Genomic DNA, 72089 nt, shown 5'->3' on the forward strand with positions numbered 1-72089 from the left:
GAAAATCAAGTTTGCCTGAAAAGAGGTCTCCAATTGTCGAGGGAAGACAGACGATGCATGTTGGAGATTCCATACTCATAAGACTCGACAGAACATTCTGCAAAGGAAAGGTGGATAGCAGGAAAGTATGCTGCCTTCTCAGAGCCAACACACGAGACAGCACTCTTAGATTTGATAGGTTTCTGAAGTTGACAGGCAAGGATCCAGTGGTGATGGTTCATCAGACCCTGCCAACTTGAATACATCTAACTTATCTAAATATTCATTAACCTATTTTGGCTGGCATTCCTTTCCCTTTGTGGTTAATAATAATTGTGCTGAGTATCTGGTCACCATGGACCTTTTCAGTGAAGACTGATGCAGGTTAATGGTGAGTAGATATCCAACACAACACAGTTATAAGCCTAACTCTGAGCAGCTGGTTTTGCTGAAAACTGGTGGGATGAGTCACCTGATTGGAATGTTAAAAGCAATGGTTATAACCTATTCCAGAAGGATCAAGTGAGCAAAAGGGGAGAGAGAATGGCACTCTGTATCAAAAATAGCATTACGTGTTTCAGACGCCTTGATAACTCAGAAGAAAATGACGTTGAATGCTTTTGGATCAATGTCCTAACAGACAAAGCACAAGATGGGGTACTATTGATGTCTGTACAGATCACCAAATCACACTAGGGAACAGGATGACTGCCTTCTTATGCACCTATCTATAATGTGTATGGGGGGTGAGGGGGAGCTGCATGATCATAAGAGACTTCAATTTGAGTGACATATGCTGGACATCTCATGCTGCCACTACTAAAAACAGCCTTGGAATTTCCAAACTTTACAGGTGACAATTTCCTTACTCAAAACGTGTTGCAACCAACATAAGGGAGTTCTTTATTAGACCTTGTCTTAACAGATAAAAAGACATTGATTACAGAACTAAACATTAATGGTAGCTTAGGTACAAGTGATCATAACTTGATCAGAATATAGTCCAGACCAGTAACAGATATACTTGGTGCTTTAATAGGGCCAAATTCACACAGATGAAAACAATTATGAGCCAAATCAGCTGGGAGGAAGAATTTAATCAGAAAAATGTGAATGATAATTGAAAATCATTTAGAACACCATACTAGATGCCCCAAAAGCCACAATTCCTCTAGGAAGGAAGATGGCCCTACTGGTTAAAAAAATGACATGGGTTAGAGGGTAAATCATTAGTAATAAATATAAATCAGAAGCTAGGAATTGTATTTTCAGAGTAGCAGCCGTGTTAGTCTGTATTCGCAAAAAGAAAAGGAGTACTTGTGGCACCTTAGAGACTAACAAATTTATTAGAGCATAAGCTTTCGTGAGCTACAGCTCACTTCATCGGATGCATCCGATGAAGTGAGCTGTAGCTCACGAAAGCTTATGCTCTAATAAATTTGTTAGTCTCTAAGGTGCCACAAGTACTCCTTTTCTTTTAGGAATTGTATAAAATTGATAAGGGAAGCAAAGAGCCACCAGGTGAAATCGATGGCCTGCTTAGTTAAGGACAATAAGAAGGAGGTTTTAAAATGTATTAAGAACAAAAAGAATCCTGACAATGGCATTGATCCATTACTAGATGGAAATGGTAAAATTAATAACAATGTAAAAAAGTCATAACTGCTCAATAAATATTTCTGTTCTGTACTGGGGGAAAACAGATGATATAGGCTCATCATATGATGATGATAACATTCTTTCATTTCACTAGTTAAATATATGTTCCTAAAGTTAGACATTTTTAAATCACCAAGTCCATATAACTTGCACCCAAGAGTTTTAAAAGAATTGTCTGAGGAGCTAACTGGACCATTAGTGTTGATTTTCAATAAGTCTTGGAGCACTGGGGAAGTTCCAGACAGCTGGAATAAAGCTAATAAGCCAATTTTTTGATCTGGATAATTATAGGCCTGTCAACCTGACATTGATCCTGGGCAAGATAATGGAACAGCTAATACAGGACTCACTTCCAAAGTGAATTAAGCTAAACCAAATTAAGCCCTGGTCTACATTAGGAGTTGAGGTCGAATTTAGCAGTGTTAAATCAATTTAATCCTGCACCCGTCCACATGACGAAGCCCTTTTTTTCAACTTAAAGGGCTCTTAAAATTGATTTCCTTACTTTATCCCCAACAAGGGGATTAGCGCTGAAATCGGCCTTGCTGGGTCAAACTTGGGGTACTGTGGACACAATTAGACGGTATTGGCCTCCGTGAGCTATCGCAGAGTGCTCCATTGTGACCACTCAGGACAGCACTCTCAACTTAGATGCACTGGCCAGGCAGACAGGAAAAGGCCCCCGAATTTTGAATTTCAATTTCCTGTTTGGCCAGTGTGGCAAGCTGAAGGTGGTCATGCAGAGCTCATCAGCTGATGATGGAGTCCCAGAATCGCAAAAGAGCTCCAGCATGGACCGAACGGGAGGTACAGGATCTGATCGTATGTAGAGAGGAATCCGTGCTATCAGAACTCCATTCCAGCTTTTGAAATGCCAAAACATTTGTCAAAATCTCCCAGGGCATGAAGGACAGAGGCCATAACAGGGACCCGAAGCAGTGCCGCATGAAACTTACGGAGCTGAGGCAAGCCTACTAGAAAACCAGAGAGGTGAACGGCCGCTCCAGGTCAGAGCCCCAAACATGCTGCTTCTATGATGAACTGCATGCCATTTTAGGGGGTTCAGCCACCACTACCCCAGCCGTGTTGTTTGACTCCATCAATGGAGATGGAGGCAACTCGGAAGCAGGTTTTGGGGATGAGAAAGATGATGATGATGAGGTTGTAGATAGCACACAGCAAGCAAGCAGAGAAACTGGTTTTCCCAACTGCCAGGAACTGATTCTCACCCTGGACCTGGAGCCAGTACCCCCTGAACCCACCCAAGGCTGCTTCCCAGACCCGCCAGGCAGAGAAGTGACCTCTGAAGAGTGTACCTTTTAAAATACTATACATGGTTTAAAAGCAAGCATGTTTAATTATTAATCCGTTCTTTATCTCTCTGTGTTATCCTCAGGAGAGTGATATCATTCATGTGATGGTCACCTAGTTGAAATAGGGTGCTTTTCTTAAGGGGACATTCAGAGGTGCCCATTCCTGCTGGGCTGTTTGCCTGTGGCTGAACAGAAATGTTCCCCGCTGTTAGCCATGGGGAGGGTGTAGGGTGGAGGGGCTAGCCACGTGCTGGGGGGTGGCAAAATGCGACCTTGGAATAAAAGCACATGTGCTATGTATGTAATGTTAATAGCAAGGTTTACTGTGAAAGAGTGTACCCATTGTTCTATAAAATGTGTCTTTTAAAATACCATTGTCCCTTTTATTTTCTCCACCAGCTGCATGTGTTTCAAGGATCACAGGATCTTCTCCTTCCCAGAGGCTAGCAAAAATTAGAAGGCAAAAAAAACACACTTGTGAAGAAATGTTCTCTGAGCTCATGCTGTCCTCCCACACTGACAGAGCACAGACGAATGCGTGGAGGCAGACAATGTCAGAGTGCAGGAAAGCACAAAATGATCGGGAGGAGAGGTGGAGGGCTGAAGAGAGTAAGTGGCGGGCTGAAGAGAGGGATGTAGCTGAAAGGTGGCAGCAGCATGATGAGAGGAGGCAGGACTCAATGCTGAGGCTGCTGGAGGATCAAACTAATATGCTCCAGTGTATGGCTGAGCTGCAGGAAAGGCAGCTGGAGCACAGACCGCTGCTACAGCTCCTTGTAACCAACTGCCCTCCTCCCCAAATTCCATAGCCTCCTCACGCAGAAGCCCAAGAACACAGTGGGGGGGGGGCTGCCGCCACCCAGCCACTCCACTCCAGAGGATTGCCCAAGCAACAGAAGACTGGCATTCAATAAGTTTTAAAGTTTTAAACTTTTAAAGTGCTGTGTGGTCTTGTCCTTCCCTCCTCCACCACTCCTCCTGGGCTACTTTGGTAGTTATCCCCCTATTTGTGTGATGAATTAAAAAAGAATGCATGAATGTGAAGCAACAATGACTTTATTGCCTCTGCAAGTGGTGATCAAGGGGAGGAGGGGATGGTGGTTAGCTTACAGGGAAGTAGAGTGAACCAATGGGCGGGGGGTTTCATCAAGGAGAAACAAACAGAACTTTCAAACCATAGCCTGGCCAGTCATGAAACTGGTTTTCAAAGCTTCTCTGATGCGCACCACACCCTCCTGTGCTCTTCTAACCGCCCAGGTGTCTCGCTGTGCGTAACCAGCAGCCAGGCGATTTGTCTCAACCTCCCACCCCGCCATAAACATCTCCCCCTTACTCTCAGAGATATTGTGGAGCGCACAGCAAGCAGTAATAACAGTGGGAACACTGGTTTCGCTGACATCTAACCGAGTCAGTAAACTGCGCCAGCGCGCTTTTAAATATCCAAATGCACATTCTACCACCATTCTGCACTTGCTCAGCCTGTAGTTGAACAGCTCCTGACTACTGTCCAGGCTGCCTGTGTATGGCTTCATGAGCCATGGCATTAAGGGGTAGGCTGGGTCCCCAAGGATAACTATAGGCATTTCAACATCCCCATGGTTATTTTCTGGTCTGGGAAGAAAGTCCCTTCCTGCAGCTTTTGAAACAGACCAGAGTTCCTGAAGATGCGAGCGTCATATACCTTTCCCAGCCATCCCACGTTGATGCTGGTGAAATATCCATTGTGATCCACCAGTGCTTGCAGCACTATTGAAAAGCACCCCTTGCGGTTTATGTACTCAACCAGCTTGGTGCTCCGGTGCCAAGATAGGGATATGGGTTCCGTCTATGGCCACACCACAGTTAGGGAATCCCATTGCAGCAAAGCCATCCATTATGACCTGCACCTTTCCCAAGGTCACTACCCTTGCTATCAGCAGATCTTTGATTGCATTGGCTACTTGCATCACAGCAGCCCCCACAGTAGATTTGCCCATTCTAAATTGATTCCCAACTGACCGGTAGCTGTCTGGCATTGCAAGCTTCCACAGGGCTATTGCCACTCGCTTCTCAACTGTGAGGGCTGCTCTTATCTTGGTATTATTGCGCCTCAGGCAGGGGAAAGCAAGTCACAAAATTCCATGAAAGTGCCCTTACGCATGCAAAAGTTTCACAGCCACTGGGAATCGTCCCAGACCTGCAACACTATGTGGTCCCACCCGTCTGTGCTTGTTTCCCAAGCCCAGAATCGGCATTCCACCACATGAACCTGCCCCATTAGCACCATGATGCCCACATTGACAGGGCCCGTGCTTTGAGAGAAGTCTGTGTCCATGTCCTCATCACTCTCGTCACCACACTGACATCGCCCACTCGCCCGGTTTCGCTTTGCCAGATTCTGGTGCTGCCTATACTGCTGGATAATGCGTGTGGTGTTTAATGTGCTCCTAATTGCCAAAGTGATCTGAGCAGGCTCCATGCTTGCTGTGCTTTGGTGTCTGCTCAGAAAAAAGTCGCGGAACGATTGTCTGCCGTTGCCCTGACAGAGGAAGGGGCGACTGACAGCATGGCTTACAGGGTTGCCTTACAGGGAATTAAAATCAACAAAGGGGGTGGCTTTGTGAGAAACTGAATGGCCCCCTCAAGGATAGAACTCAAAACCTCAAGGACAGAACTCAAAACTGGGTTTAGCAGGCCGTTGATTTCACGGAGGGAGGGAGGAGAAAATGAATACAAAACAAATCTGATCTATTTCTTGTTTTGAGCCACTTCATCTATCTTTATACATCATGCTGGCAGCAGACTGTGCAGTACGACCGCTAGCCATCGCCATCTCCTGAGTGCTTGGCAGAAGATGGTGCAGTATGACTGCTGTCCATCATCTTCTGCTGGCTGCTGATTAAAAGACAGTGCACTGTTGGTAGGACTCAATCACTATGAGACGAAACTTAAAAGGGAAATGACCTGGCTGAGTCACTCCCATGTTTGCCCAGGCGCCCCGACCTCATCAAGGTTGGTTAAAAGAGCACCCTGGACTATGTTGACGACAGCTACCAGTCATACTGCACTGTCTGCTGCTAAAAGGCAATAAACTGCTGCTGTGTAGCAATGCAGTACCACGTCCGCCAGCACCCAGGAGACACATGGTGACGATTAGCTGAGCGGGCTCCATGCTTGTCGTGGTATAGCGTCTGCACAGGTAACTCGAGAAAAAAGGTGCAAAACGATTGTCTGCCCTTGCTTTCACGAAAAGAGGAAGGGAAGGGGGGCCTGACGATATGTACCCAGAACCACCCGCGACAATGTTTTAGCCCCATCAGACACTGGGATTTCTACCCAGAATTCAAATGGACGGCAGAGACTGCAGGAACTGTGGGATAGCTACCCACACTGCAATGCTCCGGAAGTCCACGGTTGCCTCGGTACTGTGGACACGCTCCGCTGACTACATGCACTTAGAGCATTTGTGTGGGGACACACACAATCGACTGTATAAAAACGCTTTCTACAAAACCGACTTCTATATATTTGACCCAATTTCGTAGTGTAGACATACCCTTTATCTACTTTAATTCTGAACAAGAACGTCCACACACGGATTTAATGAAGTTTAACTAATCCACTGCCAATTCATACCTTTAGTTAATTCAAATTAACTTTCCTGGATGTTCCCATGTAGACAAGCCCTGAGTAAAATCTAGGGGCTTGATTCTGAAACCCGTAGTCTCATTAATACCAGAAGCGTAGCACAGCTGGGCTTGAGGATCTCAGCATTTGGTCCCCTAGTTGAAATGTTAAGTTTATTCCATGTAAACTGCACTAAGGTGACAATGAAGAACAGCACAAATGTTAGTAATAGTAACTTGTTGGGGAGAGGTGTGCTTTCGATTCACCAGGAGACAGACCATACCGTATATAACCCCCAGTTCAGGAAAACACTTCAGTGCATGTTGAACTTTAAGCATGAGAGTAATCCCATTCCTCTTCATCGAAGTGCCTGAGCATGTGTGTAAATCCCATTGGGTAAAGTTTTCAAAAGTAACTAAGTTATTTATTGATTTCACCAGGTCCATATTCACCCAATGATCCATAGAATCATAGAATATGAGGGTTGGAAGGGACCTCAGGAGGTCATCTAGTTTAACCCCCTGCTCAAAGCAGGGCCAATCCCCAATTTTTGCCCCAGATCCCTAAATGGCCCCCTCGAGGATTGAACTCACAACCCTGGGTTTAGCAGGCCAATGCTCAAACCACTGAGCTATTTCCTGCCCATGGAGGGATAGCTCAGTGGTTTGAGCATTGGCCTGCTAAGTCCAGGGTTGTGAGCTCAATCCTTGAGGGGGGCCATTTAGGCATCTGGGACAAAAATTGCGGATTGGGCCTGCTTTGAGCAGGGGGTTGGACTAGATGACCTCCTGAGGTCCCTTCCAACCCTCATATTCTATGGTTTAGGATCTTAAATGTAATTGATTTTCAATGAGACTTAGGCCAGGTCTACACTAAAAACTTTTGCTAGTATAGCAATGTCAGTGTGTGGTGTGATTATTTATGACACTTCTATGCTGGCCAAAATCCACTGTAAATGCAGTTACACCAGTAAAAAGTGCTTTTGCCAATACTGTGTTACATTAGGTGCCTGAGTGCTTCGCAACACCGTTATTGAGATTGATTAAACTCAAAGAGTTCTTGGTCATCTAGTTTCCAGATAGATCCAGGATATGTTGCAGAGGGAAGTTTATAAAGTGAGGGACTTCTGGGTCAGAGTCCCAGAAGGACTGGGTCATTCTCTAGCTCTCTAGAATAACACTGGAGTTTGAGGTCTTCCTGCTCACGCTACAACCATGAGGTTTCTGATATGCCAGTGGCCAAACCATTATGTAGCCTGACTGGCGCTATTTAATTTCTCCCTTCCAACCAAAATATAAAGTTCAGGCATACCACATTGGTTCATTCATGGGTAATAGTATATCAGAGAGAAAGGATGGGCTGGTAGGTGGGGCCCTGGACTGGAATTCAGGAGATATAGGTTAAATTCACAGCTTTTCCACAGACTTCCGCTGTGACCTTCTATACATCATTTAGACCTACATTTTCAAAAGTGACTTATTTTGGATGACTCAGGACTTGTCTACACAATCGGTAATGTGTATTATGTGTGTGTGGGGGGGTGATTTCTAAAGGGTACTAACGTGTTGCACATTAATTGGTTGTTAGGGTCCTTGGTCAGGGGAGATGTGGGTTGGTTCGTAGGGTAGTGTCGCCTAGTGTTCCGGGCCTAGGCTCATGACTTGCAGGGGGGTGTTGCTAGGGGAGCCTGGGCCCTCCCACTCCACCAGGCTCTGACCTAGGGCTCTTTGAGGGCTATCAGTGAGCTGACAGCTGGAGCTGCTTAAGGACACCCTCCCTGGGCCACTTCCTATCACCCTCCTCCCCCGTAGGGCAATTGTCCGAGGGTTGCCATCAGGGTTAAGGTGGTGTGAAGGGTGTCTGTGCACCACAAGGCACCTTCTGGCATCTGCATGTAGTGTGGTAGCTTCTTTCTTTGGGTGGCACCTGCCTCCTTCCATGGTGTGGCCCATCCTCCTGGACCAGCTCAGTCCTAGGGCTTTCCCCTGCGGGGGTAGTCCAACCCAAACCAAGGGAATTACCAAAACCCAAAGCTCGTATGAGAGGGGGATGCTTCCCTCTCAGGCTGTCTCTGTAGGAGGCCCTCCTATCCTTCAGAGAGGGACCTTTGGGCAGTTGTCATGGGGAGAGATTCTGCCTTTCCCTCAACTCTTCTCTGCCAGAGCTGCAGGGTGCAGGTCTGCTCTCTTCTCTGGTCAGTCCCCATGTGTGCTGCTCCCCTGCCTTTTAACTCCTCCTCCAGGTGGAGCATTTCCTACAGGTGCAGCGGGATGGGGCTGGCTGAGCCAAGAGCAGTGCCTTAACCCCTTGTTGTTCAGTGTGGGGTTTGTAACCCCCATCACATTGGTCTTTGCAGACCCAGCTGGTGCGCTCTACAGGTTCCATAGGACACTTTAATATAGTGCTGTCACGGTACTATGCTAAAGTGAACTAGGGAACCTTTTGTTTGCACTGGCATGGCCTACCCAGACTAATTAATCTGCAAGGTTAGTGCGTTTTAGAAATCAGAACTTCATAGTGCACATTACCCCACCATGTAGACAAGATCTCTGTTATTTGATGCCCAACTTGAGGCACATTAAAGAGGCCTGATTTTCAGAAAGTGCTAAGCGTGCCTGCTCTCTAAGAGAAAGGTCTCTTTCGGGTGCCTCATGTTGGGCACCCAAATCACAGAGGCACCCAGAATCACGAGACATTTCTGAAAATGTAAATCGGTATTTTACTTAACAATTCTTCTTTAGTCTGTCTTGTCTGTCTTTAGTCTGTTTTGTTAGAGTTAGGATTAGGGTTAGGGTCTGTTTAGATCGGGGTGGCCAACCTGTGGCTCCGGAGCCACATGCGGCTCTTCAGAGGTTAATATGCAGCTCCTTGCATTGGCACCGACTCCAGGGCTGGAGCTACAGGTGCCAACTTTCCAATGTGCTACAGGGTCCTCACTGCTCAACCGCTGGCTTTGCCCCAGGCCCCAGCCCCACTCCACCCCTTCCTCCAAGGCCCCCACCTCTTCCCCTGAGTCTGCTGCGCCCTTGCTCCTCCTCTTCTGACACCGTGACATGGGAGCATCCCTTTACACTATATTGTAGGTAGCTGTCTTCGTATGCCAAAGATACTAAGTGGATAGTCTGAAGATCTTTAAATGTTATATAACCCTCCCAAGCCTCCTGCACACCACAAAACAGCTGATCGCGGTGGGCGGGAGGCTCAGGGATGGAGGGTTAGGTGCTGATTGGCGGGGCTGCTGGTGGGTGGGAGGCACTTCGGGGGGGGAGCTGACTAGACTTGGTGGGGGGGCTGCTGATGTATTACTGTGGCTCTTTGGCAATGGTAAATTCTGGCTCCTTCTCAGGCTCAGGTTGGCCAGCCCTGGTTTAGATTGTCAACTCTACAGTTGGCAGGGACTGTCTCCTAATGTAGGTATGAACAGCACCTAGCACAAGGGGGTTCCAGTGGCAGCCTCTAGGTCAGAGGTGAGCAAACTACGACCCGTGGGACGCTCCTGCCCGGCTCCTGAGCTCCTGGCCTGGGAGGCTCGCCCCCGGCCCCTCCCCTGCTGTTCCCCCTCCCCCGCAGTCTCAGCTCACTGTGCCACCGGCGCCATGCTCTGGGCGGGGGTCTGCGAGCTCTTGCCGGGCAGTGCAGCTGCAGGGCTGCAGCCTGACCCGGTGCTCTGTGCTGCGTGGGGGTGTGGCTGGCTCCAGCCACCGGTGCTCCAGGCAGCGTGGGAAGGGGGCAGGGAGCAGGGGAGGTTGGATAGAGGGCAGGGGAGTTCAGGGCGATGGTCAGGGGTAAGGGGTGTGGATGGGGTCAGGGCGGTCAGAGGGTGGGCAACAAGGGGGTTGAATGGGGGCAGGGATCCCGGAGGGCAGTCAGGAAGGAGATGGGGGGTTGGATGGGGCGGCAGGGGGCAGTCAGGGGCAGGGGTTCCGGGGCAGTCAGGGAGAAGGGGTGGTTGGATGGGGCAGAGGGCCTGGGGGGACAGTCAGGAAAGAGAGGAGGGGTTGGATGGGGCTGGGAGGGGCAGTCAGGGGCAGGGGTGGTTAGGGGACAGGGAGGGGTGGATGGAGCAGGGGTCCCAGGAGGCCATCGGGGGACAGGGAACAGGGAGGTTGGATGGGCAGTAGTCCCGAGGGGGAGGGGGGGCGTCAGGGGGCGAGAAGCAGGGAAGGTTGGATAGGGGGCAGGGGACGGGCGGTGCCTGGCTTTTTGGGGAGGCACAGCCTTCCCTAACCGGCCCTCCATACAATTTCGGAAACCCGATGTGGCCCTCAGGCCAAAAAGTTTGCCCGCCCCTGCTCAAGGTGCTACTGTCATACAAAGACTAAAGAACAAGCACTGAAAGACCCAAGAGAAGACACCATCCTAGAAGAAAAGGGGCCTGACATATTAAGGGATAATAAAATGATGCACTGGAATAACTCCATGCTCAATCCTTGTCCCATTGGCTACTGAAGGGGCAGGACCATGCTCTCAGGGCCCAGTCCAACCTGCCTTGAAGTTGGTGAGATTCATTCACTGGGTCAGGCTCGCAGTGAGCAAATGAGGCCGGATACAAACACCTTTGTAGTTCGAGGAAAGCTTCCCCTCGACTTCATGGGCTTGTGATCGGGCTCCTGGGCCGCACCATGGTGTTTGAAAGATTTTCAGTGGGGCTGAGGTGTAAGACAACACTCCTGTAAGCTGCACGATGCTTCCCTGGCCTCTGGCTGCAGGCAGCCACGTTCCAATGAAGCAGCTGGGAGTGAACAGAGCCTGCTGCATGAAGAAAGAGGTAATGTAGAGGCGATCTTGTTTTTCCCTTTGTCATGCAAATTCAGATGGTGTCCCCAAACGTTCAGCAGCTCATAATATCTGTGCAGCTTCTACTAAGAAACCTCTGGAAGCCACTTAGCTGTAGAATTTATTAAAATATTGCACCCTTGTCTGCAATATATATATATATATACAAATATATATATATATTATATATATATATATATATATATATATATTTGGTTCAAGCTCTCCACAATAAAGCTCCTGCGCTGCAGAAATAGTCTGTTTCTTGGCAAGTGCAAATATTTCGTGACTTCAGAGCCAAGGGAGCTGACAGGCCAGATGTTCTTGCCCTGCTTATAAAAAGCAGCTAAATCTTAGGCCCAGTTCCATTAGCAAGAGCCCCAGAGGTCCAGAGGGACCCAGCTGCAGAGTGAACATGCAGCACATGTCTCTGCTTTGGTTATAGGCTGCAGCGTGACATTAAGGAATCTCTCTCACAGCAGCCAGCTGTCTCACGTTGGCTGGGAAGGATCCCTATTTCCCTGACATGCAGTGACACCATCATGTTGCTTCACAGCGAGGCTGCCACCGGGTTTAGAGTGCAGACAGAGGCTGCTGCATGGAATCGCTCGCTGCTTCGCACTCTGCACTGGTGGTATCTACATTCAGTGCCTAAAATGTGTGTGGGGGGACAGAGGGGGTGGTGGGGCAAAGAGCTGCAAGTGATCACAGACCCGGCAAATAACTATATAAACATAAATCGAGCCAGGCTGTTGACCAGCGCACGTTAAGCACTAACTTACCAAAGCAGCTGCTACCAGATATTGATGGACATCACTTTTTTTTCAGGCCTCTTGAAGTCTTTCAAGCAAAATGATTTGAATGTTAAGCTTCACTGTCGTCCCAGTTCAGCACAGAGCTTAAGCATGTGCTTCACTTTAATCAGTTGACTTTGAGAGGACTTAAGCATTTGCTTAAAATTTAACTTTTCCTTAAAGGCTTTGCTGAATTAGGACCAATATTATTATTATTAATAGTAATATTATAGCTGCAGCTGCTAGAGGCCCCAACCAAGGACAGGTTCACATTGTGCTAGGGGTTGCACATACACATAGTAAGCGATAAAAGAATGAGGAGTCCTTGTGGCACCTTAGAGACTAACACATTTATTTGGGCATAAGCTTTTGTGGGCTAAAACCCACTTCATCGGATGCATGGAGTGGAAAATACAGTAAGAAGATAGAAATATATATCTATATATCTATATATACAGAGAAAATGAAAAGATGGGCTTCTGTATTTTCCACTCCATGCAGCTAATGAAGTGGAATTTAGCCCATGAAAGCTTATGCCCAAGTAAATGTGTTAGTCTCTAAGGTGCCACAAGTACTCCTGTTCTTTTTGCTGTTACAGACGAATACAGCACTCTGAAACCTGTCATAGTAAGAGATGTTAACTCTTTGGTGTAGAAACTATCTAAACAGAAAAACAAGCAAAGGAAGTATTAGCTCCATTTCACAGGTGGGGAATAGAGATGCAGAGAGATTAAATGACTTACCCAACAACAAACATCAAATCCATGGTAGAGCAGTGACTGGATAATGATACCAGCAGCACTGGGGATGGGGTTTCCTCCTGGATAAGGGTGGGATCACTGAGACAAATTAGGATGGAAGTTTGCAAGGTACCGTAACAGGGTGCTTGGAGGGCCAGGCAACCTAGTGGTTGGCCCACCTAACTTCCAGTCCCTTGTTTCCCTGGTCAAGGTCCCCCAGTCTTTCAGGTAGTGGGGGTAGGGGGAGTAGGCCTTCCCACTCTACCAGGTCCCAGCTCAGAGTCCTGCGTGAGTCAACCCCTGAATAGGGGCCACTCCAAGCAGGGAGCCTAAATCCACTGCCCTGGGTTACTTCCTACCAGCATCCCTTCAGTTTGGGGTATGGCTCCCATAGTTCAATTTGCTGAGGTGGCTTGCTTCATGGATCTCTGGCAGCAGTCCCAGGCTCCTTTGGGTGGGGCAGCCATAAGCTTGGTGATGTCAACGCCCCCCCTCCCCCCATGCCTCTGGACTGCAGTCACCCATTTACTTCAGTTGCCAGAGGCTCCGAGGTCTCCTTCACAGTCTCCCTTGGCTGGGAGACAGAACATGCTCCCCAGTGGCTGCCCTGGCTGGGCAATAGGGTGGTAACTTCTTTTCCAATAGAGTGGTAATTAGCCCCTGCCTCTTTGCCAGTCAGCCCTGAATTGTGCCAGGCGATCTCCTTTTCACCCCCTCCAGGCCAGCCATTGGCTACACATATAATGGGGCAGGGCTAGCTGGGACCAAAGGCTTTCCTTAACCCCTGCTGTGACAGCAGTTTCTCCTCTTCATCACAGGTACATAGTCTTATTTTAAAAGACCAGGCATGTTCTGTTAGACTATTGCATCTGCCCGACATGTTTTCAAAGGGGATTGATTTCAAGTATAATCACACTTGGAGCTTTCCCTCGCATTGTATTTGCTGAGTTGACCTCTATTTCCATGGAACTGGGAACAGAAAGGAGCCAGAGACTGGAAGTTAGACACCTGACTTGTCAATTCCAGCTGGTGCCTCTCAGTGCAGATCTAAAAGCAACAGTTTCCAAAATAGCTAAAAACTTTAGAAACCATCAGACTCTGATGCTTAAAAGTCTGTAATAACTGAGTTTGGGGGGTGGAGAGAGAGAAAGATTTTTTAAATATTAAAAACACTTGGAATGAAAAATAATATGCTTCTAAAAGATCAAGGAGCTATTTTATTTTACAGCTCCCAACTTTCCCAGTGTGTCTCCTCTTGCAGGGCCAAAACATTCAAACCAGGATATGTGAAATTAGGCTCCTAGATCTGATTAGGCACTTACCTTTTAGAGCTAATGAGCACCCACTAGTTACCACCATAAATTTGTTAGTCTCTAAGGTGCCACAAGTACTCCTTTTCTTTTTACCAGCTACATACATTTCTCAAGACTCCAAAAGTGTGTGGTTATTGTATACTATTCTGGGAGCCAAGAGACCGAGACCTATTCTGGTTTCAGTTCTATCACTGACTGGCTCTTTGACCTTGAAAAAGCCACTTTACCTCTATTTCCCCATTGCTGGGGCCCTCCCAAATGAAAGGGCGCCATGAAAAATGCGTCACGGACCATGAAATCTGGTCTCACCCCAGGAAATCTAGTTTTTTGTGTGCTTTTACCCTGTAGTATACAGATTTCACTGGGGATACCAGCATTTCTCAAATTGGGGGTCCTGACCCAAAAGGAAGGTCACAAGCTTATTTAAGGAGGTCATGGTATTGCCACCTTTACTTCTGCGCTGTCCTCAGAACTGGATGCAGGGACGGGGCAAGGACGGGGTGCACTTCTGCAGAGTGCCATACACAACAGCGCCCCATTGTGGGTTGATCCTTAAGCACGACTGTAATAAACATCAGGTTTCAGAGTAGCAGCTGTGTTAGTCTGTATTCGCAAAAAGAAAAGGAGTACTTGTGGCACCTTAGAGACTAACAAATTTATTAGAGCATAAGCTTTCGTGAGCTACAGCTCACTTCATCGGATGCATGAAAAATCCACCAAATGCATCTGATGAAGTGAGCTGTAGCTCACGAAAGCTTATGCTCTAATAAATTTGTTAGTCTCTAAGGTGCCACAAGTACTCCTTTTCTTTTTGTGATAAACATCATTAATAACAAGACACATCTGCCAGCAGCACCATTCACCAAGCATCTCACCACGAAGGCCTGCTTGTAGCCCCTGTAGCCACCCTCCCAAGCCGACACTGAGCAGGCGTTATTGCTCCTCAGACTGGCAATAGCTTGATGATGTCCATCACATCCTAACTTGTGCTGTGGCAGGAAGAAAACATACTGAATAGAGCAACTCTTCTCTACCTCCTCCCCAATCTCCTCCCCACAGCCACAGCCACAGCCACAGCCTGTGGCTGCATTGTGTAAAGCTCACATGTAGCAGCCACCGAGGTAGCTGAGCAGAGTGTACGTGCCTGTTGGGGGGAGCTGTTCTGTAGCCATCCTTCCCACCCCAAGTCCCATCTGTCTGCCTTGACTCCCCTCCACACTACACATCAGAGGGACACATATAGCTTTAAGACTAGTACTGGACATCTTTATCTCAGCAGAGTAAACCAAGCCTGGTGCCCTTATTACTCAGCACCTCTGTGCAGCAAGTAAATCCCACTGCTGATTTGTCTTGTGAAAGTGGCATTTGTTATGTTAGTTTTAGCCTTGTTCTCCTATTTTTCATCTTCCTCTCCACTTTCCAGCATTAATAATCCCACAGCTCATTTCAACAGCAACCTAAAAAGAGAGGGAAATACATTCATTTTGATCACTGCCTGGTTTTCTTAAACTTCTTCCATGCCAAATGTCAAAACTTTAAGAGCAGATTTTTTTCCGTTGTCCCCCCATCTTTTCAGCCATGGTTGCCCTTGGATCTGCTGCACTCAGCCCAGAAGAAATGCTCCATTGCTTAGCCTATGTTCACTACACCGTCCAGGTTCACTGGCTGTAATTCCAATGCTGAGCAATGCCAAAAATTGCATTTGGGCTGCTGATAGGCATTTGGTTCCCATCAGGCTTCCAAGGCAAATCCCCAAAGAGTTCTCTTTCATGATTCACCGTTCGAAAGTGAGCTGTAGCTCCCGAAAGCTTATGCTCAAATAAATTTGTTAGTCTCTAAGGTGCCACAAGTCCTCCTTTTCTTTTTGCGTTTGAAAACTGATGCCAACAGCAAACACTAAAGGCACACAGGATATCAAATGCAATTGCCATGAAAAGATCCCCCCTGAGACAAGCTGGGATGAGTAGAAGAGAAGGCCTTTTCCAAGATTCTATTGTGGAAAAAAGAAATCTTGGATTCTAACTTATGCTACCTTTCATCTCTCTCCCCAGGATTCAGTTTTAGAACCTCCCCGGATCTTTTTAAGAGAGTGGATCAATTCATCTTGACCGTGCTTTACCTGCTTAACTTGCCTCATGTTTTCAGCAGACACCACAGCAATCTTAAGGCTTTCCCTCAGGAAAGCCAGGTCTCTAGCTTAGCACCTTTCTAAGTGGCGTGGTTTTTCTGGCCATTGTAAACACGGCCCTTATAGTGCAATAAAAACAGATAATTTTTCATTTTAAGAACAGTTTCTTTGAGAAGAGTGAAGACACATTTTTATTCATGAGCAATAAGTAGTCCTTTAAAAAACATAGAGTGTACAGAGTCAATTTTCATGCCCTAAATAGGGTCTATCAGAACCTCTTATAAATAGGTCTTACCGTCCCCCCTTCAGTAATTTTGCATAAGAAGTACTAAAAACCTCAACATTTACAGCTGGAATCTCTGGCCTGCACAAGCCACTTTATGCCAGCAAAGTGGCTGGACTTTGGCTGTCCATTGCCAGTGAAGAATTCCCCCTGCAGAGGACAATTCCCTGCTAGTGTAAAGCCAGCTCCCACACCAGATACCCTGACACAGAGCTTAGGGATTGTGGCAGGGAAAGGATGGAGCATTCTTGGGGAGGCAACGGGAGTGACCAAACTCTGCTGGGCACTACAGTAATACAAATAATAAAGAACAATAATCTGTTCCATCCAATTCTCTAATAGGCTTAGGTTCCTTGGGGGTGTAAATTAGAGTAACCACTAAGCTGCTGGTAACTACTACCAGGGCTGGGTGGTGCAAGTTCCTCAACACTGTGCCAAAGGATCATATATATATAGATAGATATAGATAGGCCTATGGAGACATAACCATGCCTTATACACAAACAAGGAGAACCTTCTTTTCTGCTTCAAATAATGAGATCAATATGTAGATAAAATGCAAAATGTAAAAGCCTTTTAAAAGCAAAATAAGCAGTGAGGCAAACATTTCTAGGAACTTGGGAAGTAGAAAAGGCAAAAAAGCTCCCTGGTAAGAGTCCTGACTTCAGTGGGGTTACTCACACGATTCACTTTAAATGCCTTGTAGTTTTGAGTCCATTCTAAGGAAGGAAAAAGGGGAAAAATGGTTAAAACTGACCACTGCCTGGACAAAGAAGAGGACGCTGTGTGCATGTGTGGACAGATGAAAGACCACTGAACCCACACAGCTGGGCAGATGTGTATGAGCATCAAAACAGATGGGGAAACTTAATATTCTTTTATTGCCTTCAAATTAAGTCCGCAGTTCAGCAAACTATCCCTATGGAGCAAAAGATTTAAACACATACTTAAATTTCATTGACTTGAATGGAACCTAAGCACAGGCTCAAGTGCTTTGCTGAATCAAAGGCAACCTGTTTTTATCAAGGGGGAAATAAAGCCATATTGTTTTTGTTATATGGGAGGTAGCAATTTAGTACCTGAGACTCCCAGCTGTCAGGCTGCATGTGTCCCTAATCGGTCAGACAGCAACAAAACACTGATTGAAAGCTGAAAGCTATGCTGAGGGTGTCTTTGGCTGCCCATGTAGGACCATTGCCCCAATGTGAGCAGTACGCCCACTTACACTGGCCTGAATATGGCTCTTTGGGAAGTACATCATTATGATAAAATCCCCTTAGGGCAAATGCCACTCCCCGCTGGTATCAGATTCCTTTCCAGGAGGACTGTAGCAGTACATTCGACATGGATGTTGGAGGATACAGAGGGAAATATTGTCAGATCCATTTGTAGTCGAAAGTATCATTTGCAAACAGTGGGCCAAACTCAGTCGCAGTTTGGTTCAGCTGAAGCCAATGGAGTAACAACAGGGATGAGTTGCTCCCAGCAATTTTTGAAACTGCCCATGCAATGCCTAAAACTGATTTAGGAGGTCTGGATTAAAGACCGGGTGGTAGCCCCGACTGGAGGTGGAGGCCACAAAAACATTTCCAGTTGGCACTGCTTCTAAGAGCTGCAGGGTTTCAGAGCTTTCCTCTGCTAGGCCCCGGGAGATGTCTCTGCTAAATTTATTGTGGAGGGAGACTCCTTGCATTAACTTGGCCAAAAATGCAGCTCTAGTTCTTCAGACATGCATTTCAGGTCAGTCTCGGCATAGGGAGGTATGGTCCTTCTGTATTCCCCCACAGAGTGGGTGGGAGAATCATTCCTTCTGCCTGGGTGCACAAGTTCAGAGCGGGCATTTTTACAGTTATAAAGCAAAACGTGCGTGTTATCTTATAGCCTGGGATACAGACATTGCAAGTGAGATTAATGCATACAACAACTTACAAGCATTTTATAGAGTCTAAACACTAAATACATTCTTATAAGTCTAACCCCTCCCTATCTTGAACAATACAAGTGAGCTGGTCTGGTTTCCAGCTATGAATTTGTCAGTGCTCAGCTGATGCCTACAGCCTTGGCAAGAGCTGGCACCTAATCTACCAGAATCATACCATGCAGCTGGTTCTGGGGGATTCATCCAGTCTTTAGTTGGCCTAAGTTTCAGGCATATGGTCTTGGGAAGAGGCCCAAGTCATTTCCTGTCTTGCAGCAATGAGTTCATCGCTTGGCTCATTTTACCATCACTTCTCTGAGGTCCACCCTCCCAGGAGCATAGCTGAGGTCACCATTTGTATAACATAATGTAGTGTAACTGGGGTGCAAGAAATCAGAACACTCAGAAGGTGGTAAGACACTTGTGAGCTGCTTGTATACAGCAAACAACATACATCTCCTCAGAGGCCAACAGCAAAGGCAGGAACCCTTGCCTGAGTATTTATATTTAGGATGCTGATTGCTACTAATTAGCACCTTTGCTGATGGGTAATTCTGGCATGTCTGGTCCAGAAATGAATGAGAAAGGAGACTATTTCAGGGCCAGTTCCTCTGTTGGTGAAAATCACTAACACTCCACTGATTTCAATGCTGCTGTATTAATTTATATCAGCTGAGAATCTGGTTCTAAACCACCATGTTGAAGCCACAACTTTTAACATGTTCAAGGAACGTGGGTTTAGGCCAATTATACCTTTACATTTGTTTGCAACAAAAGCATCCCAATAAAATGAACACGCTTAACCTCTAGTTTGAGTAATACTCTTTCTGCATATTGCCATTTGCATTCCCTCTTTCTTCGACTGTAATCTGTTAGCACTGTAAGAAAAGGAGTACTTGTGGCACCTTAGAGACTAACAAATTTATTAGAGCATATGAAGTGAGCTGTAGCTCACGAAAGCTTATGGTCTAATAAATTTGTTAGTCTCTAAGGTGCCACAATTACTCCTTTTCTTTTTGCGAATACAGACTAACAGGGCTGCTACTCTGAAACCTGTCACTGTAAGAAAGAGTGTGAGATAGGTGTTGTATCTATCACATTCTTCTTTTATTGCATCATGCCTCACGAAGTTCACTCCCAAAGCTGTCACCTCTGGACATACTGGGCAAAGTATGGACAGCACAGATGTTTCCCTGCTAGCTGGATAAACTGGTGTGTGTTTGAGTCACATGACTCAGAGCCTAATTGAACCCTGGTCTCATCAGCCCGGAAGCATGCACTCCTCAGTCTGATCAGTAGTGTCTATTAACTCTTGCAGGCTGTCAGATGAGTGTAACCCTTCTGCCAGGTATTGTTGGCAGCAAAAAGGGCTGGGTTCAGTGTTATAGGGTTTTCCTCTGAAAACTTAAATAGCACTGGTTTGAGGGCAACCCAGAAACGTGGGAAATGATATATATCCCCCTGGGGGCCCTTGATGGGCAATACCTCTTCACTCGCAAGCACTGTGTCCAGGGGTTTAAAACAAGCTTGGAAGGATGCAGGGACACAACAGAATAAACATGGGAAAGCCAGCAATTAATAAATCAAAAGATCTGTTAAGTAAGACTGCTCCCCCTGACCCAAGGGTGTCTTAACAATACTCCCAACCTCAGTCTTCATCTAGCTGCTGCATTCTAGCCTCTTTCTAGTTTTTTCCACCAAATGCATCCGATGAAGTGAGCTGTAGCTCACGAAAGCTTATGCTCTAATAAATTTGTTAGTCTCTAAGGTGCCACGGGTACTCCTTTTCTTTATTCTAGCCTCTTCACTCCTCCACAGCTCCACACACAGTTTCCTTTCCTGGCTTGATGGCGTCCATGCATTCTGATGAATTAGTCTCCTGAGCCTAGGGGCAGAGATAAACCCCTTGTTCCCACAGCACTTTTACAAGTGTAATTAAAAGGGATGTCAAAAATGTTTTAGATGGAAGATTGGGCTTTCGACTAAATTACAGTGTTCAAAGACAGTGTCTGGGAAAATGTTGACATTTCATTGGAAAACTGATAAATGTTTGGCCAAATACCAGTAACTTTTCAGTTTTGGGTACTCATAAGAATATAGGAATGGCCAGACTGGGTCAGACCAATGGTCCCTCTTGACCAGTATCCTGTCTCTGACAGTGGCGAGTGCCAGGTGCTTCAGAGGCAATGAGCAGAACAGGGCAATTTCGAGTGATCCATCCCCAGTCGTCTAGTCCAAAGTTCTCAGAATTGAAGGTTTAGGGGCGCTCAGAGAATGGAGTTGCCTCCCTGACCATCTTGGCTAATAGCCATTGTTGGACCTATCTTCCATCAACTTATCTAATTCTTTTTTGAACCCAGTTATGCTTTTTGCCGTCACAACATCCCATGGCAACAAGTGCCACAGGTTGAATGTGCGTTGTGTGACGAAGTACTTCCTAATGTTTGTTTTAAACCTGCTGCCTATTGATTTCATCAGGTGGCCTCTAATTTTTTTGTTATGTAAAGGGGTAAATAGAACTTCCCTATTCACAGTCTTCATACCACTCATGATTTTATAGACCTCTGACACTATCATATCTCTCTTAGTATCTTTCCTAATCTGAATAGTCCCGGCCTTTTTCATCTTTCCATGTATGGAAGCCGTTCCATATCCCAACTCATTTTTGTTGTCCTCTGCACCTTTTCCAAGTCTAATGTATCATTTTTGAGATAGGTGACCAGAATTCCACATAATATTCAAGGTGTGGATTTACTATGGATTTAAATAGTGACATTCAAATATTTTCTGTTTTATTATCTATCCTTTTCTTAATGGTTCCTAACATTCTGTTAGCTTTTTTGACTGCTGCTTCACATTGATCTGGTGTTTTCAGAGAACTACCCACAGTGACTCCAAGATAGCTTTGTGGAGTGGTAACAGCTAATTTAGACTCCATCATTTTGTATGTATAGTTCGCATTATGTTTTCCAATGTGCAGGACTTTGCACTTATCAACACTGAATTTCATCTGCCATTTTGTTGCCCAGTCACCCAGTTTTGTGCGACCCCTTTGTAAATCTTCATAGTCAGCTTTGGACTCTACTATCTTGAGTAATTTTGTATCATCTGCAAATTTTGCCGCTTCACTGTTCACCCCTTTTTCACAAATCATTTATGAATACATTGATCTGCACAGATACCAGTACAGATCCTTGGGGATCTCTCTCTATTATGAAAGCTATTACTGCTATTACCGCTCTCTATTATGAAACCTGACAATTTAGTCCTACCCTTTGTGTCCTATCTTTCATCAGTTACTGATCCACGTTATGGATCCAGTTACCCTTCCCTCTTATCCCATGACTGATTAGTTTGTTTAGGAGCCTTTGGTGAGGGACCTTGTCAAAGTTCTTTCTGAAAGTCCAAGTATATAATATTCACTGGATCCCCTTGTTCACATGCCTATTGATGAGGCATCATTTCTCTTTACAAAAGCCATGTTAACTCATTGCCAACATATCATGTTTATGTATATGTCTGATAATTCTGTTCTTCACTATAGTTTCAACCAATTTGCTGGTACTGAAGTTAGGCTTATTGGCCTGTAATTGCCAGGATCACCTCTGTAATGTTTTTTTTTTTTTTAAATCAGTGTTACATTAGCTACCCTCCAGTCATCTGGTACAAAGGTTGATTTAAGTGATAGGTTACATACCACAGCTAGAAGTTCTGCAATTTCACATTTGAGTTCCTTCACAACTTTAGGGTGAATACCATCTGGTCCTGGTGACTTATTACTGTTTAATTTATCAGTTTGTTCCAAAATATTTACTAAATTACCAAACCTATTAACATCTCTATCTGGGAGAATTCTGTGCGAAACAGAGCCCATTTTCTGGCCAGTTCTTGTGATTAACTAACTAAAAATCACATCCGTCATGTCAAAGCACCCCATTCTTAGGGTAGTTTCTGAGAGGGGATCTTCCAAAGATTTTGAGGCAGTTGGAAGGACAAATGCCACTGAAAGTGAAACTTGGCCTCTCAACTGCCTAAGGTGCATTGGAAAATCTGATTTCTTTGATTCTCATAGTTTGAAAAACAGGTAAGCAGGCCTGGACCCCATCTCCTCATTCTTCTGAGCTGAAGATTTTGAAATAAATGTTGAACTCTTTCATTTTAGTAATCCAGAGGCCAGAGCCAAAACATCAGTGCCCAAATAACATCTGAGTAATAGTGATGTGATTTTCACAGAGGTTAAAAATAATTCTAGCCGATACAGCACAAAAACATCACAGGGTCAGTTTTAAATCTTTGTTATTCGATATAAATTAAAGTGAAGGGACAGGGCAAGGTTCAGTTCTACATCACAGAGTTAAGGAAATTTCTAAGTCAAAAAATAGAACTAAATGGTGCTGGCACTTAAAAGAGGCCAAAGAGAGAACTTGAGCTCCCATTGTCAGGAATCAGGGCCTGCAGCAGAGCCATTTTGGGGGGCAACCTAACAAGTGCAGCTAGCCTGATTGGCTATCTAGCCTGATTCATTGGAGGAGTCAGCAGACCGACACTTCCAGCAGCGGCAGCTCAGTTACTGCTCAAAGCATTCTCTCACAGCTGTGACCGCTCCTGCTTGTTCTCTGTTTTGCTTCAGCCCTGCTTCTGCCTCCGTCCCTGCCTTGCCTCCTACCAGGTAACCCAGCTCTGACCCTCATCTCCTATTCTTGATTTCTGACTCCTGCTCCAACTCTGGCATCTGGCCTTTGACCTTGGGCTCCGATTCCTGGCTACCAACTCCTGCTCCGACCACTAGGAATGACAGCCCATGTCCCAGCCTCTGACACCCTTGATGCTTTGTAATCAAGCTCATTGTAAGTGGAATTTTGCTGAGCAGCAATCTTTTGAAAATGGCAGTAATCTTTTGAAAATGAAGAAACTTTGGCAATATTAACTGCAAAATGTGTGCAAAAGATATCACAAATAAAATTGTCCAATAAGGGAATCAACAATGAGGAAATAACCTAAGAACTGTGTGCCAGAAAGGAGGAAACAGATAAGGGTTACAGTGCTACACAAGAAGGGAAACAAAGGGTAGAATTATCCTAAGACATCATGCAGAAGTAGGACCATCTGCGGGCTGGACACAGGCTGTCAGAGACGTAGAAGAGAGGTCTCCCGCAGCTGTCGGTAACTATGCCTCTTTGTGCTGTTAAATCAATATATCCAGTGCTGGACTCGAGAGAACCACTCTCACTAAACCTGTGATCAGAGTTAAAATGTGTATCCATTATTGATTATCAGTCAGTTGGTTATTAAGTCCCAACAAATTACCATCAATTATTAATTCTCGGTAATGGAAAACTCTCTCTACTAACCAAGACTCCAGGTGGGAACATGATTTTGAATTATGAGTTGGTCCTGGGACATGGGCCATTGATTTCACTAGGAGCAGGAGCAGGCAGGGACTTCAACAGGACTATGGTAGGTATATGCTCAAGTGCCTTGCTGAATCAGGATCTTAGCAGATGTCCTTATGGTAGGAACCTTTACCAGGCACCAGCCAAAGGGCAGCCTCCGTGCATGCTGCCCAGGCAAAGAATGTCTCCCCAATGCCTTCACATCATCTTTTTATCTTTTAGCTTTTATTGTCCAGCCCATAATCTCGGCAAGGCCATCTAACACTAGGGTCACTAAGAATGTTTATTCCTCTCTGGCTCAAAGTACCCTCCTATTTTTCAGTTCACTTTGATAGCTTGAATTCCATTGCTTTTGAAATTCCATGGATGACGTTTCTTCCCTGCAATGGTTGCCACAGAAATAACATGGGCTGCTCCAGACGTTGCTGGCTTGGGACTGTAATTAAGGACTAACCTGATTAGTCACTGCTTAGAGGGAATGTGATTATCCAGAGTGGAATTTGTCAAGGCAGCTCTGATTAATAACACCCCTACTCAGGGGAAGTGGTGGGAGCCATGAAATCTTTAAGGACCGTAAACTAATTCGGCCTTTTTAACCAATGAATATCTAACTAGCAACAAGGCAGAAACACATATGTATGCGCTAGTGCCACCTACTGTACTCCCACTCCATCAAGTGATCAGGGCCTCAGTGTAACGTCTTCATCAAAAGCCAATACCTGTAGCAGCACGGTATCCCTGTGCCAGACGTTTGGTTCAGTAGAGGCCGAAAAGGAAGAGTGCAGCCTGGCGGATCATCAACATGAACTCCTGCAGGAGCATTCTGGGTGTCTCTGGGAGGTCTCTCATTCAAGTGCTGCAGAGGCCTGGCCTAGCCTAGCTTACGAAACACAATAAGATCAGAGCTGAAGGGGCACAGCTGCTATGTACCAGCTGACTTGTCTGCTCACCATGTGATCGCCAAGACATGATGCACATGTAAAGATGCACAAGTAGAGAGGCCGGTGGGTGCAGGAAGAGAGAGGACTTTGAGAATAAAAATGAATTAAAAGGTAAAGGAAAAACCTTAGAGTAAATGACACGTGCTAGTGTTGGTGTAACTTTAAAAAGCTAATGTGGGGTTAGCAGCAAAAGGAGAGAAAACGTGAGAAATCATAACCCCAAACCAAGAGATTCATCGCAAGGAATGAAACTCATAAACAAACTCTTTGTTTTTACACAGCACTGCTGCAATTTTCCATTTCTTCCTTTTCGCTCTCAGATGATCATCAGCAAACAGTTCCCTAGTAAGAGGCAGGAAGGATGGGCTTGTGGTTAAGGCTTCTGAGTGGGACTCCAAACATCTGGATTGCATTCTTGGCCCTGTCACAGCCTTCCCGGCAGCCTTTTAGGCTCCAATCTTGTAAGCTGCTCTATGCAGGTATGAGCAGAGCCATTTACAGGATCAGGGCTTGAATCTCTTTGTGCCCCAGTTCCCCACATACACAAGGAGGAGGGGAATGATACCACTCTACCTCACCACGGTGCTGTGAGGACACACTGTTTAATATTTGTGGGGGGCTTAGACACTGTGATGACGGATGCTATTGGCCTGATCCAGCACCCATTAAGTCAATGTAAGTCTTTCCATTGACTGCAATGGACAAGGGATCAGACAGCATTTAGATACTAGATCGTTAATAGGACTGGAAGAGCTAGGGACAGCTTGGTGTCACAGAAATGAATACTTCAAACGATGTGGCTCTTTAGCCTTCTAAACAAGTTTTAAAACTTGTTTAGTCTGGAAGCGACCCTTCTGGTATTTGATCTTTGGCACCATTTTGAAAATATGGTCAGTTGACATAATTCTGAGCAGCGAGGGTAGGTCGCAGTAACACCATAGCCACAGTGTGTTACACAGGGATGCCTAATATGTTCAAATCATAATTCCAACCCCACAGGTTCCACCTGGGGGAAATGGCTTATATCTGACAAAAGACCCCTGTCCCCCCAAAGTCTATTGTCACTGGAAGTATGCTGGTTCTCCTCAAAGCCCCCACAAACAACAGCAACAAATGGTTGCACAATTCTTTTCAAATCCATTTCAAAGTGAAAAAAAATTGTTTTCAGCTGTCGAAATCTGGGAAAGTGTGAAGAAAAGTTTCTACCGAAATGGGAAAACACCTGCTCTCACTGAAATCATTTACGGGAGGGGGAGGGAGAAATTACTTCCTGACCAGCTCTTATTACAATAAGCAACCCTGTCCCCTCATGTATATGCATTACAGTAGTTTTTAATTACATGGTCATTTCCTATTATGCCGACAAGACACCTCCTTCATTCAGGGCTCGATTCTGCCACACTTACTCCCACGGAGACTATGTTACTGCAAGAGTAACCCTGTTCACGGACTACTCATAGAGTAAAGTTCTGCTCAGTGTGAGTAAGGGTGGCAGAATCAGACACTGAGTGTACAGCTAGGACAGCACTCAGTCAATGAGGCATGGGTATGTAGTGGATAAGGCTAAGTACTGAGAATCCCTCCTCAATGCAGGTCATATTCTGTTTGAAGTTACCATTGCGTAAATCCAGAATCAAACTACTTTGGATTTACACTTGAGTAAAATGCAGCAACACTTGGGCAACACCTGAGAGTGCAGGCAAGACAGTTGGACTGAAAAAAATGGTAAATACTAAGGCCTGGTCTACACTAGAAAATTAAGCTGGTTTAACTACATTGGTCAGGGTGGTGAAAAATCCACCCCGAGAAGTGTAGTTAAACTGATGTAAGTTCCCGTGTAGACAGCGCTAGGAAGAAGAATTTTTCTGTTGACCTAGCTACCGCCTCTCGGGGAGGTGGGTTACCTCTGCCAATGAAAGAGTCTCTCCCTTCGGCATAGGCAGTGCCTACATGGAAGTGCTACAGCTATGCTGTGGTAGCTTTTTACGGGTAGACTAACTCTAAGTAAAAGATCTGAGTGCCAGGTTTCCTCAACCATCCCCTTTCCTTTCCCATCACAAGAATTGCACTGGGTCCCATTCATTACTACTAGGCTGGGTAACAAGTGCTGAGCCGTGGAATTAAAGGAGCCTTCTTTGTGTAGCACTTTGGAGCTGACTCTGTCTGGTGCTATGCTCCAAGGCCACACACGCGTACATGTATGCTGCTCACACAGCAATCCTATAGCCAGTGGGGCGAGGCCGAACTGAGCACACGACATTGTCTCAGGGGTAATTTTAAAGGAAAAAGAAACAAAGCAAACCCAGAAGCAAAGCAAAGGAATATTTTTAAAAAATCCAGCAAGAACTACTAATCATAAGCATTAACATAAATTATTTCAAGAGGCCAATTAGAACAGGCGCACAAGCATTTGACTTAGGAAAATCTCCAAATGGATTTGGGACAGATTTAGATTGGAAGCTATAAAGTGCAACCACCCTGATCATCTTACACTGGTAAGAGGGAAATAAGACGAATGTAACAGTATTGCTCCTTATGTTTAACTAACACACCTTTTGCCTGAAGACCTCCGGTTTTGGTACCATCTCTAACTTCCATGTATCTGTGTTTATGCCTCCTGTGTGTGCTTCAAAAAGCAGGAACCTCTGGAGGTGTAGGTGTGCATATAATGTCAACATAAGATCCTTCAGGTAAGCAAGCAAAGTGGCAAATCATTCTTAAACAAGCAATTGGCTCCTCACAAGCCTGTGTGTATCTAGCTACATGGTAAAGTTTTCAAGCCTGAACACCTAAGGGCACCTAAATAAATGGCCTTATTTTCAGAGATGTTGAGCACCATCAGATTCTGGTCAGTCTCGTGGGAGCTCCTGGATGTTCACCCTCTCTGATAATCAGGCCTTTTACCCAGGTGCCTAACTCTGGATTTAGGTGCCTTACTTTAGGCATTCAACTTTGGAAATGTTGGCCATTTATAATACGTACACCCCCCCATCCCCTTTTTTAAAATGTTCCTCTAGTGAACCCGGTGCTCATAAAAAGCCTGATTGGCAGCCCAGCAAACACTCACTCATGTTTAGCACAGCAGTAGCAGGAGAGGAAGAGCTGGCCTGGTCCCAGCTCCCAGCTACAGACTCCCACTTCAGCCTTGGTTCCTCCCCCCGCCCCACGTTCCCAGAAATACATGCCGTATAAAAAGCCTTTGCACTCCACCACTGCTTCCTACATGACGGGTGCTCTTTTGCATCAGTTTCCACCCTGACCAAAGCACTTAGCAACGATGGCAGCCGTTGCAGACTCTACAGCATCCCGTGCCGCACAATCAGATAAGCTCAGTCAGGAGAGTGGTGAGAGAAGTGAGCCAGGAGCCTTCAAAGCCTTGTCTATTGTAGCTCTTTCAACATGTGTTGAGGAAGGAGCATGGGTTGCCTCCCCACTGTCCTGCGTTAGAACCATGCTTCTGTTGCACTCTGCCCCTCGCTGCCCGTCCTTCCTTGTCAAACTCCGCTCTGCCCATGCTCCACCCATTTGTCAGCTTCACCACCATGCCCTCTGCCATGCAGCCCCCTATGAATGGTACAGTTTCCCTTCAGATCGTCCACTTCCACTATGTGAATCAGTGACTTGTTCATAATTTCCTTAACCCCCGTCCTGGGACTGTGAGCAATTCAGGGCAGAAACCATTCCTTCGCGATTGTGTGGCAAATGTCTAGCACAGAGTGAGGGCTACTGTAGAGATAAATGACTAATTACAGTCTGACTCAGGTTAGTGGGGCTGCTTGGTGACAAACACAGTGGAAGTGTGTACATGAATGGCTTAGCTTTAGCGCTGATGCAGAGAGGGCATGAGAGAACACAGCAGTGGGCTTGTTCCTTCGATTTTGAATCTCTGGAAAAACACCAATGGAGACCTGTGTTCTATTCCTATCTCTGCCACTGTTCTGCTGCATGACCTTGGCCAAGTCACTTAGTCTTTCTCTGCCTCTATTTCCCAGCCCTTTATATGTCTTGTCTAGTTGGACTGCAAGCTCTTTGGGGCAGGACATGGCTCTTACTATGTGGGCTCTTGCAGTCTGTTGAAGCCCCTAGGACGGGGTGGCCAACCTGTGGCTCCGGAGCCACATGTGGCTCTTCAGAAGTTAGTATGCAGCTCCTTGTATAGGCACCAACTTCCAGGCTGGAGCTACAGGTGCCAACTTTCCAATGTGCTACAGGGTGCTCACTGCTCAACCCCCTGCTCTGCCCCAGGCCCCAGCCCCACTCCACTCCTTCCTCCAAGGCGCCCGCCCCTTCTCCTGAGTCTGCTGTGCCCTTGCTCCTCCTCCTCCCCCCCCACCCCGAGCCTTCTGCACACCACAAAACAGCTGATCGCGGTGGGTGGGAGGCGCAGGGATGGAGGGTTAGGTGCTGATCAGAGGTGCTACTGGCAGATGGGAGACACTGGGGGTAAGGGGGGGAGTTGATGGGGGACTACTGACGTGTTACTATGGCTCTTTGGCAATGCACATTGGTTTATTCTGGCTCCTTCTCAGGCTCAGGTTGGCCACCCCTGCTCTAGGAGCTACAGTAACACGAACAAAATAAACTGTTTCTACTGTGGCCATCACCATGGTGTCTGAGGCACTATGTATATGATTACATTAAATGGAGGAATTTTTAAAGTGGCTCTCTGTAACAATAACAGACAAACCTCCAGTTTCTCAGTTGCATGTGCGTCCTATCATCTCCCCCACATCTGCCGGCCAAGACCCAAGCTGCTGATTCACATTTTCCACAGCTCTTTTTGTGAACTGGGAAAAAAAGAAAAGAAAAATCAGTCAATAATTCCCCATCAATTCCCATTCCACGGCTCTTTTTCAGGCTTGCTGCTAATTAGAACAGATTTCACATCAGAGTTCCCTCCATGTGCAGAACCACGTCTGGTTGATCTGACATATGAGATGTTAAAAAACCTCTAAATCCCAAAGAACAGCTAAGCCGCAAGATGCTGATTGCTTTTTCATTTCCTTTGGAGGAATTGCGTGGTACTTTAGTTCCCAAGGATTTGGATTGGGTTTTTTTAAGTTCTTTTTTGTTTTGTTTGCAGGCCTTTCATTAATAATCCCCTTAATAATAAGTTTTATTTATTGTTTGCAAATGTTCCCTTTCACTGTGTCATTTCCCTGTGGTGGGGTGGCCAGGGACTCTTACAGTGTGTGTCTGCTGCTTGAAACAGACGTAATTAAAGCAAGCCTTGTGGTTGAGGTTCTCCCATTTAGTTCAGGATTCAAGATGGACTGTTAGACCATATTTTTGAAGCAACAGTGCCCCATTAGCACGGTCCCACATCAATACAACTTGATCTGCTGCAGTAAATCACAAAAACATTAAGGTAAAATTACTCACTATAAGCCCTGCTCTGAAGCTCTTACTCACATTGGCATGTATTTACTTTAGTTCCATTGGAGCCGATAGGATGACTTGTGCGGATAACTGCTCATCAGTATGAGTACAGAGTTCGCACTCCAACCCAAAGTCCTTCCTATTGATAATTCAGCTTTATGTTCCTACCCCCTCTTCCGTCCAAGGATCTTAAAGCACTTTATAAGCATTCACTCATGCTGTGAAATAGTATTCATTTCATGGATGGGTAAACCACAGCGTGGAGAGGTTAAAGGAGCTGAGCTCCATTGACTGCAATGAGAGTTGTGGGTAGCCAGTGTCTCTAGAAATCAAACCCGAAGTCGCTTGCCTGGTATCACTCTGTAGACAGAAGAGAACCCAAGATTCTGCCCGATTCCCAGTCTTCCCGCTGTACCACTGGATAACTCTGCCTCATCTCACAAACTCACGACCTAGATGCCAAGCCAAGTGCCAAAGCCCAGGCAAGTCCTTTGCATGTTAGTGGGTTTAATTGTGATCTGTGTGGATACCCTGTAGAGTAGGGGAAGAATAGTGGGAATCTAGAAACTGCAGAACTCTGGGAAATTTCACCTCAGCAATAGCCAAAGGATTCTGTTCTCATGTTTGGTTGTCAGTGGGACTTGAGAAGGAAACCATTGTGACCCTAGAATTATCTAACCAGGAAACAGCCAAATAGAAAACTTTTAAAGTGAGTTTTCTCTTCTCCAATGATTTGTAAGGAGACTGTATGACTAGTTTCTCCATATCAGACACATGGGCTGGGCTAGGAAACCATATTTACACTGGCACCTTTAACACTGACATATATATATTTTACTAGCTGCCAAAAAAAAAGGCATTGGAGCAGCCTTAATACAGATCAAGAGTGACATCTAGTGAACTCTGGAGGACATGCCAGGGGGCTATTCTCTGGGGCTACCCCACTGTGTATTTAAGCCATGCTGGGTACCATTAAACCAATGCACATCCAGTTTGAACTGGAATTTGTGGAACAGTTGTAAACAATCATACGAGATTTAAATGTTGATACCCAGCCCTTTAACCCCTCCCCTGGCCAAGCCCTCTTGCATCCTGCCTGATGGACGTTTCACCTTCCACAGCAAGTAGTGTTCTCAGCCTCTATGGGTCACATGCTCTGGCTTGGATTTTCCCATGCAGAGGCTTGAGAGTGAAGAGAGCCTCTTCTCACATTTTCTTCCTAGTTCTCTCACCAGGGGTAGGAATTTCTTCCCCTGCAGTCCCTGAATCCACCGAAATCACAACATCTATGGGGATCTTGGGGCAACCACCAGGAGCAGGAGAAGCTGCATGGAGACCCAAGGCCTCCACACAGCTCTCTAGGCCCCATAGTGACATGCTTCCATAGAAGCTATGATGCCATTCAGCCCTGGTATTGGTAAAACGAAACCCTCCAGGGTGCATTACAGCCATATATGGAACAATTACTGCTGATTCAAGCAGCAATAACTTGTGTGCAAAGCTGCTTGGAAATCCTTCCCAGTGGAACATGGTGCATCCAGTGGGTGGGCTCCTCCATTCCCTATTCAAATGGTCATGGTAGCCACTGACTCACCAGTTTGGGGGCCAGGAGGCAAACACAACAAAGCTGATGCTCTCACCTACCATTGGTTTGCCCTTTAAATGGCAGTATTTTATTATCCTCCCCCCATCTAGTTGAATTCACATTTGGACAAATGTGTAGGTGCCCTCATAGAACTCCATCAGCTCCACTTTTCACCCTGGCAATCTCCGTTTGGAATAGTATTCCTTCCACCAATGTGGCCATATTGCTTACTGCTTATTTAAGACGTATAGGGCCTACTAAGTAAGCAAGAAACCACTGGAAAATCTAGACAATATAATCTGCTATTCAAGTTGCTCTTCCACTCTCCAGAAGTCATACTTCCAGGTAAGTTACACATACTGATTTGTATGGTTGATAAATATGAAAGGCTGAGGGAAGAGGCCAAATAGTGCAGCTTCTGTTTATATAGCACCATCTCCATACAATCACAATGCAGTAGCAAACTGCTGGCAGGTCAAACAGAAATGGAGGCATCTCAGCTGAATAAAACATGGAGTATCCTTTGGTGAACAATGGCTTTGCTAGCAGAAAATATAAACTGACAGGATTAACATGTAATGCACCTATTTCTCCACAAGATGAAATTCCCTCTTGTGCAAGCCCTTTGGAACCATTGATTTGTGATTCATCTTTGTACCCATGGCATTAGATAACAGGCATTGCATGGACCGTCCTCCCAGTGATGTATTAGGTAGCATCAAACATTTTGGCGTAATACTTTGTAGAAAAGAACTTCTCAGCTAGGCCAAGCTAGTCCTCAGTTAACTAAAGAAGATGGGAGGAGCTCTGAGCCACAACTGCTTTAAGAAATTAATGAGGAGGGCTACGGCGATTTTTTTGTATCTTTGTAACTAAGTTATTTGAAAAAACTGAGGGTATTTGCGTGCCTAAAAATGTACTTTTATTCACCTCCTTTTAATTATTTTATGTCTTTGCTTTAATCCAGCATAATAGGTGGGAAAATGTATTTTCAGAACCATAAATAATAGAAATACTCGGCTTCTACAGCCACAGATGCAAACAGCTACTGTTTGCTGACACCTGCGCTTTGCCCCTCTCTTTAGCTAGTCAGAAAATGGAATTTCCATCCTGCGGGAAATTCTGACATTTCAAAATCCGTCTTCATTCCAGTTCAGAACAAAAAGTAAAAATTTCTGGTGGGGTGAAAATTCCAAAAAGTTTCAATTCAGTAACACTGAAATATTTTGTTTTGATAATGTCAAATAAATAACAATGTCAAATTAAATAACGAAATGAAATGAAATGAAATGATAAAGTAGAAACAAAATGTTTCTACCTTATTGAAAAATACTGATACAGAAATGAAACTAGAAAGCTGAAAGGATTCGTTTTGACATTTCCAATAGAATATTTCATTGAAATTGACATGTTCCTGCAAGCATTTAGATTTCAGCAAATCTGCATTTTTCTGACAGAAAACAATTGTGTTGAAAAAATGTTGACCACCTCTAATATATATTCTGGATCTCCTATTGCAAGAGACGGTAGGTGAAATCCTGGTCCCACTGAAGTTAATGGGAGCTGTGCAATATCTTCAGTGGGGTCAGGATTTCTCCCAATATCTGAAATAGAAATGGGTGTGAGTCACTCATTTCAGAACCAGATCCAAACTCCCCCCAAAGCTCAAAAGTTGTTCAGATCCAGGGGTTTGTTTTAGGTCCATTTCTAGGGACAGATTTTCAAAAGAGCTCAGCTCCCATCTAGGTACCTGAGTAAGGGTCAGATTTCCAAAAAAAATCAGCACACTACAGCTTCTCCCAGTGTGACTCTTATAACAAGATGTTTTAAAAGCATGCAGCACCCAATGTTCTGATCTCTTTAAACTCTAGTCCAAAACATTAACCCCCAGAGAGACCTTCTCAGGTGGTTGAATGGTGTTTCTGAGTAAGATAGATGACCCCTTATGAAAACATACTCAGTCAAAACCCTTCCTCTGTGGAAGTATTCTTTGCCTCATCAGATCAGACTCTTTCCAGCAATCAATGTCAGAATTAGTCCTGGTCAGGAATTTTTCCACAAATTTTTTTTGTCAGAAAATGCCAATTTGGCAAAACAGAATTTTTTTGTGGAGAAGGGTCTGATTCACCAAATTTCTCATTTGTAAAAAACCTTGAAAATACCAGAATTGTCAAAACATCCCATTTTGACATTTTTGAAATGAAAAAGTTCCATTTTTTCAGGCCAAAACAACTTTTTGTTTCAAAAATTTTAATTTCTTTTGGAGTAAATAAAAAAATAAAATGGTCAAAATCAAAGTGAAATATTTTGAAATTGTAAAAATGAAATGTTTCAACTGACCCAATCAGATTTTTTTTTGTTGTTGAGATTTTCTATTTGTAAAAATGGAGATCTTTGACCTTGTCCTGAATTGGGAAAAATGTTTGAAATCTCAAAAGATCTTGCAGGACAAGAAAAGCATTTCCTATCCAGCTCTAGTCATGATACACCCACTTTCATCTCTAACCTCTGCCTGGAGAACAGTTGGCTCTACACACTGGAACACACACAATTTTTCCAGCACAGGGGTTTTGAGGATCAAGATAACAGCTAATGAATTGCTAGTTTAGTTTAGCAAAATCCCACATTTCTTTGGAAGTGAACATTCCCCCATGACCCACACAAGTATCTTGCTTCTGGCTCTGCTCCTGAGAAACCTTCAGCACTGATCATGAGATGATGCACAAACTCAAAGCCCTTATTTTAATGGTAGCCATTAAGTGCTGGCATTACATCCCACACACAGTATAAACATTCATGTATGGTTCAAATCACTGCCAAGGCCGTGACTCAGATGTTCTGCACCCACAGTCCTTGAGCAGAGTTTGATTTCTAATCTATTTGCAACATCCAGCTTCAGTGCAAGCAACCTCTGTAGAGATTCTCATGAATAAGAAACTCAGAACCCACCTTGACGGGAGTTCTCTAAGAACCTGGCTAGAATAGAACATCTGCCTCATCTTTTCTCATGCAGCAAGGGAATAATGACATACTCTGAGAAGGACTGTCAGATGGTTAAGGCACTGGACGCAGGAGATCTGGGTTCTATTTTCAACTCTGCCACAAACTACCTGGGTGTTCTTCATCAAGAAACTTTCAGCCAGACTCTGACATCCTTACTCATGCTGAGCCATACATTACTCTGCAAGTAGCCCATTGATTTCAGTGGATGTAAGGGAAGCAGGATCTGGCCCTAATCTCTTTGTGCCCCAGTTGCCCATCTGTAAAATGGGAATAATAATACTCCCTTTTTCCCACCCTTTGTCTGTTGAGACAGTAAGATCATTGAGGCAGGGGCTGTCTCTCACATATGTACAGTGCCCAGCATAGTCAGGCCCTGACCTCAGGCACTACTGAAATATAAATAGCAACATCCAAAGCTTGATCTCTGCAGGCTGATGTCCTTTCTATCAGTCTTTCCAAAGACAGTTAAACCTGAGGAAGCCATTTTTCTGTTTCTTTAACAAATTACAATGCCCTCTACATGAATATCCAGGCAGGGCGCACTCAGTGTGATGTTTTTAAACTTTCCGAGAATAGTGCCTCCAGTCTCAGCCAAGGCTAACACAGCTGGAATGTCCATGGAAAGCATTAGTAGGAGGGAGGGGACCAGGGTGGAGGCCCTGCACTCGTTACAGTTGTTTGGGGGCAACTCTTGCCCGACTTTGCCACCTCAGGCTGACTCACTTGATTTATGGACTGAATAGGTAGCCACGTTGCAGTGCATGCCAGCATAGCCATAGCACCAACTCAGGTGGCCCCGTTTAAAGCGGAGTGGCACCGCTGCTGCTGTTTAGCAAGGGAATCATCCCTGGTACCGCCGAGGCTGATACTTGCAAAGCTGCCTATTCATTTGCAATTCCTATTCATTTTCATGGGCACTGGGCACCTAAATCTCCTACCTGTTCAGTGCACTGAACAATTATCAAGAAGTTCATTTTCTCAACACATCCTCTGAGACAAGGGGGCAAATCGTATCATCCCCACTTCACAGAGGGGGAAACACACAGAAAAGCGAAGACACATATCCAAGGTAGCACGGCATTTCGTGGCAGAGGCAGGATTAGAACTAAGAACCTCCCGGTGCCCAATTCTCCTGACCACACTGCCTTCCAGTGCTTTAAGTTATAACTCTAATTCTCTCCATCACACACAGTGCATCCAAAGAATGAGACTGGGAAAATGAACATGTGCCAGCCAACCCTTAGCACAGTGGTTCCCAAACTGGGGTTCGCGAACCCCTGGGGGTTCACAGAATGTTACAGGGGGTTCGCCAGAAAAATTTCACTAATGGTGGCCAGAGGACCCCGGGCATTGGAGGCAGCAGGTGGGACTTGGTTGCAGGGCAGAGCCCCAGGGAGAGCGGGGCAGGGCAATTGGGGCTGGCAGCCCGAGCCCTGCCCCCGTGAGCAGGGGAGCCGGCAGCCCGAACCCCAGCGCTCCGCGTGGGGCTGGCAGCCCGAGCCGCAGGGAGAGCGGGGCCGGGCAGTTTGGGCTGGCAGCCCAAGCCCCAGCGGTCAGCAGGACCTGCAGCCTGAGCTCAGTGGAGCTCAGTTGACCGGGGCACTCAATGGGGTCCAGCAGCAGGAGCCCCATGGAGTGCGGAGTGTGGAGGAAATGTAAACTTAAATCCCTGGAAATATTCATTTTTAGGAGGGGGTTCACGACATTTCACAATTTAGTGAAAGGGGTTCGCGGGCTGTTAAAGTTTGGGAACCACTGCCTTGGCACAATATGGCTACATGAAAGGATGAGGCAGAGACACTTCAGTAAAGTACTTTGACCTCTCCAGCTGATGAGAAATGTTGTATACGAGCGAGGTCATTTTCACCACAGTTGTTGTAGGGGATTCCCTTGTTTATCACTCTTCACACCTGGAGCAGGACCCTGTATTTCCCTTTCAGTCAGAGGAATAACACCATGAGTGTTTCTCAATTTGCCTCTCTTTCCCGCCAGACAATATAATTCATCTACCTACTTTTAAGGACACTGCTGCTCATCTTATGACCTAATAGTTAAGCCCGAAGTTTTAATAAATTACTAGGAATCTGGGGGGCCACGTGAATGCACCTTATTTTCCAAAAAGACTCTCTGTAAATACATCTGAGGGATAAATACCAGGGAGGGAGAAGAGTTACTTAAGTCAAGTGCCAATGTGGGCACAAGAACAAATGGCTATAAACTGGCCACCAACAAATTTAGGCTTGAAATTAGACAAAGGTTTTTAACCATCAGAGGAATGAGGTTTTGAAACAGCCTTCCAAGGGGAGAAGTGGGCGCGAAAACACCTAACTGGCTTCACGACTGAGCTTGATAAGTTTTTGTAGGGGATGATATGATGAAATTGCCCACAGTGGTATGTAGCCGATCTGCAATTGCTAGAAGCGAATATCTCCACTGTCCAGTGATGGGACACTAGATGGGGAGGGCTCTGAGTTACCACAGAGAATTCTTTCCCAGGTGTCTGCCTGGTGGGTCTTGCCCACGTGCTCAGGGTCTAACTGATCGCCATATTTGCTGTTGAGAAAGAATTTCCCCCTGTGTCAGATTGGCAGAGACCCAAGGTTTTTTCCTCTTTCCTCTGCAGCTATGAGGCCCAGGTGATTTGCAGTTGTAAATGGATTCTCTGTAACGTGAAGTCTTTAAATCATGATTTGAGGACTTCAGTAACTCAGCCAGAGGTTAGGGGTCTATTACAGGAGTAAGTGGGTGAGGTTCTGTGACCTGAAATGTGCAGGAGGTCAGGCTATCAGTGGTTCTGAAACTTTTGTATTGGTGACCCCTTTTCACACAGCAAGCCTCTGAGTGTGACACCCCCTTATAAATTATAAACACATTTTTTATATTTAACACTATTATAAATGCTGGAGGCATAGCGGGGTTTGGAGGTGGAGGCTGACAGCTCGCAACCCCCATGTAATAACCCCGTGACCCCCAGTTTGAGAACCCCTAGACTAGATGATCATGGTGGCCCCTTCCTACCTTAAAGTCTATGAGCATTCTCTGAAGGCTCTTGGTTAAATCCCAACTACTGGAGCATAATGTGGGGTTTGTTACAGTTGTACAGAACAGAATTTGTTTTCCTGGGTAAAATTCTCCAGACTGCAATATACAGAAGGTCAGAGGAGATGATTTAGTGATCTTTTCTGGTCTATAAATCTATTACAATCAGGCCCATTTTATGTTACACACCCAAATATTGAGGCACTTAAAATCACTAGTCATTTTTGAAAATCTGGGACCAGACCTGAGGGACCACAGATTTGACCATCTGTTGTCATTGCACAACTGAAATCAGGGGGGGTATAAGCCTTTCTGGTTTAACATTAAAAAGTACCATATACCGAATAGAATGTCTGCAAAATCCCACGGAGTGAAATGGCGCAAAGAAACTGGATGGAAGCATTGACTTGTTTTCTTCATCAAAATTGGTAATGTTTCTTGATAACCTGGAAAATGTTAGAAAGCTAAACCCAAAGATCTCTCTGTCTAACTGCACCTAATGTGTGATCACATTGTCCACAAAGGCAGGATTCATGGTGGGGAAGATATCAGGGTAGGATGAGCAGGGAGAAGTAGGCTGACTGGGGTGTGTGTCCACACGACAAACTCCAAGCTGGAACCCTGCCACCCTTACTCATGCTGAGTAGCACTTTACTCAATGAGATGGGTGGCACTGCTGAGGAGCGAGATTGCTGTCCAACGTGAGGAAGGGTGTAAGAATCTGGCCCAAAGTTCATGGGCATGTTAGGGGTGGGATTTGTGGGCCTCATTAAAATCACTCTTTCCCAGCTCATTCCCAAAAGCCACCAGTCTGCAACAGTGCTCTGTCTTCCATAAAGTGGGAAAAAGGGGAAATTGGGAAAGGCCACATCAGTAACTTGGCAGAAACTTTGGGGCACTGGCAGAAGCATTATGGTGAAAGTGCCAGACCCTTCATTAACAGTCATTAAGACACATTCCTCACACCCACCTGATTGATCCTGATGAAACATCAGCAAGAATGAGCAACCTCTCCCTGCAGTGGAGGAAACACTAGGGATAACCAATCATGCACCTGATCCAAAGATTGAAGAGCGTCTCCTGCCGACATAGTTAACACCACTATTTGGGGGTGGTTTAATTATGCCGGCGGGAGAACTCTCTCCCCATTGAAGAGCTTCTCCTGCCGACATAGTTAGCACTGCTCGTTGGGGGGGGGGGATTAATTATGCCGGCAGGAGAACTCTCTCCCATTGGCAGAGAGCGACTACACGGGAGACCTTACAGCAGCACAAGGGCAGCTGTGCCACTGTAAGGTCCGTAGTGTAGACATACCTTTTGATTCCAAATAAGGAATAAGAGGCAGTGGGTCTGACAGAGTTACATTAATTGCGCCTGAGGAATTATTTTAACATCACAGTTGCGGTTGACAGCAGACTTCATCACTAAGAAACTACAGGGGGCAGACCCCCTGTCGATCAATGCAGCTACAGCAGTTTACGCCAGCTGAGGATCTGCCCCAGAGATGCTGAACAGCTACATCAATATGTGTTGGGCTTGGCTCAAGGGCAGTGTATGGTCAGAAGGAATCTTCCCAGCACACTAATGTCTTCCCAAAGCTTATTTCATATGTAATCCTTTCTTTCGGCCCCTTTTAGGTGGGTTTATCATTTCTGGGCATATCAGAAGGTGCCATTGGCTGCATAAGGCTTATATTTTCAACAGTAGTCGGCCAAGACAAATTGCCCCTTTGCCTCTTAAATTCTGGATACAACTTGCTAAGTGGACCAAAAATTCCATGTGCTATTTGAGCTACTGCTGATGATATCTAATGTAAGAGAAAATTTGGGATTGTGGACAGGGCAGGAAAAAACTAACCTTTACCTCTGCACCCCTCCCCCCAAGGGGCGTGCAGAGATGTGTCAGCTCCCTGCCCGCTCTGCCTCCCTCCCTCCACACCGTGCTGCTCCCGGAAGCAGCTGGCATGTCCCTGCGGCCCCTGGGGTGTGTGTCTCCATGCTCTGCCCCTGCCCTGAGCACCAACTCCGCAGCTCCCATTGGCCAGGAACTGCAGCCAATGGGAGCTGCAGGGGCAGCGCCTGTGGGCAGTTGTGTGTGGAGATCCCCTGCCCTCCACCCCGCAGGAGCCGCTGTCGGAGGGGTGTGTGTCAGATGGTTGCTTTGGGAGCCACGCCGCCTGAGGTAAGCGTCGACCCCCTGCCCACCTCCTGTCCCCCAACCCCCTGCCCCAGCCTAGAGCCTGCACCCCTCACCCCCCTACACCCCAGCCCCTGTCCCAGGCCAGAGCCCACACCCAGCACCCAAAATTTCTCCCAGAGCCCGCACCCCTTACCCACTCCCACACCCAAACCTCCTGCCCCAGCCCTGGGCCCACACCCCTCACCCCCTTCCACAACCCAACCACCTACCCCAGCCCAGAGCCTGCACCTGGACCCAAACTCCTCCCAGATGCTGACCCCTACATCCCCTCCCACACCCCAACTCCCTGCCCCAGCCCAGAGCCTGCTCTCAGCACCCAAACTCCCTCCCAGATGATCAGGCAAAGCAAGTGGAACACCAGCCAGAGGTGTGCTCCTCATTGTTCCTGTCTGAGCCTGGGGCATTCTTGTGATTTGCACCCCACTGGCGCTGCCTGAGTTTAAGCAGTGTGACAGTGCTGCAGGGAGTGCTTAGCAACCACAGCCTCATTATGGGATGCATTGGGATCCACTTCTGGGGAGGAAAGGGAAGAATCTGGAGAAGCACTTATCCACATAGACACAGGGAGAGCAAACAATGGGCAACTTACACCATGAAAATGAGGTATGTAGAGAAAGAGGGGAGAAGAGACTCCACACACATAGGCAAGGGGGGGAGAAGATAAACATCACATGTAGGGCTACACGTAGCCCTCGATTCAAGCAGAACTGCTATAGATATCACTGAGAACTCCATGGACAGATCCCTCACGGGGGTTATGTTAGCACGGGCACATCTAACAGTTCTGCTCACAGAAACAAGCCATTGGAGGGAACATTGATCCCAACCTCATTCAGGAGACACCACTCACTAAACAGTTCACCCTGCCCTATTCCCGGTGCTGCCGATGCTGCTCCTCTTTCCTCATGGAAAGGGCTAGAAGAGAGTGAGAGTGACAACAAACTCATCTGACAGTCTCAGCCAACTCAGTGGGAAACCTGGGCCATTAATGAGACGCTGCCATGGTATTTGGAAATCAGCTTTCTGGGCAAAGGATTTCGTCACCTTCATTTTGAAGAAGCTGGCTGGAAATGTCACTCAGCAGGCCCAAAATAAGGTTATCTATTTCTCCCCAGGCGGAGAATCTGGCACCTCCTCATTAAACTGCTGATCCACAAGTAGAACGGAAGATGCATGCAGAGCCAAACACTTCACTTTAATTGATTTACCATACTGTGAAATCAGAAGGTTTGAAGTAACTGTTACAGCTTCCAGGAAGTATAGAGCTTCAATACTTGTCTCGGAAAACTTTACCATTATTTACATGTACAGTGCTGTTCACTTCTGGAGGGGCATGCAAGGTTCCAAGATGATCAGCAAGATCTTTGTGCATCTCGATTAGTGGGTTATTAGATCAAGGTGTTCAGAGGTAGCCAATAATTAAGTTGGGCACCCTAAAAGTGTCCTGTGAAAATCAGGCTCCTTTAAAGTGTCTCATATTGGACATCCAAAATCCCTGCTCACTTTTCACAATTTGGCCCTGTGTTTGTGCTTTACCAGGCAAAGGGTATATAGTTTATTCAGCATAAGAATGTCCTGGCTCTGAGAGATTGCCACAATTTTCTAATCTCAAATCAACTCCTTCATGCAACTCTCCAAGCTAGAACTGCTAGGATTATATGTGGGTTGAGCGCCTAAGTGGTAACAGATGCTGGCACTATCCTGTAGATCTCATTTTCATATATTCCCATATAAATTGCTACTTCTGTACTGGTCATTTTCTAAGAATAAGAATAAGAATAAGTGATATTTATATAGTGCTTCTCATCCGAAGATCCCAAAGTGCTCAATAAATTTAACAAACCAGTAATAATATTTAGCACATATAGTGCTTTACATCTTGTAAAGGATTATAGCAAATATCAACTTGTCCCCAAAACACCCAAAGAATGGTAGGTACTGTAATGATAATTCTCCTCATTTTACAGATAAAGAAACAGAAGCAAAGAAGTTCAGTAGTTTGCCAGAGGCCACAGAACAAACTGACAGCAGTATTGGGATTATAATTCAGAAATTCACGGCTTTTAGCCCAATTCCCATTGCAATAGAGCACCCTGGCTCCTAAAATCTATGTCCAGGGATCATTTCAATATCATTACAGTCAGACGTTCCCAATGAGAAGCAACAACCCTTTCCCCAGCAGCACATAGCATGCTAGGCAGGAAAGATAAGAATATCAGATCCAGCTGAAATTACAGGGCGAGTTTAGATTAGCAGAATGTAGCTACCCAGACACTGGGACTAATGCTTCTTACACCTGCAAAAAGTTGAGTGGGACTTTAATGATCACAAATAGTCAGAACCTCAGTTATGCCTCTCATCTGTGAGCACCAATACCATAGGGGGCATTGCTTCAGGACTGATTCGGAAGACAGAGTGCTCCTTGCTGAATCACCAACATGACTCTCTGAAGCAGCATCCAAGTTCTGCCCTAACTGATCCTGACTGACTTACCATATGGCCCGTGGAGGTCAGACTAGAATATCAAGGCCAAGAAGGTGCCTGTGTTATTGGTTTCAGAGTAGCAGCAGTGTTAGTCTGTATTCGCAAAAAAGAAAAGGAGTACTTGTGGCACCTTAGAGACTAACAAATTTATTTGAGCATAAGCTTTCATGAGCTACAGCTCACATCCGATGAAGTAAGCTGTAGCTCACGAAAGCTTATGCTCAAATAAATTTGTTAGTCTCTAAGGTGCCACAAGTACTCCTTTTCTTTTTTGTGTTATTGGTGAAACCACTACGACAATAAACCGAACCAAGACCCGGCTCACGCTGACCCATACATCACTGCCAGCATTCACTACATGCTGACTTCCTTTGGTGCATTCAGACCATGCACTAAGGATGAAATTCACTTCACCTCCATGCAGCCCAAGTAATCAGGTTTTTTACAAGTGAAGTGAAGAGGCGGGGAGGCGAGATCTATCCTCACAGCTGAGGCAAGGGCAGAGGTTGGCTTCCTGTGGCCACTACTCCAGGCTGTAGGATGCAGCTGCCTCTCCTCGTCATTTGCATGTGTGCTAGAGAGACTGGATTGGTGTAGTGGTGAATCCCCCTCACCCTAAAAGTAGCCTCCAGGGTGGGGCTTACTCACTGCAGAGAGTTTTGGTTTGGCCGTCCACTCCGGGGAGAAATCCACCAAGTAACATACTGTAGCTGATTTCCAACCAGCTGCTCGAAGTACAGTTAACTGCGCCAGACAAGGTCATACTTTTAGCCTCCAAACACTGTCACTAGAGAGTCCTGCTCCCTAGTTGCACCATGTGGGGTCTGATGCGTCACTGGCCCATCACCTTGCATTGTTACTGACACCTTTGCAAAGTGACTGTAATGTGCGGCCATTCTAGTTTGGCAGCATTTCCCACCCACTTTGTAAATGACAACCCGAGGGGCAAGGCAGAGGAGAACCAAGCCCAAACACACTGGACACATGGGACATGGTAGTATTCCTCTAGTCTTCTAACATCTTTTTTCAGCTGCCTATTTCTTTTGTTGCTACTGCTGCTCTCCACATTCTGCGCTCCTGCCTTCCACTTGGCACGGGGAAGAAAGAGTTGGAGAGATGGATATTAGAAGCATTTACAACTATTTGGTTTCTACCAAGCGTACCTTGAACAATTCAGCAGGGAGGGGGTCTGGCTAGCAACCCAACCAAATAGGAATCAGGTTTCCAAGCTGTTCACAGAGGGATTCAAACAACAGCAAATAAATAAATAACAAGAGCTGTAAAATCAAAAGGAAAGCTTTTCTGAGACTGGTGCTTGGCGGCTAGGAGGAGAAAGCTCATCCAAGATGATGCCTGAAGCTTTTTAGCTGAAGTAAATCATGTGTCTATTGCGGAGACCAGGTTTTGTAACCTATCACAGGGAAAGTGCTCACTGGAGAGCTGAGAGGAAAGAAAGAGCAGGAGAGAGAAAGTGTGTGTGTAAGAGAGACCAGGGCTCGTTTTTTTCATCACTAAGAAATGTAACAGCTTTTATTTCCTTTCATGACTCAATGTTCCCAGATGGAAAGAGCACACACATCATGGGTTTGGCAAGAAACCCCACTCTTATTTCCCACCAGCCCCCTCCTGAGATGAATTGAATACAACTGTTTGTTTAGCCACTTCAAGTCACTGGGTTTCATTCCAACATCTTTCTCAGGCAGCAGGAGGGGTGTAAAGCAGAGGCCAGTGAGAGGTTGGGCTGGAGACCTCTCTTTAGCTGCAATCTAGAAAACATAACAAATGCTACTAAATAAAAATGAATAGGACCCCTAGGGGCCAGATCCTCAGCTGGCATAAGCCAGAGTAGTGCTATTAGGGTGACCAGATAGCGAGTGTGAAAAATTGGGACAGGGGGTGTGTGTTGGGGGAAGGGAGGGGGAATAGGTGCCTATATAAGACAAAACTCCGAATATCAGTTCTAGCCCTATGAAATCGGTACATCTGGTCACACTAAGTGCTATTGAAGACAATGGAGCTATGCCATTTTGCACCAGCTGAGGATCTTAAATCTATGCCATCAGCACTGTTTTCCCCTTCTTTCCTGTGCCTCCCTACCCCACTGGCCTGACTCTAAAGCAGCGGTGTGCTCCTGGGCTGTGCTGGCACAAGCATTTTAGGTGGTTGAAAGGGCAGGCACAGGGGTGGTGTCATAAACATACAGCTAAGGGTAGCATAAAATCCCTCCTTTACCTGTAAAGCTCAGATAACCTGGTTGGCATCTGACCAAAAGGACCAATAAGGGGAGAAGATACTTTCAGATCTGTGGGAGAAGGTTTTTGTTTTGTGTTTCTGTGTGTTCTCTCTGGGACAACGAGGAACCAGGGCAGGGAAAATACATCTCCTAAAGCCATACCTGAACTAAGCAGCTAAGATTACAAATTGTAAGTAATAGGAAGGAAATGTGTTAGATTATCTTTTGTTTTAGCTTGTGAATTTTCCCTAGGCTAAGAGGGAGGTTTATTCCTGGTTTTTTTGTAACTTTAAAGTTTTGCCTAGAGTGGAATCCTCTGTGTTTTGAATCTGATTACCCTGTAAAATTACCTGCCATCCCGATTTTATAGAGGTGCTTCTTTTACTTTTTCTTTATAATAAAGTTCTGCTTTTAAAAACCTGATTGGTTTTTAGTGTCCTAAAAACCCAAGGGGCTGGTCTGTGCTCACCTTGTTAACCTATTTGGTTGGTATATTATTCTCAAGCCTCCCCAGGAAAGGGGGTGAAGGGGCTTGGGGGAATATTTTGGGGAAACAGGAACTCCAAGTGTTTCTTTTCCTGAATCTTTGTCTGACTCACTTGGTGGTGGCAGTAATATCGTCCAAGAACCAGGAAGAATTTGTGCCTTGGGGAAGTTTTTAAACTAAGCTGGTAGAAATAAGCTTAGGGGGGTCTTTCATGTGGGTCCCCACATCTATACCCTAGAGTTCAGAGTGGGGAGGGAACCCTGACAGGTGGTCTGTTCCCTTCTCTGGTTGCCACCAATCCCTCATACTCTGGACTGCACACAGAGTTCTGATTTTAAACTCTTAAACTTCCTTTCTAAGCTAAGGGTAGTGGTCAGGGCAGCAGTATTTGCTACACTGCTTCAGAGTGTGATGCCCCCGCCAATGTGAGCCTTGGTTCCATCAGACTCCAGCCAGTAGCATCTGATAAGGGCTCCTGCATAAGGTTATGAGTGAAGGCCAACAGCAGACCCACAGAGAAGGGAAAATATTCCCTCAGAACATCTGCCTCAGACAGAAGGGATTCTCAGAAGGGGCCTAGTGTCCCCAAACAAAATCTTCACCCTACATCTACCCTGCCCCAAGAAGATAGATGCAGTGTCGTTGTAGCCCTGTGGTCCCAGGATACTAGGGACAATCTTTTGAGCCACACAGAGCTCTTCTTCAGAAGAAGTTCAAAAGCTTGTCTCTCTCATCAATACAAGCTGGTCCAATAAAATATATTACCTCACTCACCTTGTCTCCCCAAGGAGATAGAGTGAATCAAGGGGTATCCGATAAAACATGGTCCATACTTTAGACCAAACTCCATAATGCCTATGGTGTCCATTACGGATTTGAGAAAATCCACCTGATTTTCTATCTGGAATGTCTTACTCCTAATTGAGGTCAGGTATCAGGTTTCATTAGTCCAAGAGTTGAAAAACACCATATTGCTGTTGTTGGGATAACCCCAGTGAGACTCGTGAAGAATGGTCAACATTCTGTGGCAGATGCAAGTTTGCTGTACTCTGGAGGAACCAGCCACACTCCGTCCAGCCTTTAATAAATCATTCACAATGTGGAACCCTATTTCTGATCAACTGCTGTATGCGAGGTTGATGTATCACCAGGAGCAGCTTTCTACCACTGTACCCTGTGCTCCCACTGAGGAAGCTACAGATGATAATAAAGATTAATCTTATCAGCTGCTAGCATCAGTAACAAAATCTGTTCCACTGCATGATGAACTCATTATACTTGGAGATCTGAATGCCAAACCAAGTTGTCCCAAAAATGGCTTTGAGACTATTTTTAGGCCTATTCTATTCTGATACAATATGTGACAACGCTGTGAGATTTGTCTCCTTTTTTGCTTCACATAGTATTACCATCACTGGCAATAGCCTGGCTTAGATATGCATCAGAAAACCTGAATGTCCAGCAATGACCAGGTGAGGAAGAATCTGGATCATATATGCTTCCAGAATCATAATATAGTAAGGTCAAATTGGATCTACAGAGGAGCAGAAGCCCTGGCAAATACTAACCATTATCTTCTTGCTGTTGAAATGGCAATTACTCTCCAATTTCAACACAAGCGTGCCCTTTTTTGATACCTAAGACACAATGCAGCTGTGAAAATTCAGCACTTGTTAACAAGTGCTTTGTTGCAGTGCATAACAAATTTGACGCACTTGGCACTCTCCCAGATGACGTAGAAACAGTGTGGACAGCCATAAGCATAGTCATCGGAGATGCTGTATATGCCATTCCAAAACTGGAATGCTACAAGGAATGCCCTTGGCTATCTGAGGAGATATTTCAAATGCTGCAAAAGAAACCTGAGGCCAGACAACGCCATGATGCTGCTAAGTGTAAACATTTACAAAGTATTTTTCAGGCAGGAGCAAAAGTGGCTTGTGAAGTTTATTTTGAGAATTTGGCAAAAGAGAAAGAAGAGGGAATAAAATCTAATAAATTATGACCTGCATTCAAAGCTATTAAATCCTGCCAATCCAAAACTGGGCTTTATGTAATCTTTTTGACAATAAATACGGCTGATGGTAAAATATACTCAACTCATGAAGAAGTCCCACAAAGATTGAAAGAATATTGTGAGACTGCCCTTAACCATCCTGAAGTGACTCCCTGCCCCCATGTGGGCATAGTAGTAATAGTAGTAGAAGATGCAATCCCTGACACTGAAACATGTGTAGACATAACCTATATTGCAAAGCGGGAGTGCTGCTGGCTCCAATGGCTCAACACCTGAAGTTCTCAAGTGCGCCATAGAACTCATAAGTGTAGCATCGCACCAACTTTCTGCCTGGGCTTGGACTACTTGAAGGGTACCAGCAGAGTGGAAAGAAAGGATCATCATCCTGCTGTACAAAGGGAAAGGCCCATGCACTGAATGCTACAGCTACAGGCCAATACTCTGCTACCCGTTCCCAGAAAAGTTTTTACATGTGTCCTACTTGCCCACCTTCAGCTTCAGCTTATGAAATACCATTGTGCAGAGCAAGCAGGATTTCCTGCTGGTGATCTACAATGGATGCTATACTGACTCTTCGTCTTTTACCTGAGATCCACTGCAAATTCAATTGTCCTTGGACGTGGCATATCTAGACCTAAAGGCAGCCTTCAATTCTGTTGATAGAGCTTGTTAAGGTTCCTTCCCCACTCTGAACTCTCAGGTACAGATGTGGGGACCTGCATGAAAACCTCCTAATCTTACTTTTACCAGCTTAGGTTAAAACTTCCCCAAGATACAAACTATTTTACCTTTTGGCCTTGGACTTTCGCTGCCACCACCAAACATCTAACTGGGGTTTTTATTAGGAAAGAGCTATTTGGAAACGTCCTTCCCCCCAAAATCCTCACCAAACCTTGCATCCCCATTCTGGGGAAGGTTTGGTAAAAAACCTCACCAATTTGCATAGGTGACCACAGACCCAAACCCTTGGATCTTAAGAACAATGAAAAAGCAATCAGTTTCTTAAAAGAAGAATTTTAATAGAAGAAAAGGTAAAAAGAATCACCTCTGTAAAATCAGGATGGTAAATACCTTACAGGGTAATTAGATTCAAAACATAGAGAATCCTTCTAGGCAAAACCTTAAGTTACAAAAAGACACAAAAGCAGGAATATCCATTCTATTCAGCACAGCTTATTTTCTCAGCCATTTAAAGAAATCATAATCTAATGCATATCTAGCTAGATTACTTACGAAGTTCTAGGACTCCATTCTTGTTCTGTCCCCGGCAAAAGCATCACCCAGACAGACCCAGACCCTTTGTCTCTCCCCCCTCCAGCTTTGAAAGTATCTTGTCTCCTCATTGGTCATTGTGGTCAGGTGCCAGTGAGGTTATCCAAGCTTCTTAACCCTTTACAGGTGAAATGGCTTTTCCTCTGGCCAGGAGGGATTTTAAAGGTGTTTACCCTTCCCTTTATATTTATGATAGAGCTGCTCTGTGGAAAGCTCTAAAAGGCACTGGCATTCCTGACATCCTCTTGAAGTTACTTCAGGATCTACATCATGACTCAGGGGTATGGAGTGCAATGGAGGACCCATAGGTCCAACAAGTTTTACTCTAGATCTGGCATGAAGCAGGGATGTGTCCTGGCCCCAGCCCTGTTCTGCCATGCAATGGCTTGGCTCGTTAAACATATCACCTCAAATATTGGAATAACTGTGAGTTCAGCTTCTTTTATCTAGATTATGTGGATGATGTCCTCTTCTGCTGCAAATGACCTTCAAGATGCACTAGAGATCATCTAGAACATGGAAGCTGCCCTTGTGCCAAGGGTTGCTTGGGCAAAAACAAAAATCCAGAGTGTTGGTGCAAAAGTTGTGATATAAGACATCTATGCTGCTAGACAAATTGTGTAAGTAGTGGATGATTTTGCTTACCTACATATTTAATTGTCATCAAATGGGTGCTGCCAGCCAGACATCACAAGGAGAATTAGTTCAGCAGCATCAGCCATGAAGGACCTGCCCAGGGTCTGGAGCCAAAAGAAGGTGAAATTATATACAAAAGTACTAATTTATCAAACCTGTGTACTTCTGGGGCTCTTATATGGGTCTGAAACATGAACACTGCTGGAAGCATTTTGTCTGCCTTACCAGAGGTAATGACTGGGCATAAGATGGTTTGATTTTATCAATAATGGGGGGACATATCATTGACAACTGGCCTTGAGAGGACTGAAGCCATCAATTGTTCAAGGCTGGCTGGCACTTTTTTCTCTGATAGCCTGCATTGGAGATAAAGTCCCTGCACATCAAGCCCTAAAGATCGGACTTGAGGTCAGGAGGGGACATTGCCTGGCCATGGACTGGCAGTGGCCATGTGGTTGTCCATGATTAACCTGGCTGTGCCAGATCAGTAATAACCCTGTGGAGCTTTGAGATGCCTGGACTTAAAACTGTATAGTTTGGTAGTGGACATTTGGCACTACAGACCCTCATTGTGTTGTTTTCTAATCTCCATTTTTGCAAAACACACATAAAGAGAAATAAGGAGCTGTTACATAGCTCAGAGCTGCTGAACTGCAAGAACCGTTATTCCATGAAGTATTCAGAGTAGCAGTCGTGTTAGTCTGTATCCACAAAAAGAAAGGAGTACTTGTGGCACCTGAGAGACTCGGCTCCGATGAAGTGAGCTGTAGCTCACGAAAGCTTATGCTCTAATAAATTTGTTAGTCTCTCAGGTGCCACAAGTACTCCTTTTCTTTTTCCATGAAGTATGTGCATGAGGTAGGGCTAGTTTTTAAAGAGAGGCTGGCAAACTAATACAAAGTAAGAAAGGAGCCAACTTTCTCACAAAACTCAAATTTAAATGCTTCTTAATTTTGAAACAGTTTGGCAACTTTTTTCTTTTCTTTTTTTAATGATTTTAATTTCCACATATATCACAAGAAAAACCATCCTCAGGAAATTTCCAGGTCTCTCTTGAAGATCCAAGAAATGTAGATTATTCGGGTAAGTTTCCAATAAGAATCTAAAAGCGGATCCAAACAAAACCCTTAATCCTTTTTCACATTTGTCCATCACTACTTACTAACAGAACAGTTTTCTTTTGGAAAATGCAGATTTCATCAAATCAAAAATTTTTGCAGGAACGTTATCTATGTAATAATTTTCACAGGAAATTATTAAAATGTTCCCATAAGGGAGAGATGTTTTCTTTAGATTTTCTTGCTATATCAATATAACAGAAATAGAAACATTGAAAGGGTAGTCAAAACAAAATATTTTTGGATTATTTCATTTTGCAAAAAGAGGCTGAGATTTCAACTTTTTGTCCCAATTCGGAATAAAACCAAATTTCAGAATCTTGGAAATTTCCCATTGGATGGAAATTCTGAATTTCAACCAGCTCTGCCTGTCATCCTGCTGATTATGATTGAGGTGCCTTGTCAAAGAGGAGACCCTGAAAGCAGCTAGACTCTGGATTACTCCGGGCTATGCCTGAAGCTCGTTCTCCAGTTGGATCCCCTTGACTAATAAAGAAAAGGAGGACTTGTGGCACCTTAGAGACTAACAAATTTATTTGAGCATAAGCTTTCGTAAGCTATAGCTCACTTCATCGGATGCATGCAGTGGTGGTTGGCTGAACTCCTGACCCCGAGTTTTGCTATTGGCTTAGTGGGGACTGGATTTCACTCTTTATCTCCAGCTTTCAAGTGCTTTGTAAGAGCTGCAGCGTTTGCAAGGAGTGCTGCTGTCCAGCTGGGCCTTTGACTGAGGTGTGGTCACTGATGTAGCTGAGACCTGAGCCACCGGCAGCTTTGAAGACCAGCATTAAGCCATTGATCTGACAATAGAAGGAGACTGGGAAGTGTCAGAGAGATCAGAGCAGGAAGGCAACGGTGCTCACTGCAACCCATTCCACCGAGGAGACATGTGGCTGCCCTCTGCACAAAGCTAGAGCCTTGGCACAGCGTCCACATTCATACCCAGTTTGTTTTTCATTCAGGCTTTACTCGGGCAGTGGAACATTGGCCTGAAGAAGGATTTGATAAATACTGAGGGGTCACATTGTGGCTGGATCTAGACACTTGTCTGGATGCACACCAAATCTGACTTTCATCCTAGAAATAGGAATTGTAAACTTCACATACATTTTATTGTAGAGCAGATGACATTATGCAAAATAATAAGGCTTTATTGTGCTGTCTCCCAAAACAAGTTATTTTTCCAGAATAATAATGCAAAAGGCTTATTAGACCCAAACCAAATAATGGGGCTCACAAAACTGCCTGGCAAAGAGAGATTAGTATTTGCAATCCTTATAAATTTGGTATAATTTTTTTCTGCCCATACAACCAATCTGTTTTAACCATATTGTTATTCAGTGTAAGATCTTGTATTGCACTTAACGTAGCCTAAATACACTAGATACAAGAGGATTTTCTGAAATGTTTGTGCTGGAAAGACTTTGGACAGCTGAGCTCTGTGATCCACCTATGATGGAACTATGCAAAAATTAATTGACTTTGTCTTCTGGTCAAAATGCGCCTTGGGGAGAAGTGCTCCCGTCAGCATAGGTAGTGTCTTCACTAAGTGCTACAGTGTCAGTGTAGACAAGCCCTAAATTTCCCAGACCCGAAGAAGAGCTCTGTGTAAGCTGGAAAGCTTGTCTCTCACCAGCAGAAGCTGGTCCAATAAAGATAATACCTCACCCACCTTGTCTCTCTTTTACCACCTTTTTTTAATTCTGAGCAGCTGGATCACCATTGCTGTTAACTGGAGAAAGACTAGTCCTCCTACTATGGGCAGATGACTTATAAAAAACTGGGAAGCCTTAGCCATGGGAAATATGACCAGTCTGCAGAATGACTCTTATGATAGATATCTGAGTACATGGTTCCCTTTTATTACCAATGCTGAAAGGCGCTGTGTTTATTACCAATGCTGAAAGACAAAAAACAAACGTCCAGCACACTTTTCCTTGTGCTTTATAGATTCCCATCTGTTCTACTTGACTGACTCCCTGCTATTTTTTTAAAATCAATGTATATTTATAATTGTATTTAACTGCTTTTATACATCTTTTATGGCTGTAGCCCATACAATCACTGGTACTCTTCAGACCCTCGTCCAGATCCTCAGGTGATATGAATTATAGCAGCTCAAGTAATTCAATACAGCTATGTGGATTTACACGCCCTGAAGATCTGGTTCTTTGGCATTTTTGTCCCTTCTGAAACCAGCATCACTCCTTTATCAAGGTAGCAGGTGGCCAGGGCCTTGCAAGTTAGTTCCACCGTGGAGGAAAAGTTAGAGATATGGATTCTGGGTGTCTTCCAAGAATAACTTGCTTTATTTACCCCTATATACCAGCCCCTGAACAGAGGTGCTCAAACAGCACACAGGTCAATCCCTTCTTTCAGGAATCCCAGCCCAACACCAATGCCTGGCTGCCAGGGTGCAAGTCTGCCTCAAGAATCAACTCTAATCAGCCCCCAAGGCAGATAGTACACTCTACTCCTGTTCACACCACTCCTTCTTCAAGAACTGCAACCTCTGCACCGAATCTTGCATAAAAGCAACAACACCACAGCATATCATTCTAACATTGAACAATTGCTCGCATGCTAAGAAAGAACTTGGAAGACTATGTGTTACTGCCAGCACCTGATGATACCTCACATAACAACATTACTGTGACTGATTTTTTTTCCTAGCTATTTTTATTTCACATATATATTAAATCTATTGATATAATAACTGAAAGCAGTTACTTTCGCATGTTTTTAATAAACAACAAAACATGTAACTAATAATGCTGGGGATTACGTCACCATATTCATTGGCTTTTATGCAATAGCCCCAATTCTAACCTTTCATTTGTTTACTGTCTTTTCGATCACCAGACCACAGGGACAGTGAATGTCTCTTATCTATGTTTGTACAGTGCCCAGTATAATGGGGTCCCAATATCTACTGTGACCTTTGGGTTCTGCTATATTTTCAGTCTTCAGAGCTACTAACAAGAGTAATTATTTCCTTAGGGCTGGACTGTGAATCCTATGTGGCCACACAGGGGAGTAAGTCCCCCACCAACCCATCCACCAGCATGGCTGAGCAGGACCTACCCAAATCTTGAACCTGAGAGTCAAGAGAGGAACAAGAGTCACATACGTGATGCTGATGGAGGTAATGAGGAGAAAGTGGGCAGGGATTAGGGGCAGATCTATGTCTGGGCACAAGGGAAAGCATTCTGTGACTGGTGCAAGGCTGATGCAGCATACTCCCTTCCCCACTTTGAGTGAGAGTCATAATTCCTCTTGAGAGCTCCTCCTGGAGTGGCCCAGCTACCCCATGCACGTGGCTGAGGTGCAAATGCAATCCATTCCTTAACAAATGTGTTTTACCAAATAGGACATATAGGACATCCAAAAGCTTTCCTGTTCCCTCTGACTGGGGCTAGTAGGACAGTCAATCTTTCTTGATAGACATTTTTAACTACTCAGTGCAAGTAATCTTCCCTGGGATCAAGCCTAGAGTCAACTGAAAATGTTCTCCAACTTTTTTTTTTTGGTGATGGAAAATAGCTTTGTGTGAAAATGGAAGTTTTCATAGAAAATTTTCAGTTTTTAATTAAACATTTTTAGGTATTTATCAAAAACAAAAATAGTCAATATTTAAAAAAAACCTGAACATTTGATCAAAAAATATTGGTTTTCATTAAAATTTCCCCTGGTGAATCAAAAATTCCTGATCAGCTCTAAGCAACGTAAGAACATAAAAACGGCCATACTGGGTCAGACCAAAGATCCATCTAGCCCAGTATCCTGTTTTCCGACAGTGGCCAATGCCAGGTGCCCCAGAAGGAATGAACAGAACAGGTCATCATCAAGTGATCCGTCCCGTCACCCATTCCCAGCTTCTGGCAAACAGAGGCTAGGGACACCATCCCTGCCCATCCTGGCTAATAGCCATTGATGGACCTGTCCTCCAGGAACTTATCTATTTCTTTTTTGAACCCTGTTATAGTCTTGGCTTTCACAACATCCTCTGACAAGGAGTTCCACAGGTTGGCTGTGTGTTGTGTTAAAAAATACTTCCTTTTGTTTGTTTTAAACCTGCTGTCTATTAATTTCATTTAGTGACCCCCGGTTCTTGTTTTATGAGAAGGAGTAAATAACATTTCCTTATTTACTTTCTTCACTTTCTACTTTCTTCTGTCATGATTTTATAGACCTCAATCATATCCCCCTCCTTAGTCCTCTCTTTTCCAAACTGAAAAGTCCTAGTCTTATTAATCTCTCCTCATATGGAAGCCATTTCCATACCCCTAATCATTTTGTTGACTTTTTATGAGACCTATCCATTAGCTTCCCTGTTTCCTCATCCAGGCTACCATTCTTATGTTCTGGTACCTCTCAGAGCCATTCAGACACCACTTATCCTGTCAGTTTGTAGGCAAAAATCCCAGTGCCATTGCTTACAGTGCATTAAAAACGTAGCACTATATTAATATGCTCATATTAAAAAAAATGTTAATTTGTATGTAGAAGTGAAACTACCGTGGTGTCACCAATCTCCTCACTCACTGTGAGGGATTTGGGGTTAGATCCATAGATGGCAATTGAAGTTAATACAGCTGTTCAGTTTTATCACAGCTGAGTTACAGCTCCATTATTCTCTCCAGGCCTGACATGTTGGAGGTCACATGGCCCTTGATTTTATGTGTTATTTAATTACATTCAACTCCTTCACATTTTTAAATTTTATATCCTGATCCAAGTGCCCATTTTATAATGTTATGGGCCTGCTCCAGCTCACATTGAAGTCGATGGGATTCTTGTCACTGATATCAGTGGAATTGGACCAGGTCCTTAGGAGACAAACAACCTGACTGGAAAACAATTTTTAAAAATCCATTACTCCCAAGACTAGACAGTGCTAGAAAACCACAGAAACACATTGTTCTCTCTCAGCTTTCTACTTGCCTCAGAGGCCAAAGCATTTAACAAACACTAATTTGAAGCAGCAAAAATCTTCCTCCTCACCCAGACATTAGCTCAGCTGAGAGATCTTATTGGGTTTCAGTTATCACTTTTTTTTTTTTAATCCATCCCTTTGCTGTTATTGAGTAGGATGGCTGGAAATTCTTTTCTGGTATTTCGCAGAGTCAGGAACTATTCTTAGCTTTGGAAAATGTTCTAATGAATGACTAAAAATCAAGTAATAAAAATCAGATACAAATAAATTAATTAATGTAGCAGATTGAGACTAAAGGGTTTCCAAGCAAATACCATGGGATCATTCAAAACGGAAGGGAAAACTAGGTCAGCAGCCAGAATCTGATAACTTAAAACCTTCAAATTTCCTGTGGTAAACAAATGTCAAACATATTATCGCTGTAAAGAATTTTAAGTACATCACGAATTCTCATGGATCCCAGGATATTATCTAAGGAGAAAGGTGTAGCTCCTGAGCAAATGAAGGCTGACTGTGCTGAAATTTGAAAGATAGAAAAATTTGTAATGAAAGAACAGAGCAGCTGCCTCGAAGGTCCCAAATGCATCATAGCTGTCTCACTGGCAGAGTGCAAGCAAAGTCTGTGGAATCCAGCCCTCTGCACTGCTGCCATGTAAATGACACGGCTTTACTATTCAAATTTCTTCCTCACTACACATAAATTTTCACTTCTCATTTAAGACCAGATTTTGCTCCCTTACTCACCCTGGGCTTGATTCGCATTTACACTAAGGCCCTTTTACACTACACAGGCAGTGTAAAGAGGTCTTAGCATAAACAAAGCTTTAGACCCCTACAGAGATACCTCACTACATGGCTTTGAGTGCACTGCTCGCAAATTAGGTACTACTCAATGTAAGTTTTAGTTGGTGTATCCCCTGCTTTGAGCAGGGGATTGGACTAGATGACTCCCTGAGGTCTCTTCCAACCCTAATATTCTATGATTCTATGAATGGCAGGATCAGGTCCCTAGAAAGCACAAAGATGCATTACTTTAAACAGGAGCAAGGAGGGGCATCCAAGAGTGGGAATTCTTAGCATTTTGCTACAAGTATAAGCATCTTGCCATACCTACTCAACAATATAGTACACACACGAGTTCAGAAAACAAGAGGGTATTTGACTGACTGCAAACCCAAACTTCTGGGTCTCTCACTTTGGGGACCAAGTTCTGCTCTCATTAAATCAGGGCAGCCCAGTTAACATGAACAGGGTTGCACAGATATAACTGGGGGCAGAAACTGGCCTACTGTAATTTGTGTACAAAGTTGACATGCTCGTTTACTATTCTTTCAAAGTAAATAAAAAGACCCAATCTGTATCATTTTTTCCAGGGCTTTAGAGCTAATTGTACGTTGACTTTCCATTGTGCTTTAGTGGGGGCAGAATGGAAACACTGAATTCCCTCTTACTGGTGACTCGGTCCTACATCACCACCAAACTCCAACTCTCTACTTGGCTCTTCCACTCTGGGAGGCTCTGTCAAGAATCTTATTAACTTCTAACTGTTCCCCCTGCCTATTCTGTACTTCATCTGTGTCCACGGACATGGTTCATGCATGCATGAGTTTCTCTTTTCCAACTGTTCATCAATTCACATTTTTAAAACAGATGGTCCAGAAATAAAATTGAGGCAAGTGTGCAACACTGAGCCTGTGCACAACAATCACTTGCATCCAAGTCTACAGAACAAACCTGAATGCTGGGAGCTCGGGTTTTGAAGCCATAGCACAATCTTTGCGCTACCATGTTGTGACATTTGCACTGTTACACTGGCCGGGTGATAGCATGATCACATCATGCCACAAGAGGAAGCAACTGATCAAGAAGAGCTCAGTGGGGGGAAGGGGTAGCTTAGTGGTTTGAACATTGGCCTGCTAAACCCAGAGTTGTGAGTTCAATTCTTGAGGGGGCCATTTGGGGCAAAAATTGGGGATTGGTCCTGCTTTGAGCGGGGGGTTGGACTAGATGACCTCCTGAGTTCCCTTCCTTCCCTGATATTCTATGATTCTAAGAGCCCTGCTCTCCAGCTGCCTGAGCACAGGTGGCAAGAGAAAGTTGGTTGCTCCTTATGACAGAAGGAGCTATATGTGGGGACACAGTCTCGATTATGTGGGTTGTCATATGGGTAAACAACCAGACTAGAGATACCCAGACCCTCAGCCCATCTTTGAAGCATGAGGAGGATAACAATGCTATCAATACAGTGGAACATGAACCCAAATGTCACCAAGTTCAACCACCAACTGGAAAAGTTTCAACTGGATTACTGCCAGAGGCAGGGTTGTTATGAACAGCCCATACGTACAAATGGATGGCTGGAGGGCCAATATAGAATTGCCTGCTAAGAAGGCAGAATTACCTCTCCAAGCTAGCACATGTAATAGTGCAGGTGTCAAATCTTTAAGAATGAAAGTGCCTGCAGGTGAAAAAGTTTAATTTCAGACCTGATCTTCTAAACAGTACTATTGTCTGTGACAATAACCGCTTATGACCATGGTAACACAGAGGTAAAAAAAAGTACACTAATTGCAGCATCTTTGTACAAGAATGATATTTGCATAAGCAGAATGCTACTTACCCATCACCAAGAACTTCTACTGAATATACCCACACCAACTTATTCATAGCTTTTAAGGTCAGAGGGATCAATCCTCGCTTGGTGTAACCTGTCATAGTTCCATTAACTTCAATAGAGCTATAACAATTTACACCAGCTGAGGATCTGTCTCGTAATCTGCCTTCTTGCATAACACAGGACATGGAATGTTGCTCAATAAATCCTGCATCCAGCCCATAACTTGTGATGGGGAATCCACCATATTCCTGGGCAAGTTGTTCCAATGGTTAATTACCCTAACTGTAAAAAACAAATTGCACCTGACTTCTAGTCTGAATTTGTCTAGCTTCAGCTTCCAGCCACTGGATATTGCTTAGCCTTTATCCGCAAGATTAAAGAGCCATCTAATATCTAATCTTCTCCTCATGTACGTACTTACAGACTGATCAATTCACCTCTTACCTTTATCTAAAATACATTTAATATATTTAGCTTAAGGCACTTAAACTCAAGGTTCCAGGTGCCCCTCAACAGACCCCAACAATGTTCAGCATTGATATTTCTTTCTATTGATCCCTTCACCTCCATGATTTCCCAAAGGACACCTAGAAAGGTGCACTTATAATATTCATCTCTTTTTTTATCACATCAAGAATATAGTGGAACTGGAGAAGGTTCAGAGAAAGGCAACAAGTGTGATCAAGAGTATGGAACAGCTTCCATATGAGGAGAGACTAAAAAAGATTAGGGCTGTTCATCTTAGAAAAGAGACAATTAAGGGGGTGTGATATGACAGAGGGCTATAAAATCATGACTGGTGTGGGAAAAGTTAACAGAAAAGTTTTATTTACACATTTCCACAATACAAAAATCACCAGTTGAAATTAATAGGCAGCAAGTTTAATATAAACAAGAGGAAGGGTTTTTTTCCCACACAATGCACAGTTAACCTGTGGAACTCACTGCCATGGGATGTTGTGGTGGCCAAAAGTATAACTGGGTTCAAAATAGAACTGGATAAGTGGATGGAGGATAGGTCCATTAATGGCTATTAGCCAAGATAGTCAAGGATGCAACCTCATGCTCAGGGCAACCCTAAACCTCTGACTGCCAGAAGCTGGGCGGGGAAGACAGGTGTGGATCACTCCAGCTGCCCTGTTCTGTGCATTCCCTGAAGCTGTGGTGCTGGCCTCTGTTGGAGACAGGACACTGGACTAGATGTGCCATTGGTCTGACTCAGTGTGGCAGCTCCTATGCTCTGATGTAATAATTCTCTACAGCTGGTGAGCAACAGATGCAGAACCCTCGCTCCAGCTCTCCCTCCTCACCAAAGGAAACTGGCTTCAAATAGGCTGCAAGCCATAATGTTCTTCACCATCAGATCACCCCTCATTCCACACATGCCTCATCTCCTTATAGTTTAAAATAATCCACTGGTGCTTCCCATTCCCCTCCCCGCAGCTTCTGTTTACATGTTCATAAATGTTCCCGGTAATGCTGTTTATAAGGGATGTTGATTCAAGTAAGAGAGCCTTCAGCTCCCTGGAAACAATAATGCAGACAAGTGAACACTGTTCATAGTGCTTTGCGTTTCAGCCTGTATGCTGTAACCTTGAGCAAGCAGGGCGGGAACACTCTGCAAAGGGCTGCTCATTTCAGAAGGGTGCAAGATTACGGCACCATGCACAAAACAAAATTCATTTGGTATATATGCTAGTGCCGATGCGCTGAGTCCATGAAGTCATCTGGGAGCAATCCGTCAAGGAGAAAGTGGCAGGTGGTTGGCCACTTCGCCGCTAGGCTTTTGTCTAGGAGGAAGTGACACATTCTTCTCCTGACAAAGTCAACGAGTGTTTAAGCCTGGAGAACGTGTTCAGAATGTGGGTAATACCACACACCACTCACTTCTCAGGGGGCCTGTAGATTTATTTGCAGCTACATTGGTCCATGGAAGGTTGTTTGAGCTGAGCTCAGTTCTCTCCCCACCTTGACTAATTGTCATGGAATCTGACATGAGTAATTTGAAGAAATGTTGTCAAGTGCTATTTGACCATGTTTTACTTCAGTGCAACCAAGAGCTGGGGCGCTCTGAATCTGCCACAACAAAAGCCAAAGCACATCTGGTATCCAGTTTCATAACACATTCAGGCCAGGTTTGCTGAGTTTTGCAAGCCTGTCTCCACACCTGGGCTGAGTTATGGCTTTTTGGGTAGAAACTATAGGAAAGTCAATTGCTTTGTGTGGTTTTAATCTGAACCCAGGCAAAATTCAGCTGTTTTGGCAGTTTGGCTTTGAGATTTTGGATTTGTTCCAACCTGAAAAATCTGAATGAAAATCAAGGGGTGAAAAGTCACCCACAGTGAAGCTGGCAAACTGTGCACAAATCCCCATGAACTGCAACCAAAATATTTCACACAGATTTTGCCATCAAGCTGCCATTGCTTTGGGGCAATATAGCTGGCCAGTGGAAAACTCCCTCATCATAGGGGAATTGTAGAGTAGCACAAAATTACTATGGCTGTTTCTCTCCCATTCACTGATTGGTGTAGAGGGGGCTTTCTTGTGCACTGGAGATCCACAGCTGCCCGCATATATTAGAACGGCTTTCAGGCCAGGCCCATCACCTGTTCTGAGACTGTGATACAAATGTTCCTCCACTAGGTCATAGACTTCCAGCAACAGAAGTAATGAGTAGGCAGTTGGCAAGATGTGAGTATTGCTAGGGATTGGTTGATGCACCAGTGAACTGAGTACACATGCTCATTTTATTGTTGTCTTGGCCTCACTTCCCAGTGGCCTGTTGATGTGACCCACATCCTGACCTTCAGACTAAGACTGGGACTATCAAAGGAGCTGAAGGTGGAGTAGGAGATCAAAGTCAATGGAAACTGGGCATCTAACTCCCATATGGGCTGCTGAATGTCTCCCCTAAGCTTTTTGGGGCAGGGACTATCTTTTACATTATGTCTGGACAGTGCCTAGCACTGTGGTTGCCAGTTAAGACTTCTAGGTACTACTGTCTTACTATTAAATAAGAGGTTTCAGAGTAGCAGCCGTGTTAGTCTGTATTCGCAAAAAGAAAAGGAGTACTTGTGGCACCTTAGAGACTAACAAATTTATTAGAGCATAAGCTTTCGTGAGCTCATGAAAGCTTATGCTCTAATAAATTTGTTAGTCTGTAAGGTGCCACAAGTACTCCTTTTCTTTTTATTAAATAAGACTATACACACTGCTTACTCAATCATAACACTGAAACTGTCCTCAAACTAATAGACTCCTATATCATAATACTGTAGTGCTACCTATTCCTGTCAACTGCAAAAAAAGTAATCACTTTCACAATGAGGGTGCCATCTACCTCAAGGCAGCAAAACATCACTGCATTTCTGGCCCTAGGTGAATTAACGCCGAGTCAGCTGTCTCTCTTTCAAGGGCTGGTGGTCTATCTCCCTCTACAGGCAGCAAATACACATGAAATCACCTGGATAATAGAGCAACAGACCCTCTGAAAGCTCAAGGTCCCTGAAGAAACATTAATATTTGGAATGGCTCTTTTTTAAAAAAAAATCCTTCCTATAGCCTGCCAGTAATTCCCCTGTTTTATAAGGTGGCACGAATAACTCAACTACTTAACCTTTATTTAATTTACCCCAGTGTATAACCTAGAAGCTAAAAATCCCAGACACCACCAGCATTTGCTGGAATATAATTCTCCATTAGATGTATATGGCCATGACTAGCAACTTTCCCATACCATCATCAGTCACCCACCAAGAATTCTTCTCCCAGCCTTACAGGAAATCTTAAATTTTGACTCTCATTTCTGATATTGCTAGTGGTCCTAGAAGTTTTCCTGGAATGTGCAAGGCTAGTAAGACATGCTGTTTCCACTGAAGTTGAAGGCAATTTTTTTATTGAGTTCAATGGGAGAAAGATCAGACCCAGTATTCTCCTAGCATATGCAGCCCTTCAAGGAGCTTGGGATTACTGGCTATTGAAAATCCTAGTTGCAACCACTATGTCTGTCCTTCCTTCCTTCCTTTCCTCCCTTCCCTGGTTTTAGTCTTCCAGCCAACAGTCACCAAGAAGCCATCCTACCCATCCTCACTCATTTAAATCCCTTCCTTTTCCTGTTCTCAAAGGTGCACATACCCCTACTAGCCAAACAAACATCATCATGGTTAATTATCTAATGGCCCAGCTGTGCTCTATTAAGCTCTTTGCACCAGCTGGGACCAGGCAGGCAGCCAAAGACCTGAAAGACACTGCCTACATAAACCCCACAGGTGGTTAGTGGTTAAAAAAGGACTCTCGGGTCACATTTTTAAAAATAATTTTATAAAATATTGCAAAATCAACAGCTATGTGCACACATGGTTAGATGAATCACTTCAGACAATGTAAGAATTGACTGGAACCTTTGGAATGTTTGACATTTTTTCCTCCTATTTCCATATGCCTCTGTAATTTAGTATTATTACTTATTATTATAATTACTACAAGAGTACCTAGAGGCACCAACCTCAGTTGTGGCCCCATTGTGCTAGGCACTGTACATATACAAAATAAGACCGTCCCTGCCCCAAACTGCTTATGATCTAAAATAGAAAAACCCTACAAAGGATGAGAGAAAGGAAGCTTTATAATTCTCATTGCAGAGGAAGAATTGAGGCATAGAATGATTTAGTGACATTTCCACAAGCAGTGGGTGTCACAGCTGTGAAACAAACCCAGAGCTCCTGAGTCCCAGTACAGAGACCACCCTTCCTCTTGGCTTGCCACCAGAAACAACAGTACCAAGAGGTTGTAAAAAAAGGCTATTCTAGCACTATTTCCAATCTGACTAGAAACAGGAAGCTTCACAATAAAGCCTGTTTCCATGAAATTGGGCTGGAAATCTCTAGACTGAAGAGATTCTAGACCAGTGGTGAGCAACCTGCAGCCCACGGGCCACATGCGGCCCATTAGGGTAATCTGATTGTGGGCCGTGAGACACGTTGCTGACATTGACCGTCAGCAGGCACTGCCCCCTGCAGCTCCAAGTGGCCACGGTTCTCTGTTCCTGGCCAATGGGAGCTGTTGGAAGCAGAGCCTGAAGACGAAGGGACTGCAGGGATGTGCTGGCTGCTGCTTCCCACAGCTCCCATTGGCCAGGAACAGAGAACCACGGCCACTGGGAGCTGCAGGGGGCGGTGCCTGCGGATGGTCAACATCAGCAACGTGTCTCGCGGCCCACAATCAGATTACCTGATGGGCTGCATGCGGCCCACAGGTTGCAGGTTGCCCACCACTGTTCTAGACTGAAGGGGTTCAGACATAAGTTCTCCAATGCAGTGGTTCTTAACCAGGGGTGTGCAGAGGTCTTCAAGAACTCATCTAGATATTTACTTAGTTTTACAACAGGCTACATAAAAAGCACTAGTGAAGTCAGTACAAACTAAAATTTCCTACAGACAATGATTTGTTTATACTGCTTTATAAACTATACACTGAAATGTAAGTACAATATTTATATTCCAATTGATTTATTTATGGTAAAAATGCAAAAGTAAGCAATTTTTCAGTAATAATGTTCTGTGACACTTTTGTATTTTTATGTCTGATTTTGTAAGCAAGTAGTTTTTGAGTGAGATGTTTTTGAGTGATGGGTTGGACCCCCCCCACCCTCCCACCCCTCTGTGCGAGAGGATTGTCCCAGCACTCACATGCACACTCACATGGAGGGGTAAACCCAAGATAATATTGTCTTGTGCTATATAGAAAAGTCTGCACAGCGCAAGTTCATAAAAATTCTCCCTCTCCCTCAATGTGGAGAGATATGCACAGCTTTGTGCAATTCATATGGGGTGGAGGGGCAAGAACTGGGTTATGTTATAAGCAAGAAATAAGTTTATTAACTATAAAAGATCAATTTTTTGTGATTATAAGGGATAGCAAACAGAACAAAGCAGATTACTAAGCAAATAAAACAAAACACGCATACTAAGCTTAAGATCTTAACGAGACTGGTTTCAAGAAGTAAAGTAATTTCCTGCCCTAAATGTTGATTTTGGGCAGGTTGCAGAAATTCTTGAAGGTTAACTACCCCCACTTGCAGCTTAAATCTTCAGATATCTTATTCACAGACCAGATCCCTTTTCCAGCCTGGATTCAGTACTCCTCCCCCTTTCCCTTTGTTTTTGTTCATTAGGTGTTTCCAGCAGCCATCCTGGGTGAGGAGTCAGTGGAGAATGAACCCAGATCAACTTACTCCCCAGCCTTAAATAAGATTTACATAAGGTGGGAATCTTTTGTTTCCCAGCCTTGACCTCCCCCTCCTTTTAGTGAAAAATTACTAGAAGTCCAAGAAGGTGTTTCATAACAGGTGATATAACCACATAACCTAGTAGGGTCTCAGTAACATCCCAGGATGCCTCTCAGGAAGGAGAGAGATTAGTATCTTTGAAGTTATATTGTTTCTTCTTAATGGCCTATCAAGGCTGATGGATGGCCTTTTGTCTGGTGGGCATTTCCCAAGTACCCACCCAGTTGTAATTGTTACATAGTCAATATTCCTAACTTTAGATACAGAAATGATACAGGCATACAAATTGGATATTTGAATGATACCTTACAAGACCCATCTTGCATAAAATATATCTCAGTTATGCCATAGCCATATCATAAGCATATTTCCATAAAGAATATGGGGTATAACATCACAAGGTGAAACTTGAGGGTACTCAAGACAAATCAGACTCCTGAAAGGGGTACAGTAGTCTGGAAAGGTTAAGAACCACTATTCTAATGTATCCAAACCATTACTAAACAGAGGGATCTCCCCTCATAAATTAAAGTGCTTTCCCCATCATTATTGGCTGAATTTACATAGTGAAATTCTCTTCTCTGAGCCTCTGGTAGCCCGAGACTTTGATAACTGCATTCTTCTTTCCCTCATATTAGCAGGAGAGCCATGAGCATATAGTAAGGAGAGCAAAATGCCAGAGATGAGCTGCACCTTGTGGATCTGAGATGGGAATTTTGCCTTTCAAGTCTGAAAATGTTTTGAACTAATTTTCATCTTCTAATCTCCCAAAAGGTGCAGCAATGGTCTTTTGGTTTTCAAACTCTTAGTAAACTATTCTCCTCTGGTTAGTAAACAAAGGAAACCCTCAAATCTGTCATTGTACAAATACTTTACTACAGGGCTTTGAGTGATATTGGAAGTTCACAGTTTCTTGTTATGTGTTGCCTGAACTCCTGCTCTGTAACATCTGTCCTGAAAATTGCAGTGGCCCTTGTGAATAAAGCAGCTAACCTGATAGCTGATTCTCTGTGAACTTGATGGAAGATGTATATATTATTACATGCAGGTCTTCCATATCAGCTAGCTAGCAGGGGCATGATTGGTTTTATTTTCCTGAAGGGGGGCTCAGCTCTGAAAAGTTTGGAAAACTGATCTATATGACACGGGCCAGATTCAGAGCCCATCAAAGTAAATGGAAAGACTCCCATTCCCTTCAGTGGGTGCTGGGCCAGTCCCTATATACCCAATAACACCCAAAAAAACTACATGAAGAGAAGGATACAAAGTCAAGCCCTCCAACATTAGGAAATACCAGAATTAAGACTGCCTGTGCAACATTAATTTGCCCCCCTTGTGTGTAGGCGTTATGTGACCATCTTTAATTCCATGATCACATCCGATTTTTTCAACAGGTCCCCTGCCTCATTCAGTGCACAGAAGGGAAGGTGATCAATGATAGGGTAGCTATTTGAGTTTTCTTTTTATCTTCATTATTCAATATGTGGCCCCATGGATTATTCATTGCAGACAAACCTGCAAACCTGCACTGAAGACAGAATTATTAATTTCCTCCAGGGCTTTTCATCATAGTATTTTAGTGGCTTACCCCATTCCCATTTTACTCCTGGAGAACTGAGGCAGAGACGTTAAGGCAAAGATCGTCAGACCATGTCCAATAATTTTGGGCACTCAATATGAAATGCCTGAGACCTCATTTTTCAAAGTATTTAGCATAATATAGAATTTCAGATGTTCAGAATACTAAATATTTGAACACGCAAACTGAAAAAAATCTGGATTGAGTGCCATATTGGTCATCAGCAAGGTTGGTCTCTTTAGATCCACATCACTGTTCACTACCACTTATAACTATGGATTAACTGGTAGCAGTAGAAGACAGTTATCTTTTATGAGGACCTACCTTTAGAAAGGGAATGGGTTTCACTTTGTCAGTGGGTTTCACAACTATTTGCTATGTGCAGTGTTCTGGTAGCTATATTCGTCTCGGGATATTAGAAACAGAAGGTGGGTAAGGTAATATCTTTTATTGAACTAACTTCTGTTGGTAAGAGAGACAAGCAAACATTTTAGCTTAAACAGTGCTCTTCAGGTCACCTGAGGAAGAGCTCTGTGAAAGCTTGTCTCTCTCCCCAACAGAAGCTGGTCCAATAAAAGATATTACCTTACCCACCTTGTCTAGATACCTGCCAGACATTCATTGAGATTCCAGAATCCTGGGTTCAGTTCCAGGTGTTGTCCCTGTCCCTTTCTGCTCCTATTCCAACCCTCCCCAACTCCTGCCCGTTTCCCCCATCCCTTTCATAACTGTTATCCTATTGGATCTGCCTCTTCCTTCATCTGCTGCTATTCCCACCCTCTGTCCTTGGCTTCTGCATTTGTAACCCCTACGTATGCACCCACCCTTCTCAAAGTCTACTCCCAACCTCCTCCCTCCTTTTCACCCCTCTCCAGTCTGTGTCCTCCTTCTCCATGGTGCCTGGGCAGAGGGAGCATTAAGGGCACAGGGGAAAGTGGGATTGAGAGCAGGGACAGACTCCAACAGGACTGATTGCAGCTCTTGCAGCCCTAGCTTGGGGCACGTTCAGTACAGATGGAGCGTCCAGAGAATTTACCTGTCAAACTAACAAGTATCCATTGAGCATGTGTGAACTGAGATTTTTTTTCAGAAGCTTATAACTTGGACAAATGTTCACAGGGATGGCAAAATGCACAGCCATGATACTTTGCTATATCTCTGCCATGTTCCTGCTCCATAGCATGGAGGTGCTGGAGCTTCAGAAAAACAAGTGGTTTTATATCTATATCAGGGAATGGCAACCTTTGGCATGCGGCCCGTCAGGGAAATCCGCTGGTGGGCTGGGACGGTTGTTTACCTGCAGCGTTTGCAGGTTCGGCCAATAGCAGCTCCCATTGGCTGTGGTTCACCGTTCTAGGCCAATGGGGGCTGTGGCAAGTGCCGGCCAGCACATCCTTCAGCCCACACCGCTTCCCGCAGCCTTCATTGGCCTGGAGCAGTGAACCCCCATTGGCCAGTGGGAGCCGCGATAGGCCAAACCTGAGGACACTGCAGGTAAACAAACCGTCCTTGCCCGCCAATGGATTTCCCTGATGGGCCGTGTGCCAAAGGTTGCTGATCCCTCATCTATATAAACATAAAACCAGAGCAAGATACTATATTTTTTCCTACTATCATTCTCAGAAATGGCTGAACAATTTTAGTTGAACTTCTCCCCTGCCTGCCCACAAATTGAAATAAATAAATAAATAAAATCAGCCTGGCATGGAAAAATGGTTTTAAGTTTGGAACAATTATAAGCAACTGAAGGCAGGGTCTTTATAATGGGAAGTGTCAGGCAATCTTACTTCTAGACGTCACTACCTGCGCTGCCAATAATACCCCCAACATGTACAAACTCACAGCCCCTGCTACCTTTTCCCCTTATTTACAAGAGATTTTTGTTAACAGCATCAGTAGCTCATCGTGTATCAGGATAGGTAGATTGCTCCAATTTTTGTAAACCTGTGTAATTACGTACTACTTACATGCATAAGTCACAATGTAATTGTAAACCAGTGCTTAACATGTAAGTACTAAAAGTGGCAGTGGCAGATATTTTTTCCAAACACAATAAAGACCATCAAAGCTCATGTTAAAGGTTGAGTCACTGAGCTAGATCTCTGTTTAAAGGCATGATGCAATTAGGCTGGGTGATGTATGCTTTGTGCAGTGTCATTTTCAATCTGGGAACTCTACAAGTAAAAAAGAATGGAGCCAATTCCCAACTGCTGTGGCCAGTGTTTAGTCATTTATGCCTGTGCAATGTGAGTGTAAAATGCTACCGTCCAGATCTGCTTCTGTTTTACACTTACTTTGTTTAATGTGAATGACAACAGAAAGTGCCAGGCAATGGAGGATCAGGCCCATCGCTTATTTTGATGACCCACTGCTGCATTAAAGATCATCCAAATTGATGCAATGGTTTCAGAGACTTTGAACCTAGGGCACACTATGGTTTAGTGGCTGGGCTCTAGACTGGATGCCAGGAAACTTGGGTTCTATTCCTCATGCTGCCCCTGGCCTGCTGTGTGACTGGGGATAAGTCACTTCACCTCTCTGTAGCTGCTTCCCCTACTACACTTTGGGTACGTCTTCACTACTAACGCCCAGTTTTCATGGAGTCATCAGGGCGATGCTCTGGATCTATTCCATATGAAGCCAGTCAGGACTCTGGGGGAGCCTCCTCTCTCTAAGCATATTGTCTCCAAGGCAAGAAGCTTACACAGCTTTGACCTTCCTGCGTCTAACCTCAGAGCATTCAGCATCCCCTTCCACTCTGTGCACTTCCTGGAGCGAGTCTGTCCGGGCGGGGCTCCTGGGGAAGCCAGAGGGCCCTGCACCCCAACTCCGCAGTCAGACATGACTCTCAGCCACTTGGTAAAACAGAAGGTTTATTAGTCAACAGGAATACAGCATAGAACAGAGCTTGCTATTACAGAAATCAGTGACTTTCAGCCAAGTCCATCTTGGGAGTCCTGTTAAAGCGGCAGCACTTTAACGTGGATGCGTAGTCACGGCACCAAGGCACCACAGCCTTTTCCCAGTGCTGTAAAAAGACTGCCCCCACGAGGGGAGTAGCACCCAGCATTGGTTCACTGTCTCCACTGCCACTTCACAGCACTGAAACTTGCTCCCGGCGTTGGTGCACTGTCTCCACTGCTACTTTACAGCGCTGAAACTTGCATCGCTCAGGGGTGTGTTTTTTCACACCCCTGGGTGAGAAATTTCAGCTCTGTAAAGTGGCAGTGGAGACAAGGCTTTTGTCTTGTCTTTTTAGACTGAGCTCAACCTGCAGGGACCACTCTAATACAAGTAAATAGCAAGATAGTAGGCCTCATTCCCTCCCCCCCCAGCTGTTATTCCAGTCACAGTTATGATTGGAGGGGTGTTAATGGGCCACTTCACCTTAAATGGTCCCTTGAAATATGTGCTAACTACACATGCTAAACAATCTGTTCCACCTTGTATTTAGCTGTGAGTACATTTCCAAGACCTGAAGAAGAGCTCTGTGTAAGCTTGAAAGCTTCTGTCTCTCCCAAACAGAAGTTGGTCCAGTAAAAGATATTACCTCACTCAACTTGTCTCACTAGCATAACATTTAAAATAAACTGGTGGTAAATTATAGACACCTTTTTTTAATCCCTGCCTCTTCCCAACGTCCTACCTTGACTTAAATGTATGGTATCTTCCATTATGGTATTTTCCATTGGCATAAAAACAGCAATGCATCCGATGAAGTGAGCTCACGAAAGCTTATGCTCAAATAAATTTGTTAGTCTCTAAGGTGCCAAAAGTACTCCTTTTCTTTTTGTGAATACAGACTAACACGGCTGCTACTCTGAAACAAGTCTTAACTGCAATTCTTTTGAATCCAGAGGGCTGATCAATAATACTGAATGCATAGGGCCAAAGTCTGCCACCTTTCTGCACACAGCACAGTCCCTTACACCGTGATATAAATGGGGCTATCTGCAGAGTAAGGAATTACACAATGAAAGGGTGGCAGAATCTAGCCCTGATCCATCATCTTAGAGATGGGAATTAGGATAAAAATCCCCCACTCCTACCCCTACCCCGCTTACTCAACACATTCTGAAACCAACAATTGGTCATAAAAGTTAATGACTCAAAAGAATTTATCTCGCTCTCTCCCTGATCCAAGGGCAAAATGTGCCAACACATACTGAGCAGCTTGTGTCAAATCTGCCCAGGCTCATTCCTTATAAAAGAATAGGGTTTGTTTTAAAAAAGACCTTAACCAGTTGGGGCCTGGTCCTGAACAGTGCAGAGCACCTATGATTCCCAGTCATCAATCAGAGGAGTGGGTGCCCAGCAGCTCTCAGGATCAGGACATTGGGTCAGTCATTATGGTTATGTGAAGAGACTCTTACATCTGCTGGCTTACCGCAAGCTCTGTGCACTGTAATTATTTATTATTTGAATTACAGTGGTGCCGAGGCCCAAACGGAGATCAGGGCCCCATTATACTTGGCACTGTGAAAAAAAAGAGAGAGAGAGAGAGAGAGAGTCCCTGCTCAAAACAGATTACTGTCTAAACGGAGAAGGCAAAGGATGGGAACGGACATAGAAACGCAGAGGTGAAATGATTGCTCAAGGCACACACAATACCTCAGTGGCAAAGCTGGGAATGGAAACAAGGCCTCCTGCCTCCCCATGCAGTACCTTATCTATCACAGCTGGCATCAATCTGAAGCCAAGAGAAGCATTTTTGCTTCTGAATATAACATTTTGTAAAGTAGCTATATATGGTTCTTGTTAATTAATTCATTGGAATTGGTGGTAATAAGGCGTTCAAAGTCCATTCATCTAAAAAGAGCCATGCTAAATGTGGGCCCAAGCCAGCGTTCAGATCCAGATCCAAAATTACAGGGACTGTTCAGCTCCAAGATAGTGTGTGTGGAGTTTTTAAACTTCATTATTTAGCGAAGGTTCGGGCACAGATCGTAAATTGCCCCAAACCATCAGGGTGTTCAGGCTTTGAGACTTGGTCATCTCTAATCCAAATGCCTACTTATAACAACATTCAGAAGTGTATTGAAAAGAGGGTTCTAACCATAGGCGCCGATTCCATGGGTGCTCCGGGGCTGGAGCACTCATGGAGAAAAATTAGTGGGTGCTCTGAACCCACTGGCAGTCAAGCTCCCGCCTTCCCCCACCCCATCTCCTCCTCCCACCCTGAGCGCGCCACGTCCCCACTCCTCCACCTACCTCCCAGCACTTCCTGCCCGGCTGTTGCCAAACAGGTGTTTGGCAGCATTAGCATGCTCCGGGATGTGGGGAGGAGCGGGAACATGACATGCTCAGGGGAGGAGGCGGGGAAGAGGTTGGGCCAGGGCTGAGATTTGGGGAAGGAGTTGGAATGGGGACTTTGGGGAAGGGGTAGGAATGGGGGCCTCATGGAAAGGGTGGAGTGGGGGCAGGGCCGGGAGTAGGGCCAGGGGCAGAGGGGGGAATCAAGTACTCAGGGGAAAGAGGGGAAGTTGGCGCCTATGGTTCTAACAATAAACTTAGCTTCAGAAACCTAAAATAAGTAGAGTAGATTTAGTTTGTCATAGCTAACCAGGAAGCTCTCAAATTCTGGAAGCAGTTCATAGTTTTTACATTTCAATCTGCTGTGAACGGATATTACAGCAGTTACAAACCCCTTGTTTTGTACACTGCCTGGTGATAGAGGGTACATACTCCTGCACACAAGGAATTCTGCAACCAATGGTAGACCTGATGTGAACCCAAAATACATTTCAAAGAAGCTCTGAAAATCTGCTGTATTGAAGTTCTAAACAATTCCAGAAGCCTGATCATGCCCCATTTCTTACTACACCTAATCCAGCCTACAAAAACATTTGGCTCATCATGAGTCAGAGATGAACTAATAGTATTGAGAGGTGCTAACACCCTCTAGGATTTGAGATGGATGGTGTCAAAGGGTTCAGTGTGCTATTACCTCTATATTTAGGCAGTTTTAGGCAACTCAGCAGAACATCTGCTTGCACTTACTGTTTCCATTCCTTCTGACACAGTCAGACCATGAAATATACTGAATTGTAACAAAAACAAATGAAATGAATTTCTATTTTTACTTTCAAAAGCTATTCCCTGGAGAAAGCGTCTAAGTTGTTTACTGTAATAATATATGAAAAGGTTTCCATTTCAGATACATGGTATTTAAATATTCAGGATAACTTGGAATATGTCAGTGTGGCACCAAAGCAGGACCTGAATACTGGTTTGTAGAAAGCTTAAGAGTATTATTGTGGATTGATGCAATGGCTAAAAAGCTGTAGGTTTTGTGGGGCTGCCCCTACTGAAAATAAAGTGTGGAGTCCTTACTATTCTTCCCAGTAAGTTTTGGGAGTCATCATTACTGTTGATG

At 44.6% G+C, this 72089-nt stretch overlaps 1 long non-coding RNA gene across 1 annotated transcript; it reads left to right on the plus strand.

The window, feature by feature from the left end:
* Positions 1–21969: 21969 nt before the first annotated feature.
* Positions 21970–42302, plus strand: LOC122458035. The gene is made up of 4 exons (XR_006277852.1): positions 21970–22116; positions 25665–25675; positions 39396–39399; positions 42292–42302. It is a non-coding gene; the product is annotated as an uncharacterized LOC122458035 (long non-coding RNA).
* Positions 42303–72089: the final 29787 nt, after the last annotated feature.

This window comes from Dermochelys coriacea, chromosome 11 (assembly GCF_009764565.3).
Source record: "Dermochelys coriacea isolate rDerCor1 chromosome 11, rDerCor1.pri.v4, whole genome shotgun sequence".
NCBI classification, from domain to species: domain Eukaryota; kingdom Metazoa; phylum Chordata; order Testudines; family Dermochelyidae; genus Dermochelys; species Dermochelys coriacea.